At 46.9% G+C, this 71,448-nt stretch overlaps 3 protein-coding genes across 3 annotated transcripts; 2 read left to right on the forward strand and 1 right to left on the reverse strand.

Moving 5' to 3' along the window:
* The first annotated feature begins 5,635 nt into the window (after positions 1–5,635).
* LOC103632203 (uncharacterized) lies at positions 5,636–12,611 on the forward strand. The gene is made up of 9 exons (XM_008654025.4): positions 5,636–6,156; positions 7,481–7,640; positions 7,705–7,766; positions 7,872–7,966; positions 8,135–8,248; positions 8,937–8,999; positions 9,092–9,189; positions 9,286–9,716; positions 10,842–12,611. The coding sequence occupies exons 1-9, from the start codon at positions 5,748–5,750 to the stop codon at positions 12,341–12,343; spliced, it is 2,934 nt and encodes a 977-aa protein (XP_008652247.2). The 5' UTR covers positions 5,636–5,747; the 3' UTR covers positions 12,344–12,611.
* Positions 12,612–15,085: 2,474 nt separating this feature from the next.
* Positions 15,086–19,708, reverse strand: LOC103632209 (formin-like protein 8). Its single transcript, XM_008654033.4, has 4 exons — positions 17,885–19,708; positions 17,599–17,801; positions 16,448–16,689; positions 15,086–16,303 (listed from the first exon to the last, which is right to left on the reverse strand). The coding sequence occupies exons 1-4, from the start codon at positions 19,408–19,410 to the stop codon at positions 15,518–15,520; spliced, it is 2,757 nt and encodes a 918-aa protein (XP_008652255.1). The 5' UTR covers positions 19,411–19,708; the 3' UTR covers positions 15,086–15,517.
* A 2,826-nt stretch (positions 19,709–22,534) lies between these two features.
* Positions 22,535–44,143, forward strand: LOC103644495 (uncharacterized). Its single transcript, XM_020541103.1, has 7 exons — positions 22,535–22,654; positions 22,837–23,061; positions 23,520–23,608; positions 42,314–42,562; positions 42,983–43,094; positions 43,891–44,007; positions 44,072–44,143. Exons 1-7 carry the CDS (start codon positions 22,535–22,537, stop codon positions 44,141–44,143), a joined length of 984 nt encoding a protein of 327 aa, XP_020396692.1.
* Positions 44,144–71,448: the final 27,305 nt, after the last annotated feature.

A 71,448-nucleotide genomic window follows, 5' to 3' on the forward strand; every position in this document is an offset into this window, starting at 1 on the left:
TTCAAAGCATCCATCACCCGATTCATTCTTCGCTTCGAACGAGTACCGAAGGCCGCAGTCATTAATTGATCTTCTTTTTTAGAATAGTTGTCGAGGATCTCGTTGCACATAACCACAATTGTATCCAACCACTCTTGGCAAGGTGTTTTAAAATATTTTTTAAACTTGAAATGATAAGGTAGCCGAACAAGCTCTATCTTCTTCTTCTCCCCTTTCAGCTTCGGCATGTCCCATTCCTTCAAAGTTGGGAATACTCTGAAGGCTAAGAATTCTTGGACCAGATCCCTGGTGCCAATGTGCTCTGCAACAACCCGAAATTCGCTCAGTGCAATCTAGCATGGGCTATCTAGATCCATGACGCATTGAGGCCTAGTTACTCCGAAGGTTAACCTTAAAGGGCTCTGAACCAGCTTTTCCTTCCTTTCATCCACTTTGACATAAAACCATTCACTCTTCCAGCCAGCTGGCCATTTCGTACGATAGCTGATAACTGGGTACTTGGCATCTTTCCGATATGCAAAATTGTAGCAGCCAAAATTATCATGCAGCCCATCTTCTCTAGCTTTTGTCTGGTAATGAAGCTCCTGTGCCCGGCAAAAACATTCGGCAAGTGGTTATGCCTCCTGGCTTCGGAGTGCCTAGATGTAAACACTAAGCCTAACAATGGCGTTAGGGGTTAACTGATGAAGGTGAATTCCAAATCTCTCTAAAACATCTGCAATCATCCCATGCAGGGGAAATCTTAACCCTGCTTTGAAGAAGCTTTTAAAAACCACCACTTCATCTTTTTCGGGCTTCGGGGTAACTTCCTCTCCCTCGAAGTGAATTAGCTCCTTCTTGTCTTCGCTGAAATAGCCTAGCTTCAATAACTTAGCCATATCACCTTTGGTAATAGTAGACTTCCCAAACTCTAAGTGGCTGGGTTTAGATGGCATAGCGCCATACTCATCTTCAATCTCATCTTCTTCAACGTCAGCTTGTGTTGCTTCGGCAGCAGGTGTATCCTCTGATGAAACCAGCCCAGAACGCCTCATTGCTTCGGAAATCGGAACAGTTTCAGTGGCTTCTGTCTCATCTCCATCACGCTCAACCCTGGCAGTGGAGCGCACTCTGGCCATTTGATTATGAATTTCTTGAAGTTTTTTGGAAATTAATAACCTTTTTTCCGAAGCTCTTCTTCTGACGAAGCAGAATCCAAAGTGGTGCTTCGTTTGAGTGCAAAAGTCAAGCTTCGGCTATGGTTAAATTTTTGGCAGCAAAACAGTGCAATAGCAATGAATGTTGTGGTAACTTCACACCTACCCGTCTGTTTATATAGTGCTGCAGGTAAGAAGGTGAATCGTCAAGTCTTTTACACCGGACAAACAGTCGCTCGCACCCACTGAACGGTGGGCCACAAAACCCGAGAAGGTGAATCTGCATGGTGGGACCGCTCCACGCTCGGAAATTGTATCGTTTCCCGGCAACGAGCTCAGGGAAGGTGTTTTTCGGACCTTCGGCTTCCCGAAGCCTAAGAGACCTTTTCACGGATCAAGCTCGTTACGAAAAACGATCTAGTGCCGCGAAGGGGCTACCGTTGGGACCATGCTTCGTCGCCGAAGGTCCTGCAGGAAGAAACACCTTCGGCAAATCTGTTTATACGTGGTACCGAAGCTACCGCTCATGAAGCTTCGATACTATAACGTATCCAAAGACAAAGGATCGAACCGACTTAAAGATAGAATGACTTTTTAGTCCATAAGGGTCTGAGTCATAATTGTAATCTTTTGTAAGGGGCGTGATTGTAATTTCTTACAGGCTGCGTCCTGTGCCTATAAATAGATGAACAGTACTCCTTTACTGTTCACGGAATCTTGTAATCGCTAACACATTACGCTGGAATTATTGTTCTCTGTCAAGGCGAAGGTATAAATGTACCTAAATATTATGTTTTAATATTTAAATTCATATTATAAAATAAGTGAATGGTATCATTTATTCTTATTACTCTATAATATTTTATATTTTATATTTCATTTCGCATTGTTTTATCTCTTATCACGAAGGTGTGACCTTCGTGATATATTACCCAAGACCTTCGTCCGAAGCTCATTAAATCCTTTGGGGAGATAATGCTTCAGCGGACGAAGGACATTAACATTTAACATTCTATGTTGCCTTGTTCTTAATTCATAGCATTTGAGAACAAGTCCCCAACAATTAGAAAGAAATTTTATACCCCCAAGTTTAGGGTGTTACAGGTGCACACTGGACGGTCCGGTGCTCTTAGACTGGCACAAGTTTGGTCAAACTTAGCCAAACACCATTTTTCCAAATTGGTTCAACTTGAGAAGTTTCATGGCACTTAGATGAACATTGTTAGCAACAAAAATAATTTACTAAGTGCTAGAATCATACCTTTGTTCCTTCAATACAATAGGATTTGCCTTTCAAGTACTTGTGCTTATGCTCATATGTGGAGTTGTTAGTCCATAGTAATATGTTGAGCATCTAATCACCAAAACAATAAGAAATATCCCAAGGGCACATTTTCCTTTCAACACTCCTTAACCAAAGAGGGCTCGAGACAAGGCAGGGTCATGGGCCCCTGAAACCCATATGCGTCATCAAAGCAGCCGAGTCACACGTGAAGCCACGGAAGACTATAAATCGTGAGACTACAAACGATTGCACAATTATTCCCTTCACAAACACCGCCCCTAGAACTACGTTCGCAGTAGCATCAGAAACACCCAACAATGGGTCATATTCGCCGCTAACGAACCCTCAAGCGGACCGATGACATTTTGGTAGTTACCATTGAAGTGTAGCTGCATAGTGGCAAGGGCCATTGCCATGCCCCGGTGAAGTCCCGAGCTCCACGGTCTCGCACGCATGGCTGGGACATCAAGGAGATGCAAGTTGCATTTCCCACCATGAACGCGAAAGAACCCCATGACCCGACTCACGCGCAGGTAAAAACTCAAAAGCTCAGACCCCAGCGACCGCCACAAACAATATCGCTCTTAAAAACAAAAGAGAACGTATATACTTTTTCATCATCCCGGGAAGTCGCGTCGAACCACGTTACAACATAGGGTCAACGAGCGCTTCGAACAACGTCATCTATAGATATCCTGTGTACGACTCGATTGGCTGCCTTAGGGCTGGGCAAAAAACCCGTAACCCGAACCCGGAATACCCAAACCCGAACCCGAAATACCCAAAACCCGAATTTTGTTCGGAAATTTAGGGTAGCAACTTGCAAAACCCGAATTTAGTTCGGGTAATTCGGGTATCACAATCGGGTACCCGAAATACCCGAATTACCCGAACTTTAATGTGTCATGTACTCATGTCATGCTTAATTATTAATTTGTATATTTATAATTATGTGTATGTGTCCATAACTTGTGATTGTAGATTGTTTGTGTTTTATATGTCCATGTGTATCATTATTCAAACTATATTTTTATACTAATTTAATAGGGTGTATGTGTTTTTATGAAGGTGACACAATAGTTCGGGTAGTTCGGGAATACCCGAACCCGAAATTTCGGGTACCCGAAATTTCGGGTATTGCAAAACCCGTTGTAATTTCGGGTATCGATTCTCAAAACCCGAAATTTTAAAAACCCGAATTACCCGACCCGAAATTTTCGGGTAACCCGAACGCCCACCCTCATCATAGCACTCCAGCATCTCCTTCAGACCCTCGTCTGGGAGGGTCGAGGGAGGGCCAACGACCTCCCAGCAAGCTACGGTCGGTCCAAAACTATTTAACTAACAGCGCAGCGATAGCTCCCCGGCGGACGCTGAAACCGACGATGTCCCTAACGCGACACAGGACGTTGTCCAAGCGCTACGCCAGAGAGGAACCTCTATAATCGATTTTGGTGCTTTACGACCATCACAAATCTTATGGACTAACTAATTTGCATAGTTGATTATTTCTCACGTGCATAAGTTCATTTATATCAATTCTAAGTCAACTGTATGCAATAACGTAGATTATTTTAGACAGGAAAAGTTTTTTTTTGCAAAATTCACCTGTGCGCGGACCGTCCGCGACACCAAGGTGTGTCTCGGTCAGGAACACTACAAAACTCACTTTTACACTACGGACTGTCCGAAGCAGAAGAGAGCACTGTCCGGCAACAAGCTTGAACCGTCCGCTCGTTGAAAATCTAGAAAAATCCGAAGGTGACAGGTTCGGTAAAATGCATTTTTAGCGTCCTCGCGGACCGTCCTGGGTACACGGCTGAACCGTCCGCGACTACTTTATCTGACATCTGACGATATATTTAATGCACTGTAGTCGTGATATAGCCGTTACTGCTGATCGTTGCGATTTCAACCATTGATGTGCAAGGACGGACCGTCCGGACCAGGAGTGCAGACCGTCCATGGTTGACAGAAAGGAGGCAACGACTAGGAAGTGGTTGGTGGCTATAAATACAACCCCAACCACCTCCATTCATTTGATCCAAGCATTTCACTCACTCTCATTCGATACAAGAGCAAGCACTTCATCCCAAGACACATTCAAAGCTTACAAATCTCTCCAAATTCCACAATTGAGACTAGTGATCGTTAGTGATTAGTGACTTGAGAGGGTGTGATTCGTGTTTTATTTGTTGCTCTTGTTGCTTGGTTTTCTTAATCGTGCTTTCTTCAACTCCTTCTAAATTCTCAAGTGACTAGTGTGTGGTGATCCTTGAGGGGTCTGAGTGACCCTCGAGATTAAGGAGAAGCACTCAACCGGTCTAAGTATCGTTTGAGAGAGTAAAAGGGTTGAAAGAGACCCGGTCTACGTGACCTCCTAAATGGGGAGCAGGTCATTTGGAACCGAACCTCAGAAAACAAATCGTTGTGTTCATTTGTGTTAGTCATTACCTTACAATTTGATTCTTCCTCTCCCTTCTCTAAGTTCACTTGCTTATAATATTTTTTAGTTAGCTTCCAAAGTCATCTGCATTGTTTGAGCAACCCATAGCAAGAACTCTCTTCCGCACTTCGATCTCGCTATTACTTAATTCTAATCCTAATCCCGGGTGAAGGTCGTGTTCAAAGTTTATAATTTTCAGGTTTCGTCTATTCACCCTCTCTAGGTAACTTTCAGTAGTCATAATGCCAGATAAGGATCATATCCTATCTAGGTAGGCACATCGCAGGCAGGTGAGGACGACGACACGGAGGTTGTATGCGGAGTGACGGCAGCGGGGCTTATCTAGGCGGGCATATCGCGGGCGGGTGAGAACAACGACTGATGCGGAGGTTGTTTGCGGAGCGGCAACGGCGGCAAGGTTTATCATGCAAGAAGGGGACCGAGTTTAGGGCGTGCACGAAACAGTTTCGTACACGAAATTGGTATATTATAATATTAGAGATAGAGATATAGATATACTTAGTCAGTATTATATCTCAAGAAATCTTCCATTTTGCCATAATTTCGTTCAAAGCCACCTAAAAGAACATACTCGTTTATACAGAAATGCATTTGAAATCGTTTCAGATAATCAAAATTTATATAAATTATATAAAAAATCCGGCTAGTTCCGAGTCACTGCGTGAAAAGCGAACAGACATAAGAGTCCGTTCGGTTAGTTTGGAGGCAAAACTATATAAATTAGTGAATAGTTTCAGGAATTATTCGAGGCCGTAGTTCCGAGAGAAGCGAGCGGACCCTAAAAGAGAGGAAGAAACCTGCTGGCTTCCTTCTCGTCCCCAACAGGCGTCCCCAAGACTCCAACTTCCTCGATCTAGCCATGTCGTCCGCGCCGCCTGCCCACCAGTCCAAGCCTTCCCCCCACCGCCGGCAGCACCACAACCTCGGACCGAGGTCGCCGCCGCCGCCGCCGCCGCAGTCCCAGCGCTACGTACCCAAATCCGCCCCCGCTGCGGCGCCAAAACCCTCCCCCCCGTCCCAGCCATCGCTCACTACCGCGCTCCGATCATCGGCCGCCTCGCCCTCCTCGTCCGGCTCTGGCGGGAGCTCCAGCGGTAGCGTAGGTGTCCGGTCGGTTGATGCATTCGTCGCGTATCTGCCGCATGACGAGGCGGTCGCGGCGGGTCTCGGCGGCCTCGATGCACACGAGTCGCAGGTCGTCGTCGACCACCTCAACGACGCACTTGCCGCGCTCCTTCGGGCCAAGCCTCGCGAGTTCTGGCTCCGGGGTAAGCGGAACATTCTCCTGTGCATTGCTTGCTTATCGAACCTGCTACTGCTTGCTTTGGTATAGTTGATTGACCAAATTTAGTGCGCCTTCTGATGCTTATCCGCTCAGAACAAACCAATGCTGTCATCTATGCATGGTCTCTATGGCTTGCTGCGACTTTTACATTATTTTATCTCTATGGATGGATTGCAGCAGATGTAGCAGTCGGAACAGCTATTCTCTTTCAGTGATTTTGTTTATTTTTCGCTTCATATCATATATGCATACAATTTAGTGGCTCAAATAGCTGACCTTCTCTTTGTGTTTTTTGGTTGATATTAGTGTAAGATGATGAGTCCACATTAGTTTGATGTGCACCTAACAATTAGGTTCTTCCTTCTTAATACTACATGCATTGTTTTAGATTCCAGCCTATATGTTTAGTTGCAGGTCAAGCCTCTTAACAAATTAGGTTTTGCTGTGTTGTTTAAACTATTCCAGTTTGTTGTGGCAATTCAAGTGACAGGTCCAGAAAAAAACATATCTCTAGCTATTCGTTATTTCATATTGAATTTTCCTCATATTGTAGAGAAATCTCAGCTAATCTGTTCACATCTTGAAAACACAATCACAATTGCTCTTTACACATGAAATGTCCCTGAAGTGTTAGCATATACATAATGGTGATTGTGACAGTAGAGTCATGCTATCTGGAGTCCTTTATTCAGTATTTCGGACAAATGGCTGTCACATTTTATTTAGCAAGGAAATATAAGGTGCAAAATATTATATTAGTGAACCTATGAGCAGTTGAGCATACTCAATCTCATGCCTCATCTGATCTTTGTGGACCAAGTGCGGTTTGAAATTCCCTCACCTATCTTGGGCTGACTTAAAGACAATCAGATTTAGCATTTAGTCAAATGAAAAGATGGATAATAGGGATGATCCCACTTGGATCCTAGGCACAAGATTGAGTGTGCAATTGTGCATTTTTCATTATAATCGTATGCACCTGGTACTTCCTATTATTAACATTATCAAATACTGTTCATGTAGTGTCTTGCACTCTTGCCCGTTCCTGAATAGACAGTTAGGGAACAGGGTAAAGATGGTGTCTGTAGACTTTTTGGCTGGGAATACAAATGTTAAGATGTAACCGCATAAGGATATGTCATGTGCCCAAGATTCTCGAACAGAAGTTACCTCAATAATCGATAGTTCAATAAATAGATTAGTTTGTATGATTAATTTACTATGTTGTTCTTACACAACTGGTACATAAATTCAGCTACATCTAAACTTAGTCAATGACATATGCTAACTTTTGTTGTTTTTCACAGTGGCACAGAACACTTCTTTGCATGAATTCCTTGATAGTTATCTACAATTCAGGCACAGGTGGTATGATTTGCCACACCGAGGCCCAAAGGGAACTGTAGCAGGTTTGGTTGTTGGGGAGCTTGAGCTTTGCCGTCGTGTATTTATGGTCCTCTATCGCATGTGAGATTTCTATCATTTCCCATCTTTTGTCGTTTTGTTACCTTTTTAACTGAGTTTTTTTTAGATCCTCGAATAAGGATCCTGGAGCAGGTCGCGGCGAGTCCCTTAGCATGAAGGAGCATGCAGGTGAAATTATGCCACTCATTTATTCATTGTGTGGGGTTTATTGATTCCACCACTTGTTTGAATATACTGTATTTGTATTCTCAATTCCACAATGTTTCTTTGTAGCCCTTCTGCTGGAGAAAAAATTGCTTGATCTACCAAAATTGTTGGACATATGTGCTATATATGAGCATGACAACGGCAAGTTAACAAGTTCACTGGTGGGTCCCTCAACTAGTTTTTTTTTTCTTGAACACACCCTCAATTAGTTTTTTATTTGGGTTTTAGGTGTGTATATATATATTGGAATCAGAATGTATTTAGTTCATTATTTTTAGCTAAAATTTCTTAATTGTGAAATCTTATGCTGACAAAGACTCTTTGCCCAGGTTACGAATGTTATTAATGTGCAGCCGAGTGTACTGGATGACATTAATATTGTCATTCCCCAGTTCCTCAACATTTTCCACACGATGCATGATAGGTGCATGACATCTTTACAGGTGATCTTTGTCTCTTTTTTCCCCGATCCTTGTGCTTACTCTTAGTATTGATAAAAGGTCCTGTTTATTTCTAGCAATATTCGATAGCATTTTTTAATAGTTACTGTTTGTATGCCCAGAGAAGCCACATATAGGCATATAGGACCTCTCATAATTAATTAACATCTTGCACTCTCCTTTTGGATCCATGATTGTCAGTTTCATTGATCATGCTGGAAATTATTATTTACTGCAGATTCCTTAATTTCTGAGTTTCTACCTATTGCCTTGAAGTGTGAAGTGTCTCCATTCCATGGTCTCTTTGTTGTGTGTTTTATACATGTGTTCACTGTGGTCAGCCTTGGCATAATGTATATAATCTCATACTCTTCTACCTCATTATTGTTTACTGTATATGTGCATCTCTACTAATCTTATAAAAAAACTTAGTTCCTTGTTCCTTTCAGCATTACTGATGCTAATTTGGTTAAGGGATCATACTTGGCAGCTGAAAATGATAATTAGAATTGAATGATTTTCTTTAAAGTGTATTACAACTTCATATGCTCAAGTGGTTACTTATTGTGCTTAATCTTTATGAGCCAATAATAGCAATAATGAAATTTCCATGCATTCTCGACTATTGGATAATAGTTCTTTCCTGATACCCTATATGTATTGGACCCATCTTAACAACAATTGAATTCAGGTGCTCACCTCAACCGGATCAATTGATAATGGATATGTTCAGCTTCAGAAAGATTTCATGGAGGTTACTTCTATCCATGCAGTACTTGTTCTGATTTGCCTGCTTTATATTTTTCCTCTCTCCCCGTAATTGATGATAATATTGATTGACCACAGGTGTTAGATTTTATAAATGATGCGATTGTTACTCTGGATTCTTTTGTTGGTGCTTATCAACCTGCCGCTTTATTGTTCTGTACTAATTTTGAAATGAGGTGAGCAAGCTTCTTGTTCATCCATTGATGCTTGATGACATCAAGATTTTTCCCTGTTTTATCACTCTGTAATAGCCCTTGTTTCCCTGATTGCAGCTATGGAGTTGAGGAATTGCTGAATGCTCTTGCAAGGCTGTATAGTTCATTGCTACCATCATTGCTCCATGGGTTTAAAGTTATGCCCAAGTCTCAGAGCAATGCAGAGGCATCACTTGACAGCACACTTAGTGACATTCCTCTTGCTATAAGGATGTTGTCAAAGAGAACAGCGAGATTTGGTTGGAGATTGTTGCACTACTGTTATTTGAATGATCAAGTTAGGGAGCATGATGCTCAAACTTCTACTAAGATGTTTCCAGCTAAAGTCGAAGATCCTATGATCAGGGGAGACATCTTGGTTCAAACACTTAAAGATATAAATAGAGAATCCACTTACTCTTCTCAAGTGAATCATGGAAATACTTTTCTCCAAGAACTTGAAAGTGAATTTCAATTAATGAGCCAGATTGGTGATATTCGGAACAAAGGTACGCAATGGAGTTCTTCAGTCAAATAGTTAAATAGTATTTGTTGTAGTTAGTATGTGATAATAGCTTATTTACACAAGTCATCTTAAAGTGTTAGTAGCTCATGCAAGGACATTTTCTGCACACATTTATGAAAAATATTTATTCTACTGTGATGCCTGCTCTTACAATTGCTCTGATTAACACAATTGAAACGGAGTTGTTTCTGAGAAGCTTAGAGTTTCCAGTTTTATGAAGTAACAATCTCCCAATAAGTGGCAACACTTGGATAGCAGAATCTTTATTCTGTGTTATTAAAACGAATTTTCTTGTCAGAATCATCATTTAATTGAATATTTCATGCTTGTTATGACTATTCATTTGAACTGTCTTGTTTCCCCCATCATATAGCCTTCTTTGCTGCTGCTTGTTTCAATGATGTTTCAATCCCTGTGAACACTTCTAGACTGTATAATGAAGCGATGTCCTTCCATGAAACCACATGCAGTTTTACAAACCTCCATTTCACTTAATTAGGTTGCTATTCAAAGTGTTTCTTAGGTTTAGGGTCTGTTTGGTTGGGCTGTGGCTATGAAAAAAGTTGCTGTGGGCTGTGAGCTGTGGAAAAAGCTGCTGTAGGCTGTAAGCTGTTAAAAAGCTAAAAACCGTTTGGTGGAAATCACTAAAAGTCGTTAAAAATTCTTCGATATATGTTTTCACAGTTCCATCTGAAAAGCCACTAAAAGCAGGTTCAGGGGTGCTTTCAGATTTGCACTACGAGAAAGTCGGCTTTTAGAAAAAGCTGCTTCTTGGATCCAGCCCTTTGGTTGGCTTTTGGCTTTTAGGGGGGCAAAAGCCAAAGCCAAAAGTCAAACCAAACACACCCTTAATTTTCGTACCAAGCTCTAACATGTTTCTGTATTAGGAGTCAATTCTAAAGTAAGTTAAGGAGGACTTTTGATACTTGATTTATGATTTCATAATTGTTCGTTGTTTCAGTTATTTCTGAATTCCGTCATGTGAATAATTTACCACAGCATTTTTAATTAGTTAATGTACATGCTACATTTTATTTTGCTTTTAAATTTAATCTGATGGTATAGACCTTTTGTGTAATGTGATTTGTGTTCCTTGAACTCGTAACAGGATGGATATACATGGATGATGAGCAGTTCCAGTTCTTATCACGATTGTGTGGATCTACTCACACTTCTTGGAATGGCATATCTGATTTGCCAGTCTCTTCTCATGGTGGTGAATTACAGCAGAAGGATGAGGAAACAGCGATGGTTGAGTCCAAAATTAGTCAGATAAGGGATCTTTTCCCTGATTATGGGAAGGGTTTCCTTTCTGCTTGTCTGGAAGCCTACAACCTGAACCCTGAGGAAGTTATCCAAAGGATATTAGAAGGAACACTTCATCAAGATCTGCTAGCTTTGGATACTTCATTAGAAGAGATGCCACACGAAAAACCTGCACCAACTGCTGTGAAAGATAAAGGGAAGGGTATATTGGTGGAAACTGTGCCTCAAATTACAAAGAAACCCCATAAAGTTGCTGAGACACATTACTTTGTTCAAGATGGCCTATCTTCAGCAACTTCATCAGCATCACAAGGTCCATCTTCTGCAATTTCACCAGCATCCCTTGGGCCATCTTCTGCAATTTCCTCAGCATTCCAGGGACCATCTTCTGCTATTTCATCAGCATCTCTGGGCCCATCCTCATCCATATCATCTGTCCCAAAAGGTAGATTTACAAGGAAGGCCAATGATGATTTGCCGGACACTGCAATCCTGGACTCGAAAAATGCTAAAAATGCAGCTAGATCTGTTATCCTTGACTCGCAATATGAGTATGAAGATGAGTACGATGATTCATTTGATGATCTTGGCTTCAGTGTGGTAGAGTCAAGTTATGAGGAAACTGATGGTGTCAATGACGCTGAGGCTTCATCACATGGCCCAAGATGGAGTTCACAGAAGAAACCACAGTTTTATGTCAAGGATGGGAAGAATTATAGCTACAAGGTTGCTGGTTCGGTTGCTGTATCCAGTGCTCGAGAAGCAGCTGTCATGAGGCAAACTCAAAAAGAGACAATCTATGGTCTGGGTCGTGGTGGAAATGTTCCTTTTGGTGTCCCGAACAGGCAACATATAGATGTGGAGGCAGAGGAGGTTGGTGATGCTGACAACTCAGGCAGAGGTTCAAATTCCCGTGGCCGGGGAAGAAAAGGCGGAAGGGAAGGCAACCGTCCGGAGGAGAATGAGAGCTCCAATGGACGAGGCTCTGGCTTTGGTGGTAAAAGAGGAGGCTGGAGTCAGGGCAATCCGGCTGAGGAAAACTGGAACCCTAATGGTCAACAAGGTTTTGGCCGTGGTGGCAGAAGAGGGGGCTGGAATCAGGGTGGCCCAGCGAAGGAAGACGGTAACTCTAGTGGCAGGCAAGAAAGTTTTGGCCGTGGAGCAAGACGGGGCAGCATGAACCATGACCAATCAGCCGAGGATAATGAAGGCCATAATAATCCCGCACAAGACTTTACTCGAGGACCAGCTCCTCGTGGTGGCCATGGAAGGGGAGGTGGCCGGAACCATCACAGGAGAGATCGGGCAATGAAGAAGCATATGCAAGGATTGACAGGGCTTTAGCTGCTGGTAGCCTTATGCTTTTGATGTGCCGTACTGTAAATGGCATTTTTGGAGGCACTCCTACTTGACCATCCAAATTTTTGTGCTTGTTCTGTTTTTAAATCAAATAACGCCATGAAGTAACCCACATATGTTCTCGTAACATTTGTGATTGCCCTAAAAAGGGTAATAGTGTATGTAGTTCTAAACATGCTTGTAACTCGTTAAATACATAATTAATTCTCTAGCGACTGAAAAGAAAAATCATGAAACCAAACCAATTTTGTTAGCTTTTTTTGTCATGTGCTATCCAGTAAAACAGTTCTTGCTTAAAATAATTGTATATGCCCACATGCCATACCCAATTAGGGTTCACCCGATGTCCCCACCTCTAGAAATCTTATAGGGAAAAAGTCCAACTGACTATCTCCATTTTTTATTTGGTTTACTCTCTGTTTAGAACATAGGCAATTTAAAGGTATCAGTTCAATTTTATAGAAAACTTCCCTTATCAGTTCAATTTTAGAGAAAACTTCCAGTCTATTTAGAACATCCGATTTTTTTCAAGGATCGTACAAGAGTTTTGCAAAAATTAGTTCAATTTTACATAAAAGCGTAAGAATTTGAAAAGAAATCTATATTCCAAATAGGACATTCCTTTTCATTTGTCTATGTATAAGTTGAATTTTATTTTTAAAATTTGTAAGATAATAGCGTACGCCATAAATTATTTTAAAAATACATTATAAAACAGTTATGTTTACTATAATTTTGTCTTTCTAGTATTAATTAATTAATTTATGGTCTAACCTATCAAAAAATGAAATAAATTTATGTTCTATTTTATTTATACCGCTATATATTTTCTATACCATCGCTATATAATCTGACAGTTTGAACTTTGCAAAATTTATCCAACCAAATCACTCACAACTATACCTATACTAAATCTACCAAACAAATTACAACTAAACTTAACACATCATCAAAATCAATGTTTCATATCATTGAATAACTTACTCTAATTTACTCACTAAAATCAATGAACAATATTATTTGAATCATCAACCATTCCTCCCCTCCCCTGCAACCAAGCCGACCCTTACGTTACGCCCCCACCTTCCCCCTCCCCCACATTCTTGACGCCGTCATCAACCCCTCCCCTAGCGTCATTTATGTCGTCGACGACTCTTCATCTCCCCTCTGCGGGATTGTAGCGTTAGCACAGACTATATACTAGTAAACATAAGTTATGGTGCGATCTTTACTCTAAAACTAAAAATCAATTTAATTATACAGAAACAAAAAAGATAAATCTAGTTGATGGGTAATTAGACTTACTACTCCAAAAATTTTGTGAAGTCAATCTTTTGGCAAGACGAAAGCCGTTCAAGTTGATTTTTCCTCTCATGTTTCAAATGTTGTTTTCTGGTTAGTGCTGACCTTACGGGTGTTTGTGTTGTGCATTTGAACTTGCACTTCAGCTTCCATTGTTTTTAAGACAACTTAGCTAATCTTTAGCACTTCATACTTTCCTGTTGTTGGAACCGACTAACACGTGGTCGAGTGGGCCCAAACAACGAAAAATGGGAATGTTCAGGTGCTCAACAAAACAGTGGGTGTGAAAATGCAGTGTCTAGTCAAGCGTGTCCCATCAATGTACAGTGCGGGAATATTTATAGGTAACTAGGTGGGTGAGCATACCCTTCTAAGTACAATTATGCCGCCGTTTATCTGCTTTAGTCCTGGAATTTTCCCCTTGGGGTCATTACAACGAAGTTAACTATAGCCTGATTAAATACACTACAAACCATGTCCCAAGAAGGGTCTTACAAATGGGTCTGAATGCCCAGCGGGGTACTGCATGGGCCCTACTAACGGACGGCATGGTCCTCACTGGGACGTGACACTCTTCGCTCTAGGGCGCTTGGTCTTCGATCCTTGCCGAGGCTTGTACTCGGAGCAACCCAAGAAGGTGGTGTGATGCCGAGCGAAGTCCAGAGGAGCCCCAGATTTAAGTGGTAGGTCCCTTCGCCTCCAAACCTTCATCAGTTCTCCGACCGAGACCTTGGCTTCTATACGGATAGAACATGTTCAATTTATGTTAAAGCAAACTGAACAAGGGGGCGGACGCAGTATTTGCAAGATTCCGGAGATTTATGAACTTCCATATCTTAGATTTCAAGGGTTGCTCTTAACTCGTTCTTACTTCCGCTTTACTTTGAGCCTTCGTGGTAATGTTCCAAGGTCCAATGGTCTCCCAATGGATATATGTAGAGCTGGAAAAAAAAATCTCGAGTCTCGAGCCAGCCGAGCCAAATCAAATTTTTGAGTTTGTTGGTGTAGCGAGCCAAGCCGAGTCGGCTTGTTCTGACTCACGAGTCGTGCCAATATAATCAACCTATAAAATAATTATGGATATTAAATTATTTTATAGATATCTGATTTTTCCCTTAACCTTTGATGATGGATATATAGCAATTTATAATTTAGATTACTTATAATATTGAATGATAATCATATATTTTACATTTATATAATATAAAATCACTATATAATATAATATTATTTATCAAGTTGTAGTTCGCGAGCCAAGCCTCCTACTTCAGCTCGTTGAGTGGACAAGCAAGCCAAACTGAACTCGCCTGGTTTTTAGCCCTAGACATATGAACTTGGATTTGCTAGAAGAGATGTGTGCCAGGTAAAATAGGCAAAATTCCTTCGCTTGGCGAAGTCTCATCCAACCCAATCCTGCCCCCACCCTTAAAATTGATGTTACTATATATCACAGAGAGCAAAATTTACATGCAGATAAGAGATAACATGTTCCCGTATTATATCAGATGAGCATAGTTAAATAAGAGGCCATAACCCAGAAGCTGCATTGCACTACTTACTGAAAGTGGGCAGCTTTTCTAAGCCACAACCACAATTTCTGCAAGTCACCCAGCAGGAGAGAGAGAGAGAACCTGCTATTGTTATTTTTCTTTTGTACAAAAAGAATTCCCACAGGATCCAAAAGTATAACCCCTACCCCCACCCCTTCGACCTCCCACCGTTAAACGTGTGCCTCATGACAAATGCCAATGCGACATCCGCTTCAGCAGCTAAACCTGGCATAGCTGGTGCGCTCTGTTCCTTCCAAAATTCAGTTTTGTGACTTTGTGACTTGTCCGATCCCTCAGCCTTGCTGTCCTAGAATGATGAATTGTCATCATCAGAGTCGTTCTCCCTTCGTTGTCCATACACATTTAGAATTGGCAGTGAGGTGGCTGGAATGCGGAAAGACCTGGCGGACCCAACGACTGTTCTATCCTGCTGCAACCTGCCAACCTCCTTGCAGACATGATCCAACGTCGAGAGGAAGTCCCTCACCACCATGAATATTCTGAGAGGGTGCGGTTCCTCTTTCACGGTGTCACCGTGGAAGTACTCGGTGATGTCTTTTACTCTCATCAAGGCCCTCTTCTCCTCCCCTCTGACTTTCTCTATCTCCGCCTCAGCTTTCTTGAGAAAACTTTGCATTGTCGAAAAGAACTTCTGGCCTTGAGTGCATTGTCTCTCGAGCTGCAAGACCGACTTGATCTTTTCAAGACCTGTTTCTAGCTTATTAACATAACCATGCAACACATCGAAGTCCATCATAGCTGCTTTCTTGACATTTCCTAGCTCACTGCTAAGCCCAGAGACAAGTTTCAGGCCTTGCTTCCGTAACTGCTCGTCTTTAGAGCTACGGGTAATCATGGCACTTTCTTTTTCTGATTTTGCATCTTCTGATCGAACGATTTCTTGGACGACAAAATGCAACAGCGTTGTTTTACCATCAGTGCCCTTGACATCAGCAAGTTTTAGGAGAGTGTCAAGCTTGAAAGCTTTTGCCTCACCCCGGTTTGTGCCAACATTCATCCGGTTCCCAGTTCTCAGCACTGCTTCGAGCAGTTTCAGGAACAACCTGCTGCCTCTAAGATCTTCGCAGGCTGCCTGAAAACAAGTGAAGAAATCTTAGGTACCTATTAGTCTAAATCTGGAGTTTCGATTGATACACAGGTCAATGATAATGTCACTGATCAAAATGATGGAAGTGAACGAAGGATCAATGCAGCATCAGTTACCATTTTAGCGTACCTCTAGTGTCTCAAAAGATTTCATTAAGTAATTTATTTCGGACTCAAAATTGGCTCGGTATAGCATGGCATCAACTCTCTTGAAGGCAAAAGGTATATCAAGCACAGATTTGAGAAAGCGCTCTGCAGAACCAAGCTTCGATGTGTCATCATTATAATCTTGTAGTTTGAGTTCTTCCTCTTTAGTAGGAGCCATCTTGACTAAAGTCTCCAAAAGTTCAGTCCCCAAATATTCAGTGTTGCCTGTTTAATAATACAGTAGAAATGACAAATTAATGGTTTATGAGCTATATTTTATAGAGATTTATATTTTAAACGTCAAAACAGCTAAAACAGCAACAGACACCACCGCGCCAGCGTAAGTCAGTAAACTGATTTACATGTAGCACTCGGCCTTTCTGTGTAGAAAAAGAGCAATCTGTAAAGAGAATTTGACTAAGATGCACTAAAGCTTGAGTTCAAAAGAATCATTGTCATAAAAGAATAGTTATGACTGAAAAAAACAAAATCCAAAACAAGTACTAATCTGTAGAGAGAATTTGACTAAGATGCTCTAAAGCTTGAGTTAAAAAATCATTGTCATAAAAGAATAGTTATGACTGAAAAAACAAAACCCAAAACAAGTGCTATTTTTCCTGCTTAGTTTATCTTTGTATGTCAAAACCATCATCAATATTCACTGATACCATTCCCTACAGTAGGTGAAAAAATATTCAGTGTAGAAATCAATGGATCTTTGTCCTATAGAGATTTCATATCCTAATGATCTGTTGAGATTGGGTTATAAAAAAGCATGATTTCTGTTATTTTCAACACATCTTAAGTATCTGTCGCTATGGAACTGGTATGCCAATCAAGCTCCAAAAGGAAAATATTATAGAAAGTTATGAGTCGCTGATATCTGAAAATAATGTTTTACCAAAGCATCTAGATGCTAATACCAAGAACAGTCGATGATGGCAAACCCAAATTGTGACTTAAATATAGAAACGAAAAAGGGAAGTCTTATTTTAGCTAGATTTTTAAATTCATTTCAATGTTTTCGGTATCAAAACAGCCAAAGTACCTTCAGCAAGAAACATTAGCCACTGAATTTATCCAAACAAAAAATCAGCGCTGCAAAGACCCAAGGAGCAGTGTAGTGACACTCACCATCCAACAGTGCATCAGAGACCTCATCGCGTGTAACATTCAATGCACGGAGCAGGATGGCGATATTCTGTGCTTTCTTGGGGTCAAGAACCCTCTCCTCCTGCCTGAACGGTGGGACGGTAGTCTTCCTTCCCGCATCTCTCGGCGGCGCGGTTGGCGTTGAGTTATTCATGAACAATGCCTCGATCATGCCCTCATCCAACCTGAAAGAAATGCCTTCAACATCACGTATATTCACCAGCCATTAACAGCGCATGCAGTATGAACTATGAAGCAATATCTCAACTGGAATGAGCAGCTTGACTTCAGCTGGTCCCAGACCATGGCGCGGTCGGAGGTCGCCCGCACCTTATCCCAGTGCAGCGGCTTCAGCTTCGGCCGTGGCTCGTCGTTGCCAACGATACCGTCTGCCACGTAATCCTGTTTACGCATCGACGCGCTCCCGATACTATCCTCTGCCGTTGTCGCCGTGATCGGCATCGGCATGGCAATGCGGGGGCCCTCAGGTGGCAACGGCTTGAGCAACCGGCGCCGCGACGTCGGCTCGGAAGGGGAAGGCGGCTGCGCGGGCTTCAGGAGGGTATTAGATGGAATCATTGGTGGCGGCGGCGGCGGAGGAGGAGGTTTTGGAGCTGTCATAATAGACTTCGGCGGTGGCGGTGGAGGAGGTGGCGGCGGTGGTGCTTTGGATGGTTGCACCGATCGCGGGGACGGCGAGATTACCTGTTTGATGTCAGGGGTCGAGCCAGCAGAGAAGCGCGTGCGCGGGGGCGTACGACGGGACCGCGCAGGGGGTGGTGTCGGCGCAGCAATAGCCGTGACCGGAGGAAAGCAGTCGCTGGTGAGGCTGGGGAGGCTTCGGCGGGACGCGGTGGTGGTGGTGGGCGGGCTGGACGCGCTGGCCTCACTCCAGGTTTCGCCGCCAACCCCGCCGCCGCCGGAACCCCCGGAGCGCTGGCGCGGCGTGTAGTATGCATCGTCAGAGGAGCCCATTGTGGCCGCGCGGCGCAGCGGCGGGAGCGGCCGGAGCTCTGGGCTCAGGTTGTCGGTGGGCTCGTCGCGGCGCGCGCGCTCGCTGCGCAGCTTGCGGTACGGGGACCCAATGAGATCGGCGGCGGGGGACCCGTGGTGGCGGCCGGGCGTGGTGGGCTCCACCGTGCCGACGTAGAGGAAGTCAGCGGCCGAGGGCGCCGAGTGGTGGCGCGCGGACCCACGGTCGGGGCCGAGCAGCTTCTGCGAGTCCCCTCGGCGGCGCGCGCGGAGCGCGATGAGGAACGCGCACGCGAAGGCCAGCAGCGCGATGGCCGCGGTCGCGGCCGCCCCCGCCGCGACGATGGTCCCCTTGGCAGGGCCGCCGTGGTGGCCGCCATCACCAGACCCTGACGAGGCGCCGGCCGGGACGTTGGAGGCGACGGTGGTTGGCGAGGACGTCGTCGTCGTACCTCCGCCGCCAGCAGGGGCCACCGGTGGCGTGGGAGGGAAGAAGGCGCCAGGAGGTCCGTCCGGCGTCGCCGGGTCAGAGGAGAAGTCCGGCTGCGGCGATGGCGGCGGGGTCCACTCGATTGGGAACAATGGCTGGTGGAGCAGCCTCCTTGCCCCGCCTCCGCCGACATCGCCGGGCGACGACGCGGCGGCCGGCGAGAGACGGCAGCACAGCAGCAGCACGGTGCACGCTGGTAGCAGCATGACGGTAGTGGGAGGCATTGGCGGTGCAGCAGAAGGAGAAGGGGAAAAAAAAAAGTGAACCGAACGGCCGCGGCCTCGGCTTTCTACGGCGATAACATACAATGCTGCCCTCGGCGACAGTAACATACAATGAGGATAGAGGGAGCGAGCGTGGGAAGGGGAGTGGTGGATGCCGCCATTTTTGGTTCCGCCCGCGAGAGTGACATACAATGCTGCCTAGCCCTCGGCGGGGAAGATCAACCGTGCCGCTCACACGTGGCGCGGCAATCGGCTGCTTTCCGTTTGCTGTTTCCGTTCTTTTTTTTTCGTTGTTCTGTTTCTTCCCCTGACTTTCGCCACTTTGGATCTCACTCGCTCGGAAGAAAAGGAGATCCAATCATAAACTAAAGAAATTCCGGTTGTTCATACACGATTACAACCATGAACCGACGAAGGAAAGAAGGTTCATCGACACACTTTTGGTTGAAAAATGGAGATTTTATTTTGTTGCGGTGCCTTTGCAAATTCGGCATGCACTAAAAACAGGCGAAGGAAGGTTGGTGCTTTGTTCGTCGAGGAGGCAAGGAAATATTCCACACCGGGGCAACTAAACACACATGCTGAAAATGGTACCTGATTCTTTGCTTGCGAACAAAAGCTCGATGTGATCGATCTTCTGGGCAGAAAAAGGTCAGTCTAGTAATACCAGAGAGGTACAATGACGAGTGGGCCTGGTCCGGCTCGCTTGTTAGTTAGAATTCATTCCACTGACGTGTGGGGGCTCCGTGACAGTAGAAGGGCACGCCCATCCTGCTCCGGGCGTGCTGCGAGCCTGCGACTAGTACAATGCGACTGGCCGGTCCGCGAGCCGCCGCGACGAACAACTGATACAGCACGGAGAGCCGAGGACGAGGCAGATTTGTCCCGTGGTAGGCACGCAGCTGCTGTTCGACGCCGTCGCTTGCACGCCCATGCCTCAGCTGCTGTAGCTACCGCCGTTACTTTAGCAATGACACATGGCGTGAACCGCAATGATAAAAAAAAAAAAGCTGCGTCGCGCGAAAGCGGTGGTATTATTCGCGCGCGAAAGCAATGGTATTATATGTGTCGTTGATGCTAGTAAGGGTGCTCTCGCATCACATTGTATCATTCCACCTAGTTGGCCAGCAGGGATCTTGGACTGCTTTACTCGCTTTGCTAGTTAGTGATAGCTTGGCTTTAATCCAAAGTGTATTATACGGTGCTGATCTGGCCGGCCTGCTGGAGTGCTCCTCTCGCTCTCCGCTCGGAGATAGAGAGAGAGAGATTTGTTGCAGATGGTACAGGATAAAAATTCCTGTACCATCTTTGGTACGAGGAAGGCGACATAGGTGTCAAATACAGGTCAGGTCATCATTCAGGGAGAGCTCCCGCGAGTGTGAACATCTAACCAAATGTGGACTTTCTATCCTCTTTCATTTTTAGATAACGTAGAAAAATTTCCGGCTTTCCCCTCAAAAGAGGTTAGGGCCAACACAAATTGTTACATCACACTGCTCTATGAAGGGACATACCTCTTCATATAGCCACACATTAGCACACTAAAGGTTTTTGAAACTTAATAAAACCACTGAGATGATTACAAGGCAATCCTATTAGAAAACCTCCAACCAAAATTAACACAAAATTGCATGGCCACCGATTCCCGACGACGACATACATTCTTTATTAAAACTCCATCAGCTTCATCCTTTTGTAGCTAAGCCCAGAATCTAAGCCAGTGTGTACCTCTGAAAAGAACATGCAGATAAGTAAAACTTGAAACATTATTAAAAACTAAGTCATTCCTACTCATTCAAATAGTCCAGCAAAACACTGAGACACCTGTAATAATAAGACGTTTAGTTTTAAATCAATACCGGTGATCCACATAAATCTTATAAAAAACAAACAAACAAACTGGTTTCTTGTTTCTCTTAAAATTTCTTGCATTTTAAATGGGTCCCTAATCGGTAAAGGTCGTGGATTGCTACGTGTGTCGGCGTTTCTTTAGTAAGAGTATGCATCTAATAGTTACGGTAACGACGCAGACAGAAGAACATTGGCAAATCACAAGCCGCGAGGAGTAGGAGCTAGTAAGGCTTGCCGTACAGAAACGTCGGCGCTGGCTGGTCCTGGAGGCTGGAGCACAGCACACAGCAGGTGTACTCCTTCCTATATGCAGAGAGCTGCAGAGGTGCTGGCTGGAGCACGGAGTACATACAGATAGATACACGTCTTTGACTGCGACAAAATCCCACACATTCAATGCTGGGATCCGGGACCAGCGGACCAGACTTGTCCAATAAAAGACAACGACGAATGAATCGGAGTTGGGTGGCGAGTCGCTATCCTCTGTGGTGGTCTCTGCATTTTTGGGTTCAGCCATGCCTACTGTGAAGTGAAGCTATATGCTTAGGCCCCGTTTGGTTACCCTCTCCTAAAGTTTAGTGACTAAATTTTAGTTACTTTTAGTCACTAAACTAGCAAACAGGATGACTAAATGTCTTCTCCTAAACTTTAGTCCTTTAGTCACTAAGGGGTAGCTAAAAGTGACTAAACTTGGACTTTTACTGTTTGCCCCTCCTGTATTTCCCTTGGCTGGCGCCTGCTCCCCCTGGCTACTCCCCTCGCCTCGCAGGATCCGCCGATCCCCTCCAGTGGATCCGCCATCCCCTCCACTCGCGAGCCACTCGCCAGCGCCTCACTCGCCGTCCCCTACACTCGTCGTCCCCTCCAGTGGATCCGCCATCCCCTCCACTTGCGAGCCACTCGCCAGCGCCTCACTCGCCGTCCCCTCCACTCGCTGTCCCCTCCAGTGGATCCGCCATCCCCTGCACTCGCGAGCCACTCGCCAGCGCCTCACTCGCCAGCGCCTCCACTCGCCATCCCCTTGCCAGCTGCCGAGGTTGAAGGTCCACCCGAGATTCTCCACTCGTCGTCAACCAGGAGACACAGCAGGTTCATCTTCCCCCGCTGCCGAGGTCGATCCACTGTCGCCCCATATTCTATCATCGATTGAAGGTTCGCCCGAGATCCTCGCTATTGCTTCCTCCCCGTAGTAGTCTCCTACTCTTCAGCGACCACAACCATGGCAAACCAAGGGCAAGGGTATCGAGATTATTTCTCTCAAGCTGCATCTTCTTTGGCTGATCGCTCCTTCTCGCCTCCCCCCACAGCCCCCAACACCGATGAGCTAGGCCTCTTTTCCCAGTCGGTGGTGGGCCCCAGACCCTTGGCTCCTTTGGTGACCATGGAAAACCTAGACCTCAACTCTCATATTGACAGCTTCTCGTTCCTTGACACCTACTCGGGGTACATGCAGCCAGAAGGAGGTATCAGCGAGCAAGGGGTTCCTCCTGTGGCCCTGGTGGTACATCTCGCCACAGCGCATTCCATCCTCCTCGCCCTAACGAAAGTAGAAGCAAAAATAGCCATGGTCCTAACTCATTGAACAATGGAGCGGGATACAGCCGACAGTCATTTCAATCCGGTCCCCAGGTTCCTGCTCCAATGATTGGAGGCAGACGACACTCACTGGGATCTGGTCCCCAGGTTCCTGCTCCGGGGATGGGAGGTAGCCGACAACCACTAGGATCTGGTCCCCAGGTTCCTGCTCTAGGAATTGGAGGCAGCCGACACTCACTGAGGTCCGGTCCCCAGGTTCCTGCTCCAAGGATGGAAGTAGGAGGTCGTGGGAGATCGAGGAACATCTCATTTCCTACAGAAGACATCGACACCCATGATGGAACAGAGGAAGATGATAACGCCTCCCAGTTGGTAATATCCAATTTCATGATCCAGTACAATATTTTGCAACTATTTCATAATATTTTTCTTGTCCAATGAGAACATATTGTGATTGACAGTGAGATTATATTGTGATTTTGAATTGGAGTTTCAGTCATGCTCTCGTGTTCTTTTAGGATTGTTTATGTAGCTATTGTTCATAATTCAGTTTAGATTTCTTTTATGTTCGAAAACAATACCATATGTTTAGATTTGTGTGAACCTTCTTATCTGTGGCTGTTATACTCAAGCGTTTATGTGTGAACCTTGTTGTTTGTCTGCAACGTTTATGTGTGAACCTTGCTGTTTGTCTGCAACGTTTATGTGTCAACCTTGCTGTTTGTGGTTGTGCTGTAGTGTTTATATTTGTGCTGCAAGAAGAACAAGTTTGTGCTACTTATATTTTATTGTGTGTCATATTTTAATGTGTGTCATATCTGTGTACACAGGAAGATGGTGCTGAGGAGGAGATGCATTATCTGTGGACCTGTCAACAAATGAATAGCAACTACGCTATTGTTGGTGGCATACTTGGTATGTACCACTTTGACACATACATGAACAAATCAGAATATAGAGTACCAACAGAATCTGGTTATGAATGGGTAATGAAAACACTAGAAAATAGGACATCTTGCTTCAACATGTTTAGGATGAATAGGGATGTGTTCTATAAGCTACATAATGTGCTTGTAGAGTCATATGGCTTGAAGTCCACTAAGAAGATGTCATATGTAGAGGCTTTAGGTCAATTTTTATGGATCTGTGGTGCTCCTCAAAGCATGAGACAAGCTGAAAATCGATTTACTAGGTCCACCAACACATGTAGTAGGAAGTTTGGTAAAGTATTGTGTAGTGTTAGTAAGCTTGCAGCTGATATTATTAGGCCACTAGACCCTCAATTTAGGACAATGCATCATAGGCTACAATCTCCTCGGTTTTCTCCGTATTTCGATAATTGCATTGGAGCAATAGATGGGACACATGTACCTGTCATAGTGCCAACAACAGTTGTAGTACAACATTCGGGAAGACATGGATACACGAGTCAGAATGTGTTGGTCGTATGTGACTTTAATATGAGATTTACTTTTGTCGTGGCGGGATGGCCTGGCTCAGTTCATGATATGAGGGTGTTTAAGGATGCACTTGACAAGTATGGCGACAAGTTTCCACATCCACCTCAAGGTACCATAATGTTATTTTCTCTTATTTCATATAGCTTTAAATGTTTTCGGTTAACTGACAAATTTATTTTAATGTGAAGGCAAGTTCTATCTTATGGACTCAGGATATCCAAACCAATCGGGTTACCTTGCACCTTATAAACGAACAAAATATCATCTTCCAGAGTATAGACAAGGACCAATGCCGAGAGGTAAGAAAGAACTCTTCAATTATGCCCACTCTTCACTTAGAAATGTCATCGAGAGATCTTTTGGAGTTCTCAAAATGAAGTGGAGGATTTTCCTTATCTTTAAAGCCGGACGGAAACGGCGTCTATAACGTTGTCCACGTCGGCTCAAATATTTCTAGACGTCGGATTTCCAATCAACGGCTACATCATGACGACACGGTCTTGCCTTGGACGCATCGAGAACCTCCTTGTTCTGTACGCTCCTCGATCCTTCTGGTCGGTACTACATCTCGTCGCCTCCTTTCGCCCCAGCGCTGCAGGTCATCTTGGTCCTCGCTACCCGCCGCCGCCAGGGGGTACTGAAAGTCGCCTAGAGGGGGGGTGGATAGGCGAAACCTGAAAATTAAATCTTTATCCCCCAACTAGATCCCTTGATTAGTGGTTAGAACAAGATATACAATTATCGGAGCATAAAAACTAAGTCCTTGCTTGTAAAGAGTATTGCAAATAATGCGGAATTGATAGATCAATACTACTAATAAGTCTATGAGAATAAATCACAAGGACTTAGATAAGAAGAGTAATGCTACGAGTTCTTTCTTGCAATGTGTTGCCTCACTAAATGAGAATCTAACTTAAGGCAACACCAAATAAGTTTAGCAAAGAATAGTGCAAGTAAAAACTTAGAAAGGGAGAGAACAAACAAATCACAAGAATATGCACACAAGACACGGGTGATTTGTTTTACCGAGGTTCGACCCTCGAAGGCCTAGTCCCCGTTGAGGAGTCCACTTAAGGACGGGTCTTTTTCAACCCTTTCCCTCTCTCCACCGATCACACAAGGATCGGCGAGCTCTTCTTCTTCTCAAGGATCACTCTCGATCCCACAAGGACCACCACACTCTTTGGTGTCTCTTGCTAGCTTTTACAAGCCTCCAAAACTTTGGAGGAAGTTCGATGGGAGTCAATACTCCACGCGCAAATGAACACAAGGATGAAGCACACACTATCTCTCAATGTATCTCACAAGGCACTAGGGCTAAACTCAATTGAGTAGCTCTCAATTGCTCGCTCTCTCTTTTGTGGCACTTGTGTTGGTTGTAGTGGGCTAGATCTTGTGTATAGGATGTATCAATGAATATAGGTGGTTGGGAGGGCTTGAGTATGTCAACTAGATGACTTGGAATGTTGCTTGTACTCCCACTTCTTGAAGTGGCCGGTTGGGGTGGTATTTATAGCCACCATCCAATTTTGTAGCCGTTGGAGAAGCTGCTGGCGATGGGCGCACCGGACAGTCCGGTGCAGCACCGGACAGTCCGGTGCCCCTCTGACTTCTGCTCTGACACTCTGAATTCAACTGTACACTTTGCAGAGTCGACCGTTGCGCGCAGATGACCGTTGCTCCGCTGGCACACCGGACAGTCCGGTGTACACCGGACTGTCCGGTGAATTTTAGCGGAGCGACCTCCCACTTTCCCGAAGCTGGCCAGTTCAGAGCCGCTTCACTCTGGAGCACCGGACACTGTCCGGTGAATTATAGTGGGCTGCGCCTGAGAAACCCGAAGGTGAAGAGTTTGAAGGCAATCCTCCCTGGTGCACCGGACACGGTCCGGTGGTGAACCGGACACTGTCCGGTGGCACACCGGACAGTCCGGTGCGCCATACCAGGGAGCACTTCAGTTTCTCTTTGCTCCTTTCTTTTGAACCTTGTCTTGTTTTTTTTGTTGGTTTTGAGTTGAATCTTTGGCACCTGTAGAACATGTAATCTAGAGCAAACTAATTAGTCCAATTGTTTGTGTTGGGCATTCAACCACCAAAATCATTTAGGAAAAGGTTTAAAGCCTATTTCCCTTTCAATCTCCCCCTTTTTGGTGATTGATGCCAACACAAACCAAAGCAAATATATAAGAGAATAATTGAACTAGTTTGCATAGGATAGGTGCAAAGATTGCTTGGAATTAAACCAATATTCATTTCATAAAATATGTATGGATGCTTTTCTTTGTTTTTAACATTTTGGACCATGCTTGCACCTCAAGTTTTGTTTTTTTTTGCAAATGTTTTGGAAATTCTTTTTCAAAGTCTTTTGTAAATAGTCAAAGGTAAATGAATCATAAGATTTGGAAATTTCTCCCCCTGTTTCAAATGCTTTTCCTTTGACTAAACAAAACTCCCCCTAGATTAAATCCTCCTCTTAGAGTTCAAGAGGGTTTTAAGATATTGATTTTTGAAATACTACTTTCTCCCCCTTTTGAACACAATAAGATACCAATTTGAAATTTTCAATTGAACTCATTTTAAAATTAGGGTGGTGGTGCGGTCCTTTTGCTTTGGGCTAATACTCTCTCCCCCTTTGGCATGAATCGCCAAAAACGGAGTCATCAGAGCCCATTCTATAAGTTGACTCCCCCTTTGGTAAATAATATATGAGTGAAAGATTATACCAATGGAGAGATAGTATGGAGTGATGGCGAAGGGTAGATAATACCAATAGAGTTGAGTGGAAGCCTTGTCTTCGCCGAAGACTCCATTTCCCTTTCAATCTACGACTTAGCATAGTAATATACTTGGAAACATATTAGTCGTAGTCATGGTACGAGAATAATAGGATATATGCATTTGTACCAAAATGAAAGAGATATGATCAAGAGATATGTCAATTAAGCATGATCATAGTTCTATATAATATAGATTTCTCCCCCTAAATATGTGCCTTGAGAGGAATACATATTTTGGCCTTAAATGCCAAGTGCACATAATTAGGTTAATGAGAACAAGTCTATATCATAGAGAAAGTGAAGTGCATTATGTCATAGTATATGTGTGATGCTCAAGATAGTTTATGCACTTATGAAAGCATGTTGCAAACATTTTAAGCATTTTCCTTTAAAGATTTCAAAGAGACTTAAGGACCATCCACCTTTGGAACAAAGGTAGCTTATCCTCGTTACAAGGTTAAGCTTTAAGCTCTTTGACAATAGAACCACTTCATCTAGTTTTAGCAAAGATGCAATAATGCATGAGTGAAATTTTAAGAGGTTAAACTAGGTATGAAGCAGGGATAAATGCAAAGGACATGCTTTCTCTTCCTTTTATACAAGATATGCAAAGAGTGTATATAAGAGGAAGATTTTAGGTACATATGTAAATGATAGGAATAAGTTTTACCCGTTTTGTACCTTTACTTGTAGACGCTCTCTTCATTGTGCTTTTGTCCTTAGTCTTGTTTGCTTAAGACCTATGCTCAATGTCAATGTGTGAAAATATTTTGCACAAGAGAGAGTTCTTACAACTAGTGATCCTTTTCTAAGTCATGGTTAACATATATTAAGTGGATCACAAATTGTATAAATGAATCATGAATTCTCCTTTTAACTTAGTGCATATCAAGAGAGGTATCGATTGGAAAGAATATGAGGCACTAAGTGTCATTTGATGTTATTCTATGATCAAACAAACAATGGATGCGATCAAGAGAGTAACATATTGGAATAGGAATTAAGCTTAAAATAGGAGAATCCAATAAGCATGCTACTTTAGTAATGAGAGCAACAATCCTTGATAAAAGCAACATTATTTTAACAAGATGGATTGATGTGCAGTAGCATACTTCATGAGAAACACTATTCTCATGCAAGAGACTATATGAAATTACTAAGATAAAGCAATAGTCTCAACATAATCAAAATATAAGAATGAACTCCCCCTAAAGATATGCATCAAGAAATTGAAAGAATTGATTTTGATGCATTCACCTTTAAAGACACAAAGGGAGACCCATTACTCACCTTGATCGAGGCTTATAAAAAATTTGCAATAATCAACTTAAGCCTGGTAATTCCATAATGAAAAGGATTTGGAATGCTTACAACCACACCATCGATTGTTGTGAAGACCTTATTGTCCAAGTAAGTGTTATTGTCCTTGATGTTCTTCCTTTTTCATTTGAGTGTCCTCCCTTTGTAGTTGTCTCTTTTTCCTTCCAAGCTCATTGAAAAATACTCAAGAGAGATGTTAATAGCGCAAGGGAGTATATGGTGAAAGATGATTACTTTAGATAATTAACATACATGATTCATCATCCACAAGTCACACAGACATGAAGTAAAATCCTTAACATTTGTGCTTATTACTAAAAAGGAATATGCACTATTTAACTATTTGATCAAACATAGGATTTTGCTTCTTCATATTGAATTTTATTAATTATTACTTAAAAGCAAGTCAATATGAGAACATTTATAGCAAAGGTATGAAATAGATTCTAATGGATAAGTGCATTTATGAGAATGTGATTGAATGCACATCAAGACAATTTTAGTCCTCCAAAGAATCTATTCTTCAAGAATGATAATTTAGAGAGAATAACCATTGAAGGGAACTATATTAAAGAGATGAGTTCCCATACCTTTGCTTTTACCTTTCTTCCTTTTTGGTGAAGAGTACCCTTTGAGGCTTGTGGCTTTAACCTTGCACTTACTCTCTTGTAGATTTTCATAAGTAGACTCAAGAGAAATGTTAAAAGCAGCACAAGCACTAGTTTCCCTTTTTGTAATCATTTTGATAAGGAATGAAAAGTGGATTACTAAAGCATGGAAACTTTATAATATGAACTAGATTATTTCAATAAGTATGCTAAGTTTTAACTCATAAAACAAGCATGGTTAAATTCTTGATACTATGGGAATAAATCTAATCCATAACATGGAGAGCGATAAATGAAGAAGAATCATATCCAATTTAAGCAATAAAACATACAACATAAATTATTGGATTGATTTTTCTTGACATGATAAATTACGCATCCCCAAAGAGAAATTTATTCCTATAAGTGAGGCTACTTAAATTACTTAGATAAAAACATTAGTCTCACTTTTCTAGCTATAGAGAGAATTTTCCTTTTGTAAGTGTCCTAAGTATTTGAATTCCTTACATGACACTTTATTCTTTTAAGAATATGAAATATCTCTCTATATCTAGAACAAGGCAATAATAGAATAATTAGTGTAAAATATGCCATGGGAACTTGCAACAATTTAAAGCATGTAGATTGCCATAATAATGGAATGAAGAATATGCAATCTACCATATGAGAGGAATTTCTTCAAAGAATGGTGACATAAAAAAATATCTTAAGTGCTTCCTTTTTCTATGTGACTACACAAGATTCATAAGAAATGATAATTTAAGATACTTGTACTTGAAAGCATAAGTGTTACCATCATTTGACATTCCTTCATGTTGTAGGCCTTGATTTTCCGCACATGATGATTCTTTATTTCCTACAACATTAATATCTTCCCGAGATGATATGAGTTTTGAATATAATAAATTGAAATAACTTTGGGTCAATCTTGAATATATAGATCATTTGAAGATTGATAGCTTGAGTTGATAAGAATTGAATTAACTCCCTCAAGCACCCCAAAGCTTCATATCATCTCCTCCTCCTACAAAGCTTGTCAAGCACATTTTGGTACCCATCGCTTGATGGGTCCGTTACGGTTAGTAAACAAAGATCTAGGAACCCAAAAGTCCTTTGTGTTAGCGCTTGGTAAACTTGTTACCTTTCTAGCACAAGTTGCAATTTTGGGTTGCCTAGTTGCATGCGAAATGATTGACAAGCTAGAGGTGGGGTTGTTACCAATGGGACAATCCTTGCATTGATGTCCCTTTTTCCGGCATGTGTAGCATAGGCGTTTTTGAAGTCTTGAAGATATCTTCTTTCCTTGTTTGTTGCTTGCTACATGGTTAGTAAAAACTTTCTTTTCTAACCCTATGCCTCTTTGTTTCAAATGGGGACAAGATTTGATTAAGTGTCCCTTCTTTGAGCATTTAAAACAAAGTCTATCATCCTTGTTAATAATCAAGCCATTTTTAATGTAAGGACATGACCTAATCAAGTGTCCCTCTTCAAAGCATTCACTACATTTCTTATTTTTCTTAGTGTGAAGTGTGGCTTGATTATTACCTTGGGTGTTACTTTGTATGGAGGCATGGTTGAGGCTTTTGGAAGAGGCGTTGAATTTCACCTTTTGTTTCTTCCTCTTGGCAATCCTCAAGTCCTTGACATTTTCTTCAAGGGATGTAGTGCATGCCACGGTTGTTCCCGTCTCAAGCTTCTTCACCATGTGATCACAGTTATCTTGAGAAGGTTGAGCGATGCATTTTCCTTTAAGTTGTGTCAAGCTCATCTTTAGCCTCTCATTTTCTTCTTTGAGCTTTTGATATGTATCATCATTTGTTCCTGCAAATTCTAGCTCAAAAGAAGATTTGCTTGTCGACGAACAACAAGCATTAGCACATGGTAATATAGTATCAATATGAACACATGTGCAAGAGTGAGGTTGTTGGAGTTTTAAGTTTTCTATCACAACCTCATGAGCAATGTTTAACATGATATGATCATCCATAAGGTTTTCATGAGAGCATAGGAGCATATCATATTTTTCTTGAAAAGCTAGATTTTCAACTTTTAGCTTTTCTACTTGGTCCTTAAGCAAGGTATTCCTATTTACTAATTGAGCGATACAATGTAAAGCGTTATCTTGCTCAATTGAAATAGTTTCATACCTTTGGACCAAATCAACATGAGAGCACTTTAACTCCTCATGTTCTTTAGTCAACTCGTCAAAGCATTGCATCTTCATGGAGAGAATACTTTCTAGCCTTTGACGAGCTTCGCCTTGCTCTCTCGCTCTTTCTAGAAGTTTGAGCATGACCGCCTGATCTTCTTGGCTTAGGCGAGCGTAGAGTTGCATAAAGCTTCTTTCTTCCTCCTCATCCTCATTTATGCTTCCGCTATCATTTGCATTAGCCACACAACACATGTGGGAATAGAAATGGGAAGACAAACCTTTTGGAGAGGAGGATTCATCGTTTGGTCTCCATCGTTCATTTTCTTCTTCTTCCTTGCAAGGGTTAGTATCACAAGAACTAAAGGAAGTAGAAGCATCAAATGAACTATCATGTTTGGATTCATCAAATTTGCTTCTAATTCTAGTCCAAATATCATGCGCATCATGAATGGATTCGTCATAGTTTGATATGAAGGCATGATAATCTTCTTTGCTAAGAGAATTGCTTAAGATGTCAAATGCTAGATAGTTTAAGCGAAAACATCTTTGATCCTCCTCGGAAATAATTTCTTTATTATAACTAGAAGTGAAGATACTCTTGTCTATAATTTGTTCTAATCGTGGATCTACTGTTCTAAAAGCATTTAACACACTAGTAGACCATGAATCATAGTTAGAACAATCATCAAATAAAATCTCAAGAGTTACCTCCTTCCGAGTTGAGTTCTCCTGAGTCTTCTTGTTCTTTTGGGATCGTCTACGAGCCATCACTTCGAGTTGTTAGACTCAAGATGAAGTGCCTGGCTCTGATACCAATTGAAAGTCGCCTAGAGGGGGGGTGGATAGGCGAAACCTGAAAATTAAATCTTTATCCCCCAACTAGATCCCTTGATTAGTGGTTAGAACAAGATATACAATTATCGGAGCATAAAAACTAAGTCCTTGCTTGTAAAGAGTATTGCAAATAATGCGGAATTGATAGATCAATACTACTAATAAGTCTATGAGAATAAATCACAAGGACTTAGATAAGAAGAGTAATGCTACGAGTTCTTTCTTGCAATGTGTTGCCTCACTAAATGAGAATCTAACTTAAGGCAACACCAAATAAGTTTAGCAAAGAATAGTGCTGAGAGCACCTAGAGGGGGGGTGAATAGGTGATCCTGTAAAACTTCAAAACTTAAGCCACAAAAACTTGTTAAGTGTTAGCACAATTATGGCCAAGTGGCTAGAGAGGAGTCAAAACACAATAACCACAAGAAATCAATCACAGAGATGACACGGTGGTTATCCCGTGGTTCGGCCAAGTACAAAACTTGCCTACTCCACGTTGTGGCGTCCCAACGGACGAGAGTTGCACTCAACTCCTCTCAAGTGATCCAATGATCAACTTGAATACCACGGTGTTCTTGCTTTTCTTTTCTCAATCCCGTTTGCGAGGAATCTCCACAACTTGGAGCCTCTCGCCCTTACAAAAGATGTTCACAGAGAATCACGGAGCAAGGGAGGGAATGAGCAACGCACACAAGATTTCAAACGATCAGAGCAACACGCACACAAGCAGCAATACGAGCTCGCAACACAACTCAAAAAGTACACAACTCCACAAGAGCTCTATATGCTATCACAATGAATCGAATGCGCTAGATCAATGTCTTGGTGCTTAGAAAGGTTGTAGGAATGCTTGGTATTCTCCTCCATGCGCCTAGGGGTCCCTTTTATAGTCCCAAGGCAGCTAGGAGCCGTTGAGAATACATCTGGAAGGCTATCCTTGCCTTCTGTCGTCGGGCGCACCGGACAGTCCGGTGCACACCGGACACTGTCCGGTGCCCGATTTGTTTCCATAAAAAGCTCATCCGACCGTTGCTTTCTGATGCAGATCTGCGCACAGTTGGCGCACCGGACATGTCCGGTGCACACCGGACAGTCCGGTGTACCTTTCCGACCGTTGGCTCGGCCACGTGTCGCGCGCCGATCGCGCGGCCGACCGTTGGCTCACCGGACAGTCCGGTGCACACCGGACAGTCCGGTGAATTTTAGCCGAAGTCGCCGGAGAAAAACCCGAGAGCGGCTGGTTTGCTCCACGCTGGTCTGGCGCACCGGACACTGTCCGGTGCACACCGGACAGTCCGGTGCCCCAGCCCGAAACAGCCTTTGGCTGCACACAGCCACTCTCCACTTCCTTTCTTTTCTTCTTCTTTCTGTTTCTTACACTTAGATAAATATATTAGTACACAACACCAATGTACTAAGACTTAGAAACATACCTTTGTTGAAGATTTGCACTGTGTTCATCCATGGGCATTGATTCACATTTAAGCCCTTGTGTTGACACTCAATCACCAAAATACTTAGAAATGGCCCAAGGGCACATTTCCCTTTCAATCTCCCCCTTTTTGGTGATTTATGCCAACACAACATAAAGCAACTAGAACAAGTGCAAAATCACTTCAAATAGAACTCAAATCTATTTTGATTCATTTTTGGCATATATGGATCATCCTTTGCCACCACTTGGTTTGTTTTTGCAAATTAAACTCAAATCTCTATCTCTAAGTCAAACACACATGTTGAAGCATAAAGAGAGTCATTCCAAAAGAGATTGATCAAATATTTCAAAAACTCCCCCTATTTCCCATAATCAACACTTCTCCCCACAAGAAACCAACTTTTGACAATAGAGACAATAAGAGACAATAAAAGCTTTTGACAAAACAAAAACTCTATTCTACTATTTTCAAAATCTCTCAAGTGGTAGCTGATCCATTTATCGCTTTGGCCTTTATTTTCTCCCCCTTTGGCATCAAGCACCAAAACGGGATCAATCTTGGCCCCTTTAACCCCATTGCCTCACCAAAATCTTCAGTAAGAATACAAAGGCAATAAGAGTCTAAAGATGAACTTGGAATAAGTTACCCTCTCATCGGAGTGCAGTGGAAGTCTTTCATGGTCCAAGTCCACCTTATCCCTTTCAATCTTCCTTCGAGACTAAATCATCAAACTCAAGCACATGGTTAGTCTCAAAGGGTCAAGTTGTAACACATCTCCCCCTAAACATGTGCATCACTTTGCACTGGACTTGTGAGGTCCAGGGGAGTGTTTTTACAACTTGAGCACCATAATAAAGCAACAAAATGCAAAAAGGAACATGATCAAAAGCATAAGTACATGTATGCTACAATTCAATCCAGGTTCCGCGAATCTATGACATTTAGCTCACTACGCAACCTGCAAAAGGTCTTCTCATCTAGAGGCTTAGTGAAGATATCGGCTAGCTGGTTCTCGGTGCTAACATGAAACACTTCGATATCTCCCTTTTGCTGGTGGTCTCTCAAAAAGTGATGCCGGATGTCTATGTGCTTTGTGCGGCTGTGCTCAACAAGATTCTCCGCCATGCGGATAGCACTCTCATTGTCACATAGGAGTGGGACTTTGCTCAGATTGTAGCCAAAGTCCCGGAGGGTTTGCCTCATCCAAAGTAGTTGCGCGCAACACTGACCTGCGGCAACGTACTCGGCCTCAGCGGTGGATAGGGCAACGGAGGTTTGTTTCTTAGAGTTCCATGACACCAGGGACCTTCCTAAGAATTGGCACGTCCCCGATGTACTCTTCCTATCGACCTTACATCCGGCATAGTCGGAGTCTGAGTATCCAACTAAGTCAAAGGTAGACCCCTTTGGATACCAGAGCCCGAAGCAAGGCGTAGCAACCAAATATCTAAGAATTCGCTTCACCGCCACTAAGTGACACTCCTTAGGATCGGATTGAAATCTAGCACACATGCATACGCTAAGCATAATGTCCGGTCTACTAGCACATAAATAAAGTAAAGACCCTATCATTGACCGGTATGCTTTTTGATCAACGGACTTACCTCCTTGGTTGAGGTCTGTGTGTCCGTCGGTTCCCATCGGCGTCTTTGCGGGCTTGGCGTCCTTCATCCCAAACCGCTTTAGCAGATCTTGCGTGTACTTCGTTTGGGAGATGAAGGTGCCGTCCTTGAGTTGCTTCACTTGGAACCCAAGGAAGTAGTTCAACTCGCCCATCATCGACATCTCGAATTTCTGCGTCATCACCCTGCTAAACTCTTCACAAGACTTTTGGTTAGTAGAACCAAATATTATGTCATCGACATAAATTTGGCACACAAACAAATCACCATCACATGTCTTAGTGAAAAGAGTTGGATCGGCTTTCCCAACCTTGAAAGCATTAGCAATTAAAAAGTCTCTAAGGCATTCATACCATGCTCTTGGGGCTTGCTTAAGTCCATAGAGCGCCTTAGAGAGCTTACACACGTGGTCGGGATACCGTTCATCCTCGAAGCCAGGGGGTTGCTCCACGTACACCTCCTCCTTGATTGGCCCGTTGAGGAAAGCGCTCTTCACATCCATTTGGTACAACCTGAAAGAATGGTGAGCGGCATATGCTAGCAAGATACGAATGGACTCTAGCCTAGCCACAGGAGCGAAAGTCTCCTCAAAGTCCAAACCTGCGACTTGGGCATAACCTTTTGCCACAAGTCGAGCCTTGTTCCTCGTCACCACCCCGTGCTCGTCCTGTTTGTTGCGGAACACCCACTTGGTTCCCACAACATTTTGCTTCGGACGAGGCACCAGTGTCCAAACTTCATTGCGTTTGAAGTTGTTGAGCTCCTCCTGCATGGCCAATACCCAATCCGGATCTAGCAACGCCTCCTCTACCCTGAAAGGCTCAATAGAAGAGACAAAGGAGTAATGCTCACAAAAATTAACTAATCGAGATCGAGTAGTTACTCCCTTGCTAATATCACCCAGAATTTGGTCGATGGGATGATCCCTTTGAATCATCGCTCGAACTTGGGTTGGAGGTGCCGGTTGCGCTTCTTCCTCCATCACTTGATCACCTTGTGCTCCCCCTTGATCAATCGCCTCCACCTGAGGTACCTGTACGTCACCTTCGGTTGGGGAATGCACCAAAGTTGAGGAAGAAGGTTGATCTCGTTCATCTTGTTCCTGTGGCCGCACTTCTCCAATCGCCATGGTTCGTATAGCGGCCGTCGGAACATCTTCTTCATCTACATCATCACAATCAACAACTTGCTCTCTTGGAGAGCCATTAGTCTCATCAAATACAACGTCGCTAGAGACTTCAACCAAACCTGATGATTTGTTGAAGACTCTATACGCCTTTGTATTTGAGTCATAACCTAACAAAAACCCTTCTACTGCTTTGGGAGCAAACTTAGAATTTCTACCCTTCTTCACTAGAATGTAGCACTTGCTCCCAAATACACGAAAGTACGATACATTGGGTTTGTTACCGGTTAGAAGTTCATACGACGTCTTCTTGAGGAGGCGGTGAAGGTAGACCCTGTTGATGGCGTGGCAAGCCGTGTTCACGGCTTCCGACCAAAAACGCTCGGGGGTCTTGAACTCTCCAAGCATAGTCCTCGCCATGTCGATTAGCGTCCTGTTCTTCCTCTCTACCACACCATTTTGCTGTGGTGTGTAGGGAGCGGAGAACTCATGCTTGATCCCTTCCTCCTCAAGGAACTCCTCCACTTGAAGGTTCTTGAACTCGGACCCGTTGTCGCTCCTTATCTTCTTCACTTTGAGCTCAAACTCATTTTGAGCTCTCCTGAGGAAGCGCTTGAGGGTCCCTTGGGTTTCAGACTTATCCTGCAAAAAGAACACCCAAGTGAAGCGGGAAAAGTCATCAACAATAACTAGACCATACTTACTTCCTCCTATGCTCAGATAGGCGACGGGTCCAAAAAGGTCCATATGCAGCATCTCCAAGGGTCTTGATGTCGTCATCACATTTTTGGTGTGATGAGAGCCTCCCACCTGTTTCCCTGCTTGACAAGCTGCACAAGGTCTATCTTTTTCGAATTGAACATTAGTTAGACCTATCACGTGTTCTCCCTTTAGAAGCTTGTGAAGGTTCTTCATCCCCACATGTGCTAAGCGGCGATGCCACAGCCAGCCCATGCTAGTCTTAGCTATTAAGCATGCATCTAGACCGGCCTCTTCTTTTGCAAAATCAACTAAATAAAGTTTGCCGTCTAATACACCCTTAAAAGCTAGTGAACCATCACTTCTTCTAAAGACAGACACATCTACATTTGTAAATAGACAGTTATACCCCATATGACATAATTGACTAACAGATAGCAAATTATATCCAAGACTCTCTACTAAAAATACATTAGAGATAGAATGCTCATTAGAAATCGCAATTTTACCTAATCCTTTTACCTTGCCTTGATTCCCATCACCGAATATAATTGAATCTTGGGAATCCTTATTCTTGACGTAGGAAGTGAACATCTTCTTCTCCCCCGTCATATGGTTTGTGCATCCGCTATCAATAATCCAGCTTGAACCCCCGGATGCATAAACCTGCAAGGCAAATTTAGGCTTGGGACTTAGGTACCCAACTCTTGTTGGGTCCTACAAGGTTAGTCACAATTTCCTTAGGGACCCAAATGCAAGTTTTATCACCTTTGCATTTTGCCCCTAACTTCCTAGCAATTACTTTTCTATCCTTTCTACAAATTGCAAATGAAGCATTCAAAGCACAATAAATTGTAGAGGGTTCATTCACTACTTTCCTAGGAGCATGAATAACATTCTTTCTAGGCATAGCATTTTTCCTAGACATATTTCTATCATGCATAAAGGAAGAACTATGAGCATCAAAATCATCATAAGCATTGTAACCCCTATAAGCACTTCTATCATGATACAAAAAAGCATGGTTCTTTTTAGTGCTACTAGCCATAGGAGCCTTCCCTTTCTCCTTGGCGGAGATAGGAGCCTTATGGCTTGTCAAGTTCTTGACTTCTCTCTTGAAGCCAAGCCCATCCTTAATTGAGGGGTGTCTACCAACCGTGTAGGCATCCCTAGCAAATTTTAGTTTATCAAAATTACTCTTGCTAGTCTTAAGTTGAGCATTAAGACTAGCTAATTCATCATTCAATTTTGAAATAGAAACTAAGTGTTCGCTACAAGCATTAATATCAATATCCTTACACCTAGTGCAAATTTCAACATATTCAACACAAGAGTTGGATTTATTTGCTTCTACTAGTTTAGCATTTAAATCATCGTTTATGCTCTTTAAGTTAGAAATAGAATCATGGCATGTTGACACTTCACAAGCAAGCATTTCATTTCTCTTAATTTCTAATGCAAGGGATTTTTGAGCCTCTACAAACTTATCATGTTCTTCATATAACAAATCCTCTTGCTTTTCTAAAAGTATATTCTTTTCATTCAAGGCATCAATTAATTCATTAATTTTGTCTATCTTAGATCTATCTAAGCCCTTGAACAAACATGAATAATCTACTTCATCCTCATTACTAGATTCGTCCTCACTTGAAGAAGCATAAGTAGGGTTGCGAGTACATACCTTCTTCTCCCTTGCCATAAGGCATGTGTGACGCTCGTTGGGGAAGAGGGTTGATTTGTTGAAGGCGGTGGCGGCGAGTCCTTCATTGTCGGAGTCGGAAGAGGAGCAATCCGAGTCCCACTCCTTGCCTAGATGCGCCTCGCCCTTTGCCTTCTTGTAATGCTTCTTCTTTTCCCTCTTGTTTCCATTTTCCTGGTCACTGTCATTATCGGGGCAGTTAGCAATAAAATGACCAATCTTACTGCACTTGAAGCATGAGCGCTTCCCCTTCGTCTTGGTCTTGCTTGGCTGCCCCTTGTGACCCTTCAGCACCGTCTTGAAGCGTTTGATGATGAGAGTCATCTCTTCATCATTAAGTCCGACCGCCTCAATTTGTGCCACCTTGCTAGGTAGCGCCTCCTTACTTCTTGTTGCTTTGAGAGCAAAAGGTTGTGGTTCGTTGATCGGTCCATTCAAGGCGTCGTCCACGTACCTTGCCTCCTTGATCATCATTCGCCCGCTGACGAATTTTCCTAAGACTTCTTCGGGCGACATTTTGGTGTACCTGGGATTCTCACGAATATTATTCACCAAATGAGGATCAAGAACGGTAAAGGACCTTAGCATTAGTCGGACGACGTCGTGGTCCGTCCATCGCGTGCTTCCGTAGCTCCTTATTTTGTTGATAAGGGTCTTGAGCCGGTTGTATGTTTGAGTTGGCTCCTCGCCCCTTATCATCGCGAACCGTCCAAGCTCGCCTTCCACCAACTCCATTTTGGTGAGCAAGGTAGCGTCATTTCCCTCATGAGAGATCTTGAGGGTATCCCAGATTTGCTTGGCGTTATCCAAGCCACTCACTTTGTTATATTCATCCCTGCACAATGAAGCTAGAAGGACAGTAGTAGCTTGTGCATTCTTATGGATTTGCTCATTAATGAATATAGGACTATCCGAACTATTAAAGTGCATTCCACTATCTACAATCTCCCATATACTAGGATGGAGAGAAAATAGGTGACTACGCATTTTGTGGCTCCAAAATCCGTAGTCCTCCCCATCAAAGTGTGGGGGCTTGCCGAGTGGAATGGAAAGCAAATGTGAATTTGAACTTTGCGGAATACGAGAGTAGTCAAAGGAAAAGTTAGAATTAACCGGTTTCCTTTGCTCGTAGTCGTTGTGGTCGTCGTCCTTTTGGGAAGAGGAAGATTCGTCGCTGTCGTCGTAGTAGACGATCTCCTTGATGCGCCTTGTCTTCTTCTTCTTCCCTTCCCTCCGTCTATGGCCCGAGCCGGAGTCGGTAGGCTTGTCTTCTTTGGGCTCGTTGACGAAGGATTCCTTCTCCTTGTCGTTGATCACGATTCCCTTCCCCTTAGGATCCATCTCTTCGGGCGGTTAGTCCCTTTCTTGAAGAGAACGGCTCTGATACCAATTGAGAGCACCTAGAGGGGGGGGTGAATAGGTGATCCTGTAAAACTTCAAAACTTAAGCCACAAAAACTTGTTAAGTGTTAGCACAATTATGGCCAAGTGGCTAGAGAGGAGTCAAAACACAATAACCACAAGAAATCAATCACAGAGATGACACGGTGGTTATCCCGTGGTTCGGCCAAGTACAAAACTTGCCTACTCCACGTTGTGGCGTCCCAACGGACGAGAGTTGCACTCAACTCCTCTCAAGTGATCCAATGATCAACTTGAATACCACGGTGTTCTTGCTTTTCTTTTCTCAATCCCGTTTGCGAGGAATCTCCACAACTTGGAGCCTCTCGCCCTTACAAAAGATGTTCACAGAGAATCACGGAGCAAGGGAGGGAATGAGCAACGCACACAAGATTTCAAACGACCAGAGCAACACGCACACAAGCAGCAATACGAGCTCGCAACACAACTCAAAAAGTACACAACTCCACAAGAGCTCTATATGCTATCACAATGAATCGAATGCGCTAGATCAATGTCTTGGTGCTTAGAAAGGTTGTAGGAATGCTTGGTATTCTCCTCCATGCGCCTAGGGGTCCCTTTTATAGTCCCAAGGCAGCTAGGAGCCGTTGAGAATACATCTGGAAGGCTATCCTTGCCTTCTGTCGTCGGGCGCACCGGACAGTCCGGTGCACACCGGACACTGTCCGGTGCCCGATTTGTTTCCATAAAAAGCTCATCCGACCGTTGCTTTCTGATGCAGATCTGCGCACAGTTGGCGCACCGGACATGTCCGGTGCACACCGGACAGTCCGGTGTACCTTTCCGACCGTTGGCTCGGCCACGTGTCGCGCGCCGATCGCGCGGCCGACCGTTGGCCCGGCCGACCGTTGGCTCACCGGACAGTCCGGTGCACACCGGACAGTCCGGTGCACACCGGACAGTCCGGTGAATTTTAGCCGAAGTCGCCGGAGAAAAACCCGAGAGCGGCTGGTTTGCTCCACGCTGGTCTGGCGCACCGGACACTGTCCGGTGCACACCGGACAGTCCGGTGCCCCAGCCCGAAACAGCCTTTGGCTGCACACAGCCACTCTCCACTTCCTTTCTTTTCTTCTTCTTTCTGTTTCTTACACTTAGATAAATATATTAGTACACAACACCAATGTACTAAGACTTAGAAACATACCTTTGTTGAAGATTTGCACTGTGTTCATCCATGGGCATTGATTCACATTTAAGCCCTTGTGTTGACACTCAATCACCAAAATACTTAGAAATGGCCCAAGGGCACATTTCCCTTTCAAGTGCAAGTAAAAACTTAGAAAGGGAGAGAACAAACAAATCACAAGAATATGCACACAAGACACGGGTGATTTGTTTTACCGAGGTTCGGCCCTCGAAGGCCTAGTCCCCGTTGAGGAGTCCACTTAAGGACGGGTCTTTTTCAACCCTTTCCCTCTCTCCACCGATCACACAAGAATCGGCGAGCTCTTCTTCTTCTCAAGGATCACTCTCGATCCCACAAGGACCACCACACTCTTTGGTGTCTCTTGCTAGCTTTTACAAGCCTCCAAAACTTTGGAGGAAGTTCGATGGGAGTCAATACTCCACGCGCAAATGAACACAAGGATGAAGCACACACTATCTCTCAATGTATCTCACAAGGCACTAGGGCTAAACTCAATTGAGTAGCTCTCAATTGCTCGCTCTCTCTTTTGTGGCACTTGTGTTGGTTGTAGTGGGCTAGATCTTGTGTATAGGATGTATCAATGAATATAGGTGGTTGGGAGGGCTTGAGTATGTCAACTAGATGACTTGGAATGTTGCTTGGACTCCCACTTCTTGAAGTGGCCGGTTGGGGTGGTATTTATAGCCACCATCCAATTTTGTAGCCGTTGGAGAAGCTGCTGGCGATGGGCGCACCGGACAGTCCGGTGCAGCACCGGACAGTCCGGTGCCCCTCTGACTTCTGCTCTGACACTCTGAATTCAACTGTACACTTTGCAGAGTCGACCGTTGCGCGCAGATGACCGTTGCTCCGCTGGCACACCGGACAGTCCGGTGTACACCGGACCGTCCGATGAATTTTAGCGGAGCGACCTCCCACTTTCCCGAAGCTGGCCAGTTCAGAGCCGCTTCACTCTGGAGCACCGGACACTGTCCGGTGGTGCACCGGACAGTCCGGTGAATTATAGTGGGCTGCGCCTGAGAAACCCGAAGGTGAAGAGTTTGAAGGCAATCCTCCCTGGTGCACCGGACACGGTCCGGTGGTGAACCGGACACTGTCCGGTGGCACACCGGACAGTCCGGTGCGCCATACCAGGGAGCACTTCAGTTTCTCTTTGCTCCTTTCTTTTGAACCTTGTCTTGTTTTTTTTGTTGGTTTTGAGTTGAATCTTTGGCACCTGTAGAACATGTAATCTAGAGCAAACTAATTAGTCCAATTGTTTGTGTTGGGCATTCAACCACCAAAATCATTTAGGAAAAGGTTTAAAGCCTATTTCCCTTTCAGGTACCGCGCGCGCGTCGAGGCCGAGCTCTCCGGGATATGCACGGGGATCCTGCGCCTCCTCGATGGGCGCCTCGTGCCGGCGGCGGCGGCCGTGGACGCCAGGGTCTTCTACCTCAAGATGAAGGAGGACTACCACCGCTACCTCGCCGAGTTCAAGACTGGCGCCGAGCGCAAGGACGCCTACTCGCCTCGTCTTCTCCAATCTCCACACACACTCTCACTGCGCAAAACGAGCAGGCGGGCGGGCAACCAACCAACCAACCCCCACTCGCCTCCCTCTCCCTCGCCGTTGCCGCTGAGCACCGCGCCGCGGGTTCCCCGTCGCCATGGAGAGCGCCCACAAGATCGGAGGCGGGAGCGCGCCCGGTAAGTCCCCCGCCGCCGGCACTGTGAAAAGATGTGTTTCTTTTTTTCTCTGTCGTCCCCCTCGTGCCTGCTTGTGGACGTGACATGTGACGGCGCGGGGGTTTCTTGCGCAGGAGCGGGAGCCGGAGGGGAGGGCATCCTGTGCCACGCGTGCGGGTACCAGTACCCAAACGGGCACCCGAGCGCCAAGCAGCGGCGCGCGCACCGGAAGCACTGCGGCAAGCTGGCGTGCGGCGGCGGAGGGCTCCGGGGAGCGCGAAGCCAGCGAGCTGCTTCTAGGTACCGTGGGTTCCGTGCCTCCGTCAAGGAGCTGCCGCCCAAGAATCCCATCAAGCTCGGCCTCGCTCTCAACTTCTCCGTGTTCTACTACGAGATCCTCAGCTCGCCGGACCGCGCCTGCTCGCTGGCCAAGCAGGTTCCCCTTCTCCCCTTCTCCTGGTGATTTGAGGGATGACATGCTGTTTTATGATTAGGTTAATTGTGTCTGTGCCATTATAATTTTCTATGTTTTGATATATGCCACTAAACTTCTTAAGGTTGCAAAAGTGCCATTAAACTTTTAATTAAGTCTGAAATAGACCATTGTCTACGATTTAGTCTCAAACAGACCCACCCACCAGTATATTTTCATATTTCTCTTTCTACCCTTGCCCTTGCTTTTACGAACACGACACCGATTTTGCTATTTTTATTCAGAAACAGAAGATTTTTGCTATGGTCACAATTGGTTATTCTATTGTGGACAATTCATGATTTGTACATGTGTGTTGCAATTTTGGTTCCTAGTTCTGCTCAGATGGTAGCATGTTACTCTGTTGGACTGTTTCTTCACAAGATTTCACTAGGCGTTGCTCACCAGCAAGGCTCTGACGACTGGGTAACAACAAAACAACAATCATGTTGAAGAAGACGTGATGCATTCGTAACAGTAATTGTGTTCGTAACTGGTGAGACCCAAAGAGAAGTGATGCCTTCGTAACAGCAAAATAACAATTGTGTTCGGGCAATGATACAAAGGGAAATACGAAAAAATACATGTATAGTGGTGGGTCTGTTTGGAACTAAACCGCAGACAATGGTTTATTTTAGATTTGATTAAAAGTTTAATGGCATATTTGCAAGCTTAAAAAGTTTAGTGGCACATATCAAAACATAGAAAATTATAATGGCACATACCCAATTAACCCATGATTTTAGGGCTTTGGTTCCAGGCATTCGATGAAGCTATTTCAGAGCTGGATAGTCTTGGGGAAGAGTCGTACAAGGATAGCACCCTCATCATGCAGCTTCTTCGTGACAACCTCACCTTGTGGACTTCTGACATGCAGGTAAACACTTGGAATTCTGTTGTCATGTCAATACGTAAGTGATGCTAATCATGCTATGTATCAGGAGGATGGTGGCGATGAAATGCGGGACCAGTACAGGATCATTTACATGTATAGGAACATTCAATTTGTATGATAAACACAATTAGACTCATATACTCTGCCTTTAAAGTAGAGATGAAGTGACTCATACAGGCAAAGATTTTATTATCCAAAATCTAGATTCTAGAGATCTGGATTCTAGAATTCCCTAGGAATCACCCTCCGCGGCGAGTGCCAGCGTGTCATGCTCGCGGAGTAAACTGTGCAAAAAAAGGGTCCAAATTACTGCAAAATGGAAGGTATGCATCCTCATTGGAAAAAAATATTTACTGAACTTTTATAATTTACAATTCAGATTTAAAAATATATCCGACCATAAGTAATTATAGTCCCATTTATTCCCACATCTGCCTTCTTTCCACATGCACTTTGTAGCCTTTACGAGCAGTGTTTTGACCTTATTTAATCTACTTACATAATTATCTGATATGAACAGCACTTGTACTCCGTACTCTACCTTGCAAATACTCATTTATATTTATTTGTGACCTATAGTTCTTCTGTGCACATGTGTCATACAGATTTCTGACATTTAACAGCCAGCACGCCACGCTCGCTGAGTAAACTGTGCAAAAAACATGTTCAGATTACTGCAAATGGAAGGTATGCATCCTCATTGAAAAATATTTACTGAACATTTGTAATTTACAATTCAGGTTTAAAATTATATCTGACCATGAGTAATTATAGTCCCATTAGTTGATACCAAATAGTTCAGTTTCTAAGGATCTTCCAAAAATCATATTTGCCTTCTATTCCTAGAAGACTGTTGCCAAACAAACATAAGCAATTAATGCTACATGCATGTATCTAGATATGTTGCAACATACAACTCATCTATAAACTCTCAAAAAACGCAGGTTCAGGACTCAGACTGCATATGGCACTATCAAAACCTGTTTACACGATGTTATGATGTCAAGTTCTGTCAGGGACCATAATTAGGGGTACCCCCAAGACTCCTAATCTCAGCTGGTAACCCCCATCAGCACAAAGCTGCAAAGGCCTGATGGGCGCAATTCAGGTCAAGGCTCCGTCCACTCAAGGGACACGATCTCGCCTCACCCGAGCCTAGCCTCGGGCAAAGACAGCCGACCCAGGAGAATTCACGTCTTGCCCGAGGGTCCCCTCAAGCAACAGGCACACCTTCGACTCGCCCGAGGCCCAGCTCGGGCAGGCTTCGCGGAGAAGCAACCTTGGCCAGATCGCCTCGCCAGCCGACCAGATCGCAGGAGCATCCAATGCAAGGATCGCCTGACACCTTATGCTGACGTGCGCTCCTCAGTCGACAAGGCCGAAGTGACCGCAGTCACTTCGCCCCTCCACTGGCTGACCTGATAGGAAAACAGCGCCGCCTGCGCTGCTCCGACTGTTGTGCCACCCGTCAGGGTGAGGCTGACAGCCGCCAAGTCCGGCCTCAGGCGCCATAGGAAGCTCCGCCTCGCCCGACCCCAAGGCTCGGACTCAACCTCGACCTCGGAAGACGGACTCCGCCTCGCCCGACCCCAGGGCTCGGACTCAACCTCGACCTCGGACAACGGTCTCCGCCTCGCCCGACCCCAAGGCTCGGACTCAACCTCGACCTCGGAAGACGGACTCCGCCTCGCCCGACCCCAGGGCTCGGACTCAGCCTCGACCTCGGACAATGGTCTCCGCCTCGCCCGACCCCAGGGCTTGGACTCAGCCTCGACCTCGGAGGAGCCTCCGCCTCGCCCGACCTTGGGCTCGGACTGACCACGTCGCAGGGGGCACATCATTACCCTACCCCTAGCTAGCTCAGGCTACGGGGAACAAGACCGATGTCCCATCTGGCTCGCCCCGGTAAACAAGTAATGATGGCACCCCACGTGCTCCATGACGACGGCGGTTCTCAGCCCCCTACGAAAGCAAGGAGACGTCAGCAAGGACCCGATAGCTCCGACAGCTGTGCTCCTACAGGGCTCAAGCGCTCCTCTGACGACCACGACATCACATGAAAAGGGCGCCAAAACCTCTCCGACAGCCACGTCGGCATGTACATAGGACTCTGGCTTCCCTCTGCTAGACACGTTAGCACATTGCTACACCCCCCATTGTACACCTGGGCCTTCTCCTTACATCTATAAAAGGAAGGTCCAGGGCCCTCGCACGAGAAGGTGGCCGCGTGGGAGGACGGGCTGACACACAGGCTCTCTCTCTCTCCCTCGCGAACGCTTGTTACCCCCTACTGCAAGCGCATCCGCCCTGGGCGCAGGACAACACGAGGTCGTGATTCCCCTTATTGTTTCCCCCTTGTGTTCCGTCTCGCGCCGACCCATCTGGGCTAGGACACGCAGCGACAATTTACTCGTCGGTCCAGGGACCCCCCGGGGTCGAAACACCGACAGTTGGCGCGCCAGGTAGGGGCCTGCTGCGTGTTGACGAACAGCTTCCCGTCAAACTCCAGATGGGTAGTCTCCAGCAACCTCTCCAACCCGGGACGATGCTCCGTTTCGGGAGTCTTGAGTTCATGTCCCTCGATGGCAGCTACGACATGATACTCCTTCCTCCGCCGCGCGACAACGACAATGGTGGCCGTCAGCCTGCTCTCCGGCGGTGGAATCGACGACGTCTTCCCCACGTGGCGGAAGAGCAACATCCGGGTCTGTCCCGTCACCCTCCCCGTCGACGGAGGACGAGGCGGGGCAACCATGGCCAAGCAGGAGGCGACACCTCGTCGGCTGTCGAGCGAGTCGACGACGCCGGCGCCCAGCGGGGGACATGTCGGGCATTGACCTCGCGTCTGAGACGAAGACGAGCGTCGTTTCCCCGCAACACGCCACCCCAAGCAGACGGACGATGTCAGCACGCTCGCAAAGGACTTGCTGGGCGTTAGCCTCGTACCTGAGACAACGGTGCAGTCCGTCCCCGACGCGACTTCGTCACCATTCGTCGATCAAGAGGTACCGTCCGTTTTTCATCCTATGCCTTTTAGATTCAGTTTCGACCCACCAAACGACCCTGCTTCGGTGGATGCTTTCATAAAGGCATATCCGAACCTTCCGGGGTATCATATGCGGTCAACCTGGGACCAACTGACGGCCGTCTCGACCTACGGGCCCCCAGGTTCCGAGGAAGATGACGAGCCCGACTATGGTTGGGATTTCTCCGGGCTTGGTAACCCCAGTGCCATGCGGGACTTCATGACCGCATGTGACTACTGCCTCTCCGATTGCTCCAATGGTAGCCACAGCCTCGGCGACGAGGACTGTGGCCCAAGTCGCGAATATTTCCACGTCGATCTAGGGGGTCTCGACGAAGGCAACCACCTTGGTATGCCGGAGGACGGCGATCCCCCTAGGCCTACGCCTCGCGTTGACATCCTTCAGGAGCTAGTTGTGGTCTCAGTCCCTACGGGGGGTCAGGAAGCAGGACAACTTGTGCGGCTCTGGGAAAATATCGGGCAGGAGTGGGCAGGCCGAGCACCGACCGGAGAAGCGCGTTATCTGGCCCAGGACGTCCAGCACCGCATCGCCGACGACGCTAGGGCAAGGCTGCCCCCAGCTTCCAGTGGGGTCGGCCAGAACCTGGCTGCAGCAGCAATACTACTCCGAGCGATGCCGGAACCATCCACCACCGAGGGGCGGCGTATCTAGGGAGAGCTCAAGAATCTCCTGGAAGATGTTGCGGTCCGACGGGCCAAAAGCTCTGCCTCCCGAAGGCAAGGGTACCCCCCGGAGCATCACGCCGCGACTTCCCGATTCATGCGGGAAGCCTCCGTCCACACCGAGCGCATGCGGAACACAGCGCCTGCGGCCCCAGGTCGCCTCGGCAACGAGCACCACTGCCGCGACCGTCGAGCCCACCTCGACGAGAAGGTGCGCTGAGGCTACCACCACAGGCGTGGGGGACGCTACGACAGCGGGGAGGATCGGAGCCCCTCGCCCGAACCACCCGGTCCGCAAGCTTTCAGCCGGGCCATACGACGAGCGTCGTTCCCGACCCGGTTCCGAACCCCGACTACCATCACCAAGTACTTGGGGGAGACAAGGCCGGAACTGTGGCTCGCGGACTACCGGCTGGACTGCCAGCTGGGTGGAATGGACGATGACAACCTCATCATCCGTAACCTCCCCCTGTTCCTCTCCGACGCCGCCCGAGCCTGGCTGGAGCATCTGCCTCCTGCGCAGATCTCCAACTGGGACGACCTAGTCAAAGCCTTCACCGGCAACTTTCAGGGCACATACGTGCGCCCTGGGAACTCCTGGGATCTCTGAAGCTGCCGCCAGCAGCCGGGAGAATCCCTACGGGACTACATCCGGCGATTTTCGAAGCAGCGCACCGAGCTGCCCAACATCACCGACTCAGATGTCATCGGCGCGTTCCTCGCCGACACCACTTGCCACGACCTGGTGAGCAAGCTGGGCCGCAAGACTCCCACCAGGGCAAGCGAGCTGATGGACATCGCCACTAAGTTCGCCTCTGGTCAGGAGGCGGTCGAGGCCATCTACCGGAAGGACAAGCAGCCTCAGGGGCGCCAGCCGGAAGACGTCCCCGAGGCGTCCGCTCAGCGCGGCACCAAGAAGAAGGGCAAGAAGAAGCCGCAAGCGAAACACGACGCCGCCGACGCAGACCTTGTCGCCGCCGCTGAGCACAGGAACCCTCGGAAGCCTCCTAGAGGCGCCAACCTGTTCGACAAGATGCTCAAGGAGTCGTGCCCCTATCATCAGGGTCCCATCAAGCACACCCTTGAGGAGTGCGTCATGCTTCGGCGCTACTTCCACAAAGCCGGGCCCCCGGCGGAAGGTGGCAGAGCCCACAACAACGACAAGAAGGAGGATCACAAGGCAGAGGAGTTCCCCGAGGTCCACGACTGCTTCATGATCTACGGTGGGCAAGTGGGGAACGCCTCGGCTCGGCACCGCAAGCAAGAGCGTCGGGAGGTCTGCTCGGTGAAGGTGGCGGCGCCAGTCTACCTAGACTGGTCCGACAAGCCCATCACTTTCGACCAAGGTGACCACCCCGACCGCGTGCCGAGCCCGGGAAAATACCCGCTCATTGTCGATCCCGTCATCGGCAACGTCAGGCTTACCAAGGTCCTCATGGACGGAGGCAGCAGCCTCAACATCATCTACGCCGAGACCCTCGGGCTCCTGCAGATCGATCTGTCCATGATCCGGGTCGGCGCGGCGCCTTTTCACGGGATCATCCCCGGGAAGCGCGTCCAACCCCTTGGGCAACTCGATCTGCCCGTCTGCTTCGGGACTCCCTCCAATTTCCGAAAGGAAACCCTCACGTTCGAGGTGGTCGGGTTCCGAGGAACCTACCACACAGTGCTGGGGAGACCATGCTACGCCAAGTTCGTGGCCGTCCCCAACTACACCTACCTCAAGCTCAAGATGTCGGGCCCCAACGGGGTCATCACCGTCGGCTCCACGTACCGACACGCGTACGAATGCGATGTGGAGTGCGTGGAGTACGCCGAGGCCCTCGCCGAATCCGAGGCCCTCATCGCCGACCTGGAGAGCTTCTCCAAGGAGGTGCCAGATGCGAAGCGCCACGCCGGCAACTTCGAGCTAGCTGAGACGGTTAAGTCCGTCCCTCTCGACCCCAGCAACGACGCCTCCAAGCAGATCCGGATCGGCTCCGAGCTCGACCCCAAATAGGAAGCAGTGCTCGTCGACTTTCTCCGCGCGAACGTCGAGGTTTTTGCGTGGAGTCCCTCGGACATGCCTGGCATACCGAGGGATGTCGCCGAGCACTTGCTGGATATCCGAGCTGGAGCCCGACCCGTGAAGCAGCCTCTGCACCGATTCGACGAAGAAAAGCGCAGAGCCATAGGCGAGGAGATCCACAATCTGATGGCTGCAGGGTTCATTAAAGAGGTATTCCATCCCGAATGGCTAGCCAACTCTGTGCTTGTGAGAAAGAAAGGCGGGAAATGGCGGATGTGTGTAGACTACACTGGTCTAAACAAAGCATGTCCGAAAGTTCCCTACCCTCTGCCTCGCATCGATCAAATCGTGGATTCTACTGCTGGGTGCGAAACCCTGTCGTTCCTCGATGCCTACTCAGGGTATCACCAAATCAGGATGAAAGAGTCCGACCAGCTCGCGACTTCTTTCATCACACCTTTTGGCATGTACTGCTACATTACTATGCCATTCGGTTTGAGGAATGCGGGTGCCACATACCAAAGGTGCATGAACCACGTATTCGGAGAGCACATTGGTCGAACGGTCGAGGCTTACGTTGATGACATCATAGTCAAGACGAGGAAAGCCTCCGACCTCCTCTCCGACCTTGAAACGATATTCAAGTGTCTCAAGGCGAAAGGCGTAAAACTTAATCCCGAGAAGTGTGTCTTCGGAGTCCCCCGAGGCATGCTCCTGGGGTTCATCGTCTCCGAGCGGGGCATCGAGGCCAACCCAGAGAAAATCGCGGCCATCACCAACATGGGGCCCATCAAGGACTTGAAAGGAGTACAGAGGGTCATGGGATGCCTTGCGGCTCTGAGCCGCTTCATCTCGCGCCTCGACGAAAGAGGCCTACCTCTGTACCGCCTCTTAAGGAAGATCGAGCGCTTCACTTGGACCCCCGAGGCCGAGGAAGCCCTCGGGAACCTAAAGGCGCTCCTTACAAGCGCGCCCATCTTGGTGCCCCCTGCTGCCGGAGAAGCCCTCTTGATCTACGTTGCCGCTACCACTCGGGTGGTCAGCACCGCGATCGTGGTCGAGAGACGAGAAGAGGGGCACGCATTGCTCGTCCAGAGGCCGGTACTTCATCAGTGAGGTACTGTCCGAGGCCAAAATCCGCTACCCGCAAATTCAGAAGCTACTGTACGCGGTAATTCTGACGCAGCGAAAGTTGCGACACTACTTCGAGTCTCATCCGGTGACTGTGGTGTCATCCTTCCCCCTGGGAGAGATCATCTAGCGCCGAGAGGCCTCGAGTAGGATTGCAAAGTGGGCGGTGGAGATCATGGGCGAGACAATCTCGTTCGCTCCTCAGAAGGCCATCAAGTCCCAAGTCTTGGCGGACTTTATGGTTGAATGGGTCGACACCCAGCTTCCAGCAGCTCCGATCCAACCGGAACTCTGGACCATGTTTTTCGACGGGTCGCTGATGAAGACAGGAGCGGGCGCGGGCCTACTCTTCATCTCGCCCCTCGGGAAGCACCTCCGCTACGTGCTGTGCCTCCATTTCCCAGCGTCCAACAACGTGGCCGAGTACGAGGCTCTGGTTAATGGGTTGCGCGTCGCCATCGAGCTAGGGGTTCGGCGCCTCGACGCTCGTGGCGACTCGCAGCTTGTCATCGACCAAGTCATGAAGAACTCCCATTGCCGTGACCCGAAGATGGAAGCCTACTGTGACGAGGTTCGGCGCCTGGAGGACAAGTTCTACGGGCTCGAGCTCAACCACATCGCTCGACGATACAACGAGACTGCGGACGAGCTGGCTAAGATAGCCTCGGGGCGGACAACGGTTCCTCCGGACGTCTTCTCCCGAGACCTACATCAACCCTCAGTCAAGACCGACGACACGCCCGAGCCCGAGAAGGTCTCGGCCCTGCCCGAGGCACCCTCGGCTCAGCCCGAGGCACCCTCGGCCCCCGAGGGTGAGGCACTACGTGTCGAGGAAGAGCGGAATGGGGTCCCGCCTAATCGAAACTGGTAGACCCCGTACCTGCAATATCTCCACCAAGGAGAGCTACCCTCGACAGAACCGAAGCTCGGCGACTAGCACGGCGCGCTAAGTCGTTCGTCTTGCTGGGTGACGGAAAGGAGCTCTACCACCGCAGCCCCTCAAGCATCCTCCAGCGATGCATATCCATCGCCGAAGGTCAGGAGCTATTGCAAGAAATACACTCGGGGGCTTGCAGTCACCACGCAGCACCTCGGGCCCTTGTTGGAAATGCCTTCCGACAGGGTTTCTACTGGACAACCGCGGTGGCTGACGCCACTAGGATTGTACGCACCTGCCAAGGGTGTCAATTCTACGCAAGGCAGACTGAAAGGGAATTAGGCTTACACCTAGTTCCTAAATAATTTTGGTGGTTGAATTGCTCAACACAAATAATTGGACTAACTAGTTTGCTCTAGTATATAAGTTATACAGGTGTAAAAGGTTCACACTTAGCCAATAAAAAGATCAAATATTGGATTCAACAAAGGAGCAAAGGGACAACCGAAGGCACCTCTGGTCTGGGGCATCGGACTGTCCGGTGTACACCGGACAGTGTCCGGTGCACCACCGGACAGTGTCTGGTGCACCAGAGGACTCCAACTCCAACTTGCCACCTTCGGGAATTTCCAGGGACGCTCCGCTAAAATTCACCGGACTGTCCGGTGTACACCGGACAGTGTCCGGTGCTCCAAGGAAGAGCGGCCTCAGGAACTCGCCTGCCTCGGGAATTCACTTCAGCTGCTCCGCTATAATTCACCGGACTATCCGGTGTACACCGGACTGTCCGGTGTAACAGCGGGGCAACGACTATTCGGCGCCAACGGCTACCTGCGACACATTAAATGCGCGCGCTGCGCGCGCAGAAGTCAGGCACGCCCATGCTGGCGCACCGGACATTGAACAGTACATGTCCGGTGTGCACCGGACATCCATGCGGGCCCAGAAGTCAGAAGCTCCAACGGTCAGAATCCAACGGCATTGGTGACGTGGCTGGCGCACCGGACATGTCCGGTGTGCACCGGACTGTCCGGTGCACCATACAACAGACAACCTCCACCAACGGTCATGTTTGGTGGTTGGGGCTATAAATACCCCAACCACCCCACCATTCATTGCATCCAAGTTTTCCAGCTTCCAACCACTATACAAGAGCTAGCATTCATTGCAAAGCACACCAAAAAGAGATCAAATCCTCTCCCAACTCCACACAAAGGCTTAGTGACTAGAGAGAGTGATTTGTAGTGTTCATTTGAGCTCTTGCGCTTGGATCACTTCTTTTCATTTGCATTCTTTCTTGTGATCAAACACTCACTTGTAATTGAGGCAAGAGACACCAATTGTGTGGTGGTCCTTGCGGGAAGTTTGATTCCCAAGTGATTTGAGAAGAGAAGCTCACTCGGTCCAAGGGACCGTTTGAGAGAGGGAAGGGTTGAAAGAGACCCGGCCTTTGTGGCCTCCTCAACGGGGAGTAGGTTTGCGAGAACCGAACCTCGGTAAAACAAATCCGCGTGTCACACTCTTCATTTGCTTGCGATTTGTTTTGCACCCTCTCTCGCGGACTCGTTTTTATTTCTAACGCTAACCCGGCTTGTAGTTGTGTTTATATTTGTAAATTTCAGTTTCACCCTATTCACCCCCCTCTAGGCGACTATCAATTGGTATCAAAGCCCGGTGCTTCATTAGAGCCTAACCGCTCGAAGTGATGTCGGGAGATCACGCCAAGAAGGAGATGGAGACCGGCGAAAAGCCCACTACAAGCCATGGGAGCACTTCATCGGAAGAGTCCCGCACCAAGAGGAAAGAGAAGAAGAACTCCTCCAAAGGGAAGGAGAAGAAGTCTTCTTCACATCAAAAGGAGAAATCCTCTTCTCACAAGACGCGTCGGAGTGGGGACAAGAAAAAGAGGATGAGGAAAGTGGTCTACTACGAGACCGATTCTTCATCACCATCCACCTCCGGCTCCGACGCGGCATCCGTCACTTCTAAGCGCCAAGAGCGCAAGAAGTATAGTAAGATCCCCCTACGCTACCCTCGCATTTCCAAACATACACCTTTGCTTTCCGTCCCATTAGGCAAACCGCCAACATTTGATGGTGAAGATTACGCTAGGTGGAGTGATTTAATGCGATTTCATCTAACCTCACTCCACAAAAGCATATGGGATGTTGTTGAGTTTGGTGCACAGGTACCATCCATAGGGGATGAAGACTATGATGAGGACGAAGTGGCCCAAATCGAGCACTTCAACTCTCAAGCTACAACCATACTCCTCGCCTCTCTAAGCAAGGATGAATACAACAAAGTGCAAGGGTTGAAGAATGCAAAGGAAATTTGGGACTTACTCAAGACCGCGCACGAGGGTGATGAACTCACCAAGATTACCAAGCGGGGGACGATCGAAGGGGAGCTCGGTCGCTTCCGTCTTCGCCAAGGGGAGGAGCCACAAGATATGTACAACCGGCTCAAAACCTTGGTGAACCAAGTGCGCAACCTCGGGAGCAAGAAATGGGATGACCACGAGGTGGTTAAGGTTATTCTTAGATCACTCATCTTCCTTAACCCCACTCAAGTTCAATTAATTCGTGGTAATCCTAGATATACATCAATGACCCCCGAGGAAGTTATCGGGAATTTTGTGAGCTTTGAATGTATGATCAAGGGCTCAAAGAAGATCAACGAGCTTGATGATCCCTCCACGTCCGAAGCACAACCAGTGGCATTCAAGGCGACGGAGGAGAAGAAGGAGGAGTCTACACCAAGTAGACAACCAATCGACGCTTCAAAGCTCGACAACGAGGAGATGGCTTTAATCATCAAAAGCTTTCGCCAAATCCTCAAGCAACGGAAGGGGAAGGATTACAAATCCCGTTCCAAGAAGGTTTGCTACAAGTGTGGTAAGCCCGGTCACTTTATAGCTAAATGTCCATTATCAAGTGACAGTGACAGAGATAACGACAAGAAGGGCAAGAGGAGAGAAAAGAAGAGGTACCACAAGAAGAGAGGCGGTGATGCCCATGTTTGCCGGGAGTGGGACTCGGACGAGAGCTCCACCGACTCCTCCTCCGACGAGGACGCCGCCAACATCGCCGTCACCAAGGGACTCCTCTTCCCCAACGTCGGCCACAAGTGCCTCATGGCAAAAGACGGCAAAAGGAAAAAGGTTAAATCAAAATCCTCCACTAAATATGAATCTTCTAGTGATGATAATGATAGTGATGAGGAAGATAATTTGCGAACCCTTTTTGCCAACCTTAACATGGAACAAAAGGAAAAATTAAATGAGCTAATTAGTGCCATCCATGAGAAGGATGATCTCTTGGACTCCCAAGAGGACTTCCTAATCAAGGAAAATAAAAAGCATGTTAAGGTTAAAAATGCTTATGCTCTAGAAATTGAGAAATGTGAAAAATTATCTAGTGAGATAAGCACTTGCCATGAGACAATAGACAACCTTAGAAATGAAAATGCTAATTTGTTAGCTAAGGTTGATTCTCATGTTTGTATTGTTTCAACTTCCAATCCTAGAGATGATAATGTTGATTTGCTTGCTAGGATTGAAGAATTGAACATTTCTCTTGCTAGCCTTAGAATTGAAAATGAAAAATTGCTTGCTAAGGCTAAAGATTTTGATATTTGCAATGCTACTATTTTCGACCTTAGAACTAAGAATGACATGTTACATGCTAAGGTTGTAGAATTAAAATCTTGCAAACCTGCTACATCTATCGTTGAGCACACTTCTATTTGTACTAGATGTAGAGATGTTGATATCAATGCTATTCATGATCACATGGCTTTAATTAAACAACAAAATGATCATATAGCATTATTAGATGCTAAAATTGCCGAGCATAACCTAGAGAATGAAAAGTTTAAATTTGCTAGAAGTATGCTCTACAATGGGAGACGCCCTGGCATCAATGATGGCATTGGCTTCCAAAGGGGAGACAATGTCAAACTTAATGCCCCTCCAAAGAATTTATCTAACTTTGTTAAGGGCAAGGCTCCCATGCCTCAGGATAACGAGGGTTACATTTTGTACCCTGCTGGTTATCCCGAGAGCAAAATTAGGAGAACTCATTCTAGGAGGTCTCACTCTGGCCCTAATCATGCTTTTATATATAAGGGTGAGACATCTAGCTCTAGGCAACCAACCCGTGCCAAGTTGCCTAGAAAGAAAACTCCTAATGCATCAAATGATCATAACATTTCATTTAAGACTTTTGATGCATCTTATGTGCTTACTAACAAATCCGGCAAGGTAGTTGCCAAGATTGTTGGGGGCAAACACAAGGGCTCAAAGACTTGTGTTTGGGTACCCAAAGTTCTTATTTCTAATGCCAAAGGACCCAAAACCGTTTGGGTACCTAAAGTCAAGAACTAAAATTGTTTTGTAGGTTTATGCATCCGGGGGCTCAAGTTGGATACTCGACAGCGGGTGCACAAACCACATGACAGGGGAGAAAAAGATGTTCTCCTCATATGAGAAAAACCAAGATCCCCAACGAGATATCACATTCGGGGATGGAAATCAAGGTTTGGTCAAAGGTTTGGGTAAAATTGCTATATCACCTGACCATACTATTTCCAATGTTTTTCTTGTAGATTCTTTAGATTACAATTTGCTTTCCGTATCCCAATTATGTCAAATGGGCTACAACTGTCTATTTACTGATGTAGGTGTCACTGTCTTTAGAAGAAGTGATGATTCAATAGCTTTTAAGGGAGTGTTAGAGGGTCAGCTATACTTGGTGGATTTTGATAGAGCTGAACTCGACACTTGCTTAATAGCTAAGACTAACTTGGGTTGGCTCTGGCACCGCCGACTAGCCCATGTTGGAATGAAGAATCTTCATAAGCTTCTAAAGGGAGAACACATTTTAGGACTAACCAATGTTCATTTTGAGAAGGACAGGATTTGTAGCGCATGTCAAGCCGGGAAGCAAGTTGGCACTCATCATCCACACAAGAACATCATGACGAGTGACAGGCCACTGGAGCTCCTACACATGGATTTATTCGGCCCGATCACTTACATAAGCATCGGCGGGAGTAAGTATTGTCTAGTTATTGTGGATGATTATTCTCGCTTCACTTGGGTATTCTTTTTACAGGAAAAATCTCATACCCAAGAGACCTTAAAGGGATTCTTGAGACGAGCTCAAAATGAGTTCGGCTTAAGGATCAAGAAAATTAGAAGCGACAACGGGACGGAGTTCAAGAACTCTCAAATTGAAGGCTTCCTTGAGGAGGAGGGCATCAAGCATGAGTTTTCTTCTCCCTACACTCCACAACAAAATGGTGTAGTGGAGAGGAAGAATCGAACTCTATTGGACATGGCAAGAACCATGCTTGATGAATACAAGACACCGGATCGGTTTTGGGCCGAGGCGGTCAACACCGCTTGCTACGCCATCAACCGGTTATATCTACACCGAATCCTCAAGAAGACATCCTATGAACTCCTCACCGGTAAAAAGCCAAACATTTCATATTTTAGAGTTTTTGGTAGCAAATGTTTTATTCTTGTTAAGAGAGGTAGAAAATCTAAATTTGCTCCTAAAACTGTAGAAGGCTTTTTACTAGGATATGATTCAAACACAAGGGCATATAGAGTCTTTAACAAGTCCTCAGGACTAGTTGAAGTTTCTTGTGATGTTGTGTTTGATGAGACTAACGGCTCTCAAGTAGAGCAAGTTGATCTTGATGAGATAGGTAATGAAGAGGCTCCATGCATCGCGCTAAGGAACATGTCCATTGGGGATGTGTGTCCCAAGGAATCCGAAGAGCCTCCACATGCACAAGATCAACCGTCCTCCTCCACGCAAGCATCTCCACCAACTCAAAATGAGGATGAGGCTCAAGTTGATGAAGAAGAAGATCAATCAAATGAGCCACCTCAAGATGACGGCATAGATCAAGGGGGAGATGCAAATGATCAAGACAAGGAGGATGAAGAACAAAAGCCGCCACACCCAAGAGTCCACCAAGCAATCCAACGAGATCACCCCGTCGACACCATCCTCGGCGACATTCATAAGGGGGTAACTACTAGATCTCGTGTTGCATATTTTTGTGAACATTACTCTTTTGTTTCCTCTATTGAGCCACACAGGATAGAGGAAGCACTTCAAGATTCGGATTGGGTGGTAGCGATGCAAGAGGAGCTCAACAACTTCACGAGGAATGAGGTATGGCATTTAGTTCCACGTCCTAATCAAAATGTTGTAGGAACCAAATGGGTCTTCCGCAACAAGCAAGATGAGCATGGTGTGGTGACAAGGAACAAAGCTCGACTTGTGGCCAAGGGATACTCCCAAGTCGAAGGTTTGGATTTCGGTGAAACCTATGCACCCGTAGCTAGGCTTGAGTCAATTCGCATATTATTAGCCTATGTTACTTACCATGGCTTTAAGCTTTATCAAATGGATGTGAAAAGTGCCTTCCTCAATGGACCAATCAAGGAAGAGGTCTATGTTGAGCAACCTCCCGGCTTTGAAGATAGTGAGTACCCTAACCATGTCTATAAGCTCTCTAAGGCGCTTTATGGGCTCAAGCAAGCCCCAAGAGCATGGTATGAATGCCTTAGAGATTTCCTTATTGCTAATGGCTTCAAAGTCGGAAAAGCCGATCCTACGCTCTTTACCAAAACACTTGAGAATGATTTGTTTATATGCCAAATTTATGTTGATGATATTATATTTGGGTCTACTAACGAATCTACATGTGAAGAGTTTAGTAGGATCATGACACAAAAGTTCGAGATGTCTATGATGGGGGAGTTGAAGTATTTCTTAGGATTTCAAGTAAAGCAACTTCAAGAGGGCACCTTCCTAAGCCAAACCAAGTACACTCAAGATATTCTAAACAAGTTTGGGATGAAGGATGCCAAGCCCATCAAGACACCCATGGGAACTAATGGGCATCTCGACCTCGACACGGGAGGTAAGTCCGTGGATCAAAAGGTATACCGGTCGATGATAGGATCCTTACTCTATTTATGTGCATCTCGACCGGATATTACGCTTTCCGTATGCATGTGTGCAAGATTCCAAGCCGACCCTAAGGAAGCTCACCTTACGGCCGTGAAACGAATCTTGAGATATTTGGCTTATACTCCTAAGTTTGGGCTTTGGTATCCTAGGGGATCCACATTTGATTTGATTGGTTATTCGAATGCCGATTGGGCGGGGTGCAAAATCAATAGAAAGAGCACATCGGGGACTTGCCAGTTCTTGGGAAGATCCTTGGTGTCTTGGGCTTCAAAGAAGCAAAATTCGGTCGCTCTTTCCACCGCCGAAGTCGAGTACATTGCCGCAGGCCATTGTTGCGTGCAATTGCTTTGGATGAGGCAAACCCTGCGGGACTACGGTTACAAATTAGCCAAAGTCCCTTTGCTATGTCATAATGAGAGTGCAATCAAGATGGCGGATAATCCCGTCGAGCATAGCCGCACTAAACACATAGCCATTCGGTATCATTTTCTCAGGGATCACCAACAAAAGGGAGATATCGAGATTTCTTACATTAATACTAAAGATCAATTAGCCGATATCTTTACCAAGCCTCTTGATGAACAAACTTTTAACAAACTTAGGCATGAGCTCAATATTCTTGATTCGCGCAACTTCTCTTGTTGACTTGCACATATAGCTCATTTATATACCTTTGATCATATGCTATGACTAATGTGTTTTTAAGTCTATTTCAAACCAAGTCATAGGCGTATTGAAAGGGAATTGGAGTCTTCGGCGAAAACAAAGGCTTCCACTCTGTAACTCATCCTTCGCCGTCGCTCCAAGTTTCTCTCCACTCTTGGGGGAGAAAGCATGAGCACAAGGACTCCATCTTTGGTATAATCTTCACTCATTTATTTATGACCAAAGGGGAGAACGTAGTTAAAAAGGGATCTAATGATTTCGTTTTTGGCGATTCATGCCAAAGGGGGAGAAAGTATGAGCCCAAAGCAAAAGGACCGCACCACCACCAATTTCAACAAAACTCAGTTTTTCAAAGAGTATTTTCAATTGGTATCCTATTGTGTTCAAAAGGGGGAGAAAGTAGTATTTCAAAATGATATATCAAAACCCTCTTGAACACTAAGAGGAGGATCCCATTTAGGGGGAGTTTTGTTTAGTCAAAGGAAAAGCATTTGAAACAGGGGGAGAAAATTTCAAATCTTGAAAATGCTTTGCAAAATCCTATTCATTTACCTTTGACTATTTGCAAAAGAACTTTGAAAAGGATTTACAAAAGAGTTTGCAAAAACAAAACATGTGGTGCAAGCGTGGTCCAAAATATTAAGAATGAAAGAAACGATCCATGCATATCTTGTAAGTATTAGTATTGGCTCAATTCCAAGCAACCTTTGCACTTACATTATGCAAACTAGTTCAATTATGCACTTCTATATTTGCTTTGGTTTGTGTTGGCATCAATCACCAAAAAGGGGGAGATTGAAAGGGAATTAGGCTTACACCTAGTTCCTAAATAATTTTGGTGGTTGAATTGCTCAACACAAATAATTGGACTAACTAGTTTGCTCTAGTATATAAGTTATACAGGTGTAAAAGGTTCACACTTAGCCAATAAAAAGATCAAATATTGGATTCAACAAAGGAGCAAAGGGACAACCGAAGGCACCTCTGGTCTGGGGCATCAGACTGTCCGGTGTACACCGGACAGTGTCTGGTGCACCAGAGGACTCCAACTCCAACTTGCCACCTTCGGGAATTTCCAGGGACGCTCCGCTAAAATTCACCGGACTGTCCGGTGTACACCGGACAGTGTCCGGTGCTCCAAGGAAGAGCGGCCTCAGGAACTCGCCTGCCTTGGGAATTCACTTCAGCTGCTCCGCTATAATTCACCGGACTGTCCGGTGTACACCGGACTGTCCGGTGTAACAGTGGGGCAACGGCTATTCGGCGCCAACGGCTACCTGTGACGCATTAAATGCGCGCGCTGCGCGCGCAGAAGTCAGGCACGCCCATGCTGGCGCACCGGACATTGAACAGTACATGTCTGGTGTGCACCGGACATCCAGGCGGGCCCATAAGTCAGAAGCTCCAACGGTCAGAATCCAACGGCATTGGTGACGTGGCTGGCGCACCGGACATGTCCGGTGTGCACCGGACTGTCCGGTGCACCATACGACAGACAGCCTCCACCAACGGTCATGTTTGGTGGTTGGGGCTATAAATACCCCAACCACCCCACCATTCATTGCATCCAAGTTTTCCAGCTTCCAACCACTATACAAGAGCTAGCATTCATTGCAAAGCACACCAAAAAGAGATCAAATCCTCTCCCAACTCCACACAAAGGCTTAGTGACTAGAGAGAGTGATTTGTAGTGTTCATTTGAGCTCTTGCGCTTGGATCGCTTCTTTTCTTTCGCATTCTTTCTTGTGATCAAACACTCACTTGTAATTGAGGCAAGAGACACCAATTGTGTGGTGGTCCTTGCGGGAAGTTTGATTCCCAAGTGATTTGAGAAGAGAAGCTCACTCGGTCCAAGGGACCGTTTGAGAGAGGGAAGGGTTGAAAGAGACCCGGCCTTTGTGGCCTCCTCAACGGGGAGTAGGTTTGCGAGAACCGAACCTCGGTAAAACAAATCCGTGTGTCACACTCTTCATTTGCTTGCGATTTGTTTTGCACCCTCTCTCGCGGACTCGTTTTTATTTCTAACGCTAACCCGGCTTGTAGTTGTGTTTATATTTGTAAATTTCAGTTTTGCCCTATTCACCCCCCCTCTAGGCGACTATCACAGGCGCACCTACCCGCTCAGGCCTTGCAAACAATACCCATCACCTAGCCGTTTACTGTGTGGGGTCTGGACCTCGTCGGTCCCTTGCAGAAGGCACCCGGGGGCTACACGCACCTGCTGGTCGCTATCGACAAATTCTCCATGTGGATTGAGGTCCGACCCCTAAACAGCATCAGGTCCGAACAGGCGGTGGCGTTCTTCACCAACGTCATCCATCGCTTCGGGGTCCCAAACTCCATCATCACTGACAACGGCACCCAGTTCACTGGCAGAAAGTTCCTGGACTTCTGCGAGGACCACCACATCCGGGTGGACTGGGCCGCCGTAGCCCACCCCATGATGAATGGGCAGGTAGAACGTGCCAACGGCATGATTCTACAGGGACTCAAGCCAAGGATCTACAACGACCTCAACAAGTTCGGCAGGCGATGGATGAAAGAACTCCCCTCGGTGGTCTGGAGTTTGAGGACGACACCAAGCCGAGCCACGGGCTTCACGCCGTTTTTTCTAGTCTATGGGGCCGAGGCTATCTTGCCCACAGACTTAGAATACGGCTCCCCGAAGACGAGGACATACGACGCCCGAAGCAACCAACCGAGAAGACTCATTGGACCAGCTGGAAGAGGCTCAGGACATAGCCTTACTACACTCGGCGCGGTATCAGCAGTTCCTGCGACGCTACCACGCCCGAGGGGTTCGGTCCCGAGACCTCCAGGTGGGCGACTTGGTGCTTCGGCTACGACAAGACGCCCGAGGGCGCCACAAGCTCACGCCTCCCTGGGATGGGCCGTTCATCATCACCAAGATTTTGAAGCCCGAAACATACAAGCTGGCCAACAGTCAAGGCAAGGTCTACAGCAACGCTTGGAACATCCGACAGCTACGTCGCTTCTACCCTTAAGATGTTTTCAAGTCTTCATATACCTCGTTTACATACACAAATAAAGCCTAACCATCAAGGAAAGGTCAGCCTTGCCTCGGTAAAGCCCGACCCTCCCTCGGGGGCTAGAAGGGGGGTACCCCCTCCGTGTCAAAATTTTCCTCGAAAAAAGTCTTCCACCAAAGCGACTTTCGTGTTTCCCGGCTATATCAGTAACAGAACCCCGAGAAACGAATAAGAGAGCATGTAAGTGGCAAGGCCGACCGAGCCGAGGAACTCCTACGCCTCCGGGATATAGATACCTCACTCGTCACCTACCGCGAAAAATAACTCTTACTCGGGTAAGCAATCCTGCTACTGACGAACGAGTCTGGATACGCGAAACAGGAGGAAAAGAGACACAACTTTATATCACGACGACAAAGTGTTCAAGCCTCGCCGGCCACGAAAGATACATACATATTCAAAATAAACTGCTCCGACAGAATCAGGCATCGCCTGGGGGAGGAGCTGCACCCTCGGCTTCGTTTCTACCCTTGGCGAGATCCGCCCCGACCTCGGACGGCAGCGCAAGCGTAAGGATCTCCACCTCGAAGGTGGTCGCCAGCACCGCGCTTGGGCCCGCGGCGGCCGCGTCAAGCCTCTGAACTTCGGCCAGGGCAGCTTCATCTTCGTCGGGAAGGCAGTACCCCTCGCTGACCCGCTCTAGATCCACATCGTAGTGGGAAGCGAGCACGGCGAAGGCCCGCCTAACGCCATGATGCAGCGCCTCGCGGAGTCTGCCGCGCGCGTGGTCACCCAAGGCCTGCAGGCGACTCTGAGGGGAGCTTCCCGAAAGGACATCGTCAAGACCAAAGACCTGGCAGAAGGCCGAGATAGCCTCGGACATGGCCACGTGGTCGGCCTCCCTCTGCTCAGCCGCCTGGGCAAGTGCCTTGGCGGACTCGTTGAGGGCAGACTCGAACTCTGCAAACAGCCAAAGCAAAGTCTTCAAACACGAGTTGAAGAGTGAAGTTGAATCAAAATATCAAAACAGCCAAGACATACCTTCAGCCCGGGCACGCTGCTCCGAGGCTGCGGCTTGGGCGGACCGAGCAGACCCGACGGCCGTGGCCAGGTCCACCGCAAGGGCTCCGGCCCGAGCAGACGCCTCGGCTAGCTGACCTCCAAGGGCCTCAGCCCGACTTTCAGCCTCGGCGGCCCGGCCCCGAGACTGGTCCCGCTCACCGACGACCTGGCCAAGCTCCAACTGTCGCCGCTGCGCCTCTGCGCATGCCGCCGCTGCCTCTGCCCCCAGCTCGTCACAGAGCAACCGAAGGTCCGCTGCCTCAGCGCTCCGTTGGGAGAGGCACTTGGTAGCCTCGGCAAGTGCGGTCCTCAGGAACCGCAGCGAACCCCAGACGTCGGCTTCACGGCGGATGAACGACGACTTAGCGGTGCTCAGATCCGTCAGATCCTAAGGAAGGGAAGCGAGGCGTCACAAGGAATGCCTTGATCACGTGAAAGGTATGCCTGAAATCCTTACCTGGAGGATCCTGGGAACGTCCCTGGAAAGGACCTCCAGGGTCGACCGAAGCGACCCCATCGTTGCCTCGGCACACTCACGAAGCTCGTCCCGAGACTGCTCCTCCCGCTCATCGTCAAGAACGAAGAGGGGTTTTGAAGCATAACGGGCCCAAAACCGGAGCGGCCGCCCACGCCGCTCGTTGGGACCGCGTCGCGCGAGGACGAGGTCGCCGCTCCCCTGGGCGGAACGCGGTTCCGCGCCATCCTCCCCCAAGGCATCGGCACCCCTGCAGTCGGCGCATCGGGTACCTCCTCGGCCAAGGGGGCAGGTTTCCAATCGTCGGCCTCAAGTAGCGGCGCCTCGGCCATCTCAGCATCGGCGGCGACGGGTGGCTCCACAGCCAGAACGGCAACAGCCTCGGCAGGAGCCGGTGCCAGCGCCAGCAACACGTCTGGTGGGCTCGAGGCCGCGGTCGCGCCAGCAGTCTCCCTCGGCACGACGGCCGCCTCGACGGAGGGGTCAGCCTCGGGAGCTCGCCCCACGACAACTTGTGCCGCCTGAGGCCCCTACTTGGGGGCACCTTATGCAGAGGTCAGCCGGCCGGCGAGGCCCGGTGCGGCACCGACTGCAGAAGCTGGCGCCGTCTTAAGGACCTTCCGGGGAGCCAGACCGGTCGAACCATGCCTCTGTTTGCTGGGAAGAAAGGGAAGAGCAGGATCAGGACACACGAAGAAGGAGCCAGGACAGAGGTATCCTCAGATACTTACCCGGTCGGCCATCACCAAGCGAAGGAGGTGGCGGCGGAGCGGACAAGGTGCACGATTTTCTTTCTCTGGCTATTCCCTTAGGTTGCGGAAACCTAAGCGGGAGGCGAGCAGCAGAGTAAAGAACCACCACCGGTCCCTCTTCCAAATATATAAAGGCCCGGGCGAGACCCGTTCAACTCTTCGCCCGAACCCGCCGCGAAATTTAAAACTCGAAGGCGAAACGCCCGTTCCTCGAACGGCTCGCGCAACGGCTGCCCTGCGAACCACTCGTCCCGTCGCATTAACTCTGCGGCAGGGCAGGCGACACCTTTGGCAAGCGAAGCGGGCGACGCTTCACCTCCGCCATGATGACAAGGTCAAAAAAGGTGTGCCACGTCGTTCAATTTTGTATCCTTTTCCTCTTCCCCTTTCTCTCTCTTGCTACAGGGACCGGGAAAGGGGATACTTCGAAAGGGATCCTTCTCCGCGAAGGAAGCGGGCCCCGAGCCCTCCTACTGATCAGAGGTTCGAAGGCTGGCCCCTCGGAAGGGTTCGACGGCCGCCTCAGAGCACTCGGGCTCCGCGCCCACTACTGGTCAGGGGTTCGAAGGCTAGCCCCTCAGAAGGGTTTGACAGCCGCCTCAGGCCACTCGGGCTCCGCGCCCACTAATGATCAGGGGTTTGTAGGCTGACCCCCGAAGGGTTCGACAGCCGCCTCAGAGCACGCGGAGCGAGGGATGACTCTGGGTACGTCCGATACATGGCCGAGGCTCGGGCTACGCTCCCGAGGTACCCTAGGACATTTCCGAGACCAGCAGGAGCGATTCTGTAACTGAATCCCACCAGAGGGAGGCATCGAGCCCTCGGACCCTATCAAACGGGACCGGGTCCGGCAAATCACCTCCAGGTACTTTTGGAGCACGCCTCTGGGCCACTAGCCGACCCTTATCGAACGGGACACGGGCGTCCACTCGGATCACCCGTTAGCAACTCATTGGAGACACCATGTTCGGCGCCCTCCGAGGGCAGCATGGCGCTTTCCCCCCTCCTCCTTGCGGAAAGACGACGAAGGGGCATATGAAAAAAGCCGAGTCAGTCCTTGACCGTCCTCTCGCTCTGTGCGGAGGCTCGGGGGCTGCTCTCGCAAACTCGGCTCCGGCCAAACCGTTGACAGCGTCAACATACCAGCCCGAGAACTCGGAACTTGACTATGCACCCGGGCTACGACCAGTTCGCATGAGGGAACAACCAGACCGGCCGAGGCATCACGAAAGGCATTAAGACCTCGAAGGAGTCAAACCACTCCTTCGAGGCCTCGGGGGCTACACCCGGCGGGTGCGCTCGCGCGCACCCACCAGAACAAAAATGCAACCGAGAGAGGCCGATCCCCTTGCAAAAAAGTGCGACAAAGCCTCCAAGCGAGTACCCACACTCCCTTTGAGGCTCAGGGGCTACTGTCGGGGACCATAATTAGGGGTACCCCCAAGACTCCTAATCTCAGCTGGTAACCCCCATCAGCACAAAGCTGCAAAGGCCTGATGGGCGCAATTCAGTTCAAGGCTCCGTCCACTCAAGGGACACGATCTTGCCTCACCCGAGCCCAGCCTCGGGCAAAGACAGCCGACCCAGGAGAATTCACGTCTCGCCCAAGGGTCCCCTCAAGCAACGGGCACACATTCGACTCACCCGAGGCCTAGCTCGGGCAGGCTTCGCGGAGAAGCAACCTTGGCCATATCCCCTCGCCAGCCGACCAGATCGCAGGAGCATTCAATGCAAGGATCGCCTGACACCTTATCCTGACGCGCGCTCCTCAGTCGACAAGGCCGAAGTGACCGCAGCCACTTCGCCCCTCCACTGGCTGACCTGACAGGAAAACACCGCCGCCTGCGCTGCTTCGACTGCTGTGCCACCCGTCAGGGTGAGGCTGACAGCCGCCAAGTCCAGCCTCAGGCGCCATAGGAAGCTGCGCCTCGCCCGACCCCAGGGCTCAGACTCAACCTCGACCTCGGAAGACGGACTCCGCCTCGCCCGACCCCAGGGCTCGGACTCAGCCTCGACCTTGGACAACGATCTCCGCCTCGCCCGACCCTAGGGCTCGGACTCAACCTCGACCTCGGACAACGGTCTCCGCCTCGCCTGACCCCAGGGCTCGGACTCAACCTCGACCTCGGAAGACGGACTCCGTCTCGCCTGACCCCAGGGCTCGGACTCAGCCTCGACCTCGGACAACGGTCTCCGCCTCGCCCGACCCCAGGGCTCGGACTCAGCCTCGACCTCGGAGGAGCCTCCGCCTCGCTCGACCTTGGGCTCGGACCGACCACGTCGCAGGGGGGCACATCATTACCCTACCCCTAGCTAGCTCAGGCTATGGGGAACAAGACCGACGTCCCATCTGGCTCGCCCCGGTAAACAAGTAATGATGGCACCCCACGTGCTCCATGACGACGGCGGTTCTCAGCCCCCTACGAAAGCAAGGAGACGTCAGCAAGGACCCGACAGCTCCGACAGCTGTACTCCTACAGGGCTCAAGCGCTCCTCTGACGGCCACGACATCACATGAACAGGGCGCCAAAACCTCTCCGACAGCCACGTCGGCATGTACATAGGACTCTGGCTTCCCTCTGCTAGACACGTTAGCACATTGCTACACCCCCCATTGTACACCTGGGCCTTCTCCTTACATCTATAAAAGGAAGGTCCAGGGCCCTCGTACGAGAAGGTGGCCGCGCGGGAGGACGGGCTAACACACAAGCTCTCTCTCTTTCCCTCGCGAACGCTTGTAACCCCCTACTGCAAGCGCATCCGCCCTGGGCGCAGAACAACACGAGGCCGCGATTCCCCTTATTGTTTCCCCCTTGTGTTCCGTCTCGCGCCGACCCATCTGGGCTGAGACACGCAGCGACAATTTACTCGTCGGTCCAGGGACCCCCCAGGGTCGAAACGCCGACAAGTTCCAAATGGAGCATGTTAGCCCAAATAGGAAAAGAAAACTAAGTGATCTAGTACCAACTTAATTCAGAACATGTAAAAAAAAGCTGAATATCTTACTACATTTCTACCTTGTGATTCGTTCATTAAATTTGTCATGAAGATCATACTAATGTGTGCTAAGCCCCTTTGAACTACCTCGTGTCGAAGCACGCCATGTGCATAGAGAATTTCTGAACTAGCAAAGATCATCATCAACAGGTATTTTAGTAAATACATGGCTATAATGGTGTGCGCCAGAAAAGAAAACTGTATTAGGTGCGGGCACAACCTCTCAACGGCATGCCATTTTGCATTGCAGCCACTTCGATCTGGATTTACTTAAAACGCTAAAAGGTACATATCATTCTATCACTTTTTTATCCAACATATTCCCTTTCTATTCTACCTATAATTCTCTACCTACTTAGATGGTTTTCTGTAAGTTTGTTGGTATCTCATTGCAGTCAACATATTTCTATCGTGCTTTATGTGGAGTTAGTCCACGAAGAGATTTGGCTAATCAAAGGCACAACAGGCTGAGATCCAGTCAATTAAGGTTTTGTCTCACCTCAATTGAAGACAAGACTTTTTTATGCACTGAGGTTTCTCTCAGTTTTTCTGTAAAAATATTTATCATGCATCCTATATTATTTGGTTACTTTATGACCAAGGTAAGTAAGCTTTGGACTATGCTGATTCTATAAATACCCTTGTATGAATGCTTGACACGGAGAACGTCTTGCTCTATCAGAAGGTACCAGCTTTAAATCAAAAACCAAATTTCTAAGAAGAAAAAAACGGACGGTAACCTTATCCACCAGCTTTAGTAATTTATGTGTTTATCTTACTTGCACCAAGAACTATACTGGAGGCTATAAAACTATGGATGTTGTTTTTGTGACACGTAAATGATATTAGCTTGCACATATACTTAAGAAATGCAATGCACCTCTTATTTGTATTTCATGTGAATTATGAACTGAATCAAGACATTGCAAAATTATTAAAAAAAACACGTGCCACTACGCGCGTATGGGCGCGCGCAAACCACTAGTTTGCTACAATTACCAAGTTATCCGATGGCAAAGCAAAGCCAAATAATTATCGCTTGCATGACACTTCATAACTTTATTAGAGAGAGTGCTATGATGGATGAGGACTTCGATATGTGTGACCATGATGAAAACTACATTCCATTGTCGGGAGCATTATCTTCTCAAGGAAATAGAGATAATCCACGTGATGGGGATGAAGATCAAAATATGAATCAGTTTAGAGATTGGATCGCCGATGGTTTGTTTAGTAGAGCATAGATTACTACTCATTTTATATGAATTGTAATAAAATAGTATTGTACTGCATGAGATCAAAATATGAATCAGTTTAGAGATTGAATTTTATATGAATTTGTAATAAAATAGTATTGTACTGCATGAGGATTACTACTCATTTTATATGAATTGTGTGCTCGTTTCAAACTGTTTTTTCAGAATGTTTTTTAAAACTGTGCTTCAAACAGTGCTGCTAAACAGTGTTCGGATAGCAGCTAGACTGTACTGAGATTTTGGGCATTGAATAGGGACAATTCAATCTTTATGTCCAGTAATAATAGCTGTGTACAAAGTTTTAGCCACCGAAACCAAACGGTAGATTTTAGTGACTAAAATTTAGTCACTAAAGTTTAGGCCCCGTTTGGTTTGGGCTGACTAAAGTTCAGTGACTAAAGTTTAGTCACTTTTAGTCTCTAAAGAAGCAAACATGGTGACTAAAGTGGGGTAACTAAACTTTAGTTCTTTAGTCACTAAGGGGGTGACTAAAAGAGACTAAAGTAGTATTTTCACCTTATTTATCCTCTCCACTTTCTTCTTATAGCAAACATTCATTAATTAATAGGGGTAAAATAGTCATTATTCACAACAATTAATGCTCTTTAGTCCGGTTTAGTCACTGTAACCAAACGGAGTACTTTAGCGACTAAACTTTAGTCACTAAAATTTAGTCTAGTGATTAAGGGAACCAAACAGGCCCTTAGTCCAACTAAAATTTAGTAGTACCGAATCCAAACAGGGCGTTAGTGCCTTGATGAGGAGATTGTGCTGTACATCAGGCGCTCGCGTCACGTCCAAGCGCATGGAGAATCGAGCTGCATGTCCGCATGGTTAAACAAATGGAAGTCATCCTGTACGCGGCCCAACCAAAACAACTAAACAAGGGGGTAATATGGGCCGGGAACAACTAAACAAGGGGGCAAGCCTGCGACGAACTGAACATTCGGCCTGCGAGTACACGGCGGTACTACCGTACTACACTTCCCCGCATGTGCTTCATGTGCACACTTGGACGTGCAGGATAAACTATGATACAGAGGCCGCAATCTTTGAGTAGCTGAGGGAGCATCTGCATGCGAACACGATCTGACGGCGCGTACCGGATGCTACCTATCCTTGCCCACCGCGCGACTCTATACAGTGACGGTCCTAATATTTCAGAGGCCCGATACAAGATTTAAAATAGAAGCCTTTTAGTTACTTTCTATATATAAATATTATTAATATAAACACTCAAGATACATCTAAAAATATTTATATCAAACAACAGGTAAATAAAAAAAGATACATATTACAATATCGCTTTAAAAGTATCTTTTAGGTTTTAACATATTTACATATAATTGGGTTGTGGACACGTCGTAGCCGTCAACTCTTTAGTACTTTGCTCCTAGACTATTCTATCATATACTGAATTTATACCTAAGATCGGGAACCACGGTGGGCCCCTCTGCCCCACCCTGCCTGCATACCAACGAGCAAGTAGATCCATTGGCTTGTAAAAACGCCCACTCGCATGTCCCTACACAGATCGATTCAAGCACGGTGGCTGCGGTTGTACCTGATTCCACTTTTTGTTTGTTGGGGTCACTCACAGTACATGGTACCCTTCATGCACACCGCATTGTGCATTGGATTCACGTGGTTAAGACTCAACAGTGAAGACACGGGATTCAGGATGTTCTTGTTCTCAAGTTTCAACACAGAGGTTCGTCCTTGTTAACAGCTGGCTGCTGCAGCTAGCATAGTATCAAATGCTAAACTATAGTGACATTGTTCCTCTGTGACCTACTGCATGATATCTTTTACTATTTGCGAAAAGATGTAGCTGTAAACTCTCTCGTCAACGAGCTTTCCCTTCCCTCTCCTCTTCGTGGTCCACATGATCAAGCACATAGCTGTTGGATTAATCTCAAGATAGACTTAGATCATAGGCCCCAACCTGACTCTATTCCCACCTAATCGAAAGCGCAACAACTTATTGATCGTGGCCCATTCACACCATGTATATAAAAAGAGTACGTCACTGGCACACGAACCAACGCTCGCTCATATCTCCTTGTCACCCTTAAACCTAAACAAGACCCGCTAATCTAATACATTTAGTGAAGATAAGGTTGCACCCTCAGCACCGTCGTCATCGCACACTGGCTCCAACATCGATCGTCGAAGTCTCCCCTTCCTATGACGAGCACCTCCAATTCCAAAGATGATTCTCTCTAAACTCTCTCGTTTCTATATTTTGGTTGAGGAAAGATCTTACCCCTTATAACATCGGTATCAAAGCTAGTTTTTGGCACCTAAATCATAAGGCTAAAACCCAAGCTCTTTGGGTTTTAAGACTCGACCGAGCCAAATTCGCATAACTGACTTGGACCCGGTTGAGTTTTACATATACAACAAGTAAAAAGGAGACGAATGGATCTGAATGGATCACGATGTCCAAGAGCGGGGTGAATTGGGCTGCTCTAAAAATTCTTGCTTAAAATAAGTTCAAAT

This window comes from Zea mays, chromosome 1, assembly GCF_902167145.1.
Source record: "Zea mays cultivar B73 chromosome 1, Zm-B73-REFERENCE-NAM-5.0, whole genome shotgun sequence".
NCBI lineage: Eukaryota > Viridiplantae > Streptophyta > Magnoliopsida > Poales > Poaceae > Zea > Zea mays.

What these genes read in the sequence shown, in the direction of transcription:
- LOC103632203 (XM_008654025.4), top strand. Translation starts at nt 5,748, where the DNA reads ATGTCGTCCGCGCCGCCTGCCCACCAGTCCAAGCCTTCCCCCCACCGC. An exon ending in TAGCATGAAGGAGCATGCAG is followed by an intron (nt 7,767 to 7,871) that starts GTGAAATTATGC and finishes GTTTCTTTGTAG; the next exon opens with CCCTTCTGCTGGAGAAAAAA. An exon ending in TGGTGATATTCGGAACAAAG is followed by an intron (nt 9,717 to 10,841) that starts GTACGCAATGGA and finishes AACTCGTAACAG; the next exon opens with GATGGATATACATGGATGAT.
- LOC103632209 (XM_008654033.4), bottom strand. Translation starts at nt 19,410, where the DNA reads ATGTTACTGTCGCCGAGGGCAGCATTGTATGTTATCGCCGTAGAAAGC. An exon ending in AAGTCAAGCTGCTCATTCCA is followed by an intron (nt 17,802 to 17,884) that starts GTTGAGATATTG and finishes CATTTCTTTCAG; the next exon opens with GTTGGATGAGGGCATGATCG. An exon ending in CTCTGATGCACTGTTGGATG is followed by an intron (nt 16,690 to 17,598) that starts GTGAGTGTCACT and finishes ATTATTAAACAG; the next exon opens with GCAACACTGAATATTTGGGG.
- LOC103644495 (XM_020541103.1), top strand. Translation starts at nt 22,535, where the DNA reads ATGGAAAACCTAGACCTCAACTCTCATATTGACAGCTTCTCGTTCCTT. An exon ending in TTCCTCCTGTGGCCCTGGTG is followed by an intron (nt 22,655 to 22,836) that starts GTACATCTCGCC and finishes TCTGGTCCCCAG; the next exon opens with GTTCCTGCTCCGGGGATGGG. An exon ending in ATGATAACGCCTCCCAGTTG is followed by an intron (nt 23,062 to 23,519) that starts GTAATATCCAAT and finishes CTGTGTACACAG; the next exon opens with GAAGATGGTGCTGAGGAGGA.